The following is a 72,089-nucleotide window of genomic DNA, read 5'->3' as shown; positions in this document are numbered from 1 at the left end:
CTTGTCTTTGTAATCAATTAATATTTTGTTGTTTTCTACCATTCCAACACTTCTTATTTATCTTAGCACCCATGGCCAGACCTCTAGAAATTCTGAGAGCCTGGATTATTACTAAAGCTCCTTTCCTTGTTGGAGATTGAATTTTTTCTCCTCAATGCTACGACTCTCAACACGCTACTCTGCTTTTCACATTTTTCTTGTTAGCCTCTTTCCCTGTGAAGTTTAGTAATTTGGCAAGTAGCTTGAAGGAAAAATATTAAGCTAAATATCTTTGGCCCTCTTTTGTCTTCAGGGTTTTTTCAAGTGAATTGACAGCAATTTTTATCTCAACTAAGACAGTGTCTGCTGGCCATGACTTTCTGCCCAGATTCTGAGCAGATGACTCTTCACCAAAATACTGCTAGGAGAAGAGTAACTCCCAAATTATTTTTTTACGTCTGAATCTTTCCTGTTTCTTCATTTATCTTGAAAACTTTCCAATGTTTTAAAAAAATTTTGTTTGTTTGGATCCTGCTCTTCTAATTTTTCTCAGCATCAGCTGGTCTGTATCCACTTGCATTATTAAAGACAGAAGTACATAAGAACTTTCTCAAGTTTATCCTTTTTACATCATTTCAAGATTTTGTTGTCAAAGAGAAAAGGAAGTAAACCTTAATAAATTTCATTTTATTGTAATTCCCAAACAGTTGACAGAGCTCATAATTATCATTATTATCATGATGTGATAACAAAAAGCTACAGTTTATTATCACTTGCCATGATCCAGAAACATTGGAAAAAGATGTGAATGTGTCTCAAGTAATTGGTCCAACTACATAATGAAGCTGTTATTATTACTTTTATTTTAAGATGAGCTTTTTGACTGAGAGACCAAGTAAATTTGTTCTCAAATTGGTGACAGAATCCATGATTAAATGATCTCATTTGAAAGTTAGTTTGAAATTAAGGCAGCAAATAAATGTTAGTGTTGACTCATGGCATTTCTGGGTTAGTCACAGAGTCTGTGAATATAAAGTCCCTCAATTTCACATTGCTGTAACCACTCCTGATTCTTAGGAAAGTCATTAAAAAGTAATAGTCCATATCATTGATATGGTTATTCACTTACCAGTTAGAACATGTTTTTGAAGTTTAATATGTTTGTGTTACTGGGCTTCATGATGTGTTCTGAATGTATAATAATGAAGAGATGTGATTCCTTCATTTGAGCAACTTAATAGAAAACTGAAACATTTACTGGGTATATAAAGTCACAAACTTTATATACAAATTACAAAAGGCAGTGGAGTAAGTTATTATGAGAGAACTTAATGTGATATCTAACTCAGGGAGATTTTCCCAAGGAAATGTCAAATAAATGTACAGACTGAAGACTTGAGTATACATTGGCTAAACTAAAAAGTAAGGCATTGAGTTTGAAGGGAGAAATGTTTCAGTTGAAGGGAACTGCAAAAGAGAAGAGAACGTATATAGCAGTTGGATAATCCTTTGAAATTTAAGATGGCTCAAGCAAAAATTGCTTTCCTGGTGGCTCAGAGGGTAAAGAATCTACCTGCAATGCAGGAGACCCAGGTTCAATCTCTGAGCCAGGAAGATCCCCTGGAGAAGTGAATGGCTACCCACTTCAGTATTCTTGCCTGGAGAACTCCATAGACAGAGGAGCCTGGCAGGCTGCAGTCCATAAGGTCACAAAGAGCTGGACATGACTGAGTGACTAACGCTTTCACTTTTGAGCACAAGTGATGAAAGAGGAAGTATGAGAAAATAACTCTCTTTAACACAAAAATCTCATTTTTAAACTGTGAATTTTATAATTCCTAAACTTTATCTTCCTGTTTACTTCCTTATGAAACCCTATGTGAAGTGAAGTGAAAGTCGCTCAGTCGTGTCTGACTCTGCAACCCTATGGACTGTAGCCTGCCATGCTCCTCTGTCCATGGAATTCTCCAGGCCAAAATACTGGAGTGGGTAGCCATTCCCCCTTCAGGGTATCTTCCCAACCCAGGTATCCCATATTACAGGTGGATTCTATGCCATCTGAGCACCAGGAAGGCCTCAGTTAGTAAAGAATCTGCCAGCAATGCAGGAGACAGGGTTCAATTCTTGAACTGGGAAGATCCTCTGGAGAAGGAAATGGCAACCCACTCCAGTATTCTTGCCTGGAGAATCCCATGGACAGAGGAGCCTCATCAGCTAGAGTCCATGGGGTCCTAAGAGTCAGACACGACTTAGCGACTAAACCACCATGAAACCCTATACCTGATACCATACATAAGACACAGTGATGTTTTTTACATGGTTCCTAGGGAGCTGCAGTGTAAGGGGAGAAAGTACACAGTTGTTTTAATTTCACCGAGGAAAGAAGTTTTTCTGCAGGTACCAGACAAGGAGTTCAGGACAGCTAGTGCTCAAAAACTCTAACTCCTCAATGGGTTTCAAGAAAGCATTTTTAAAGGCATGCTGGGGGAGGGGAGTGAGGGTGTGTGAGCCTCTCAGGGTGTGTGATCCTCTCATTTCTCTGATTGTCTGATGGTGATGAACCAGGGTGGCATCACAGGGGTTAACATTATCAATCCTTGGGCTCCAGTAGCTCTGAGGGCCACTGTTTATGGGCATCAAGCAGTTAACTGCTTCCATTTGGTAGAGGTTTAAGCATCTCTGGAAATGTGTGTCAGATAGTACTATCCTGGTAATTCAGAGAGGAGGTAAAGATTCTTTGACTGCTATATGGCTGATTACTGTAAAACTGTTATCAGTTTTCCTGGCCCCAGTTATTTTTGTCACTACATGTTTACAACTTTTTAATCATTAAGTCTTTTCTTTCTTTTAAAAAAAAGCTTTTTATTTTGGGGTGGAGTATAGAGAATTAACAATGTTGTGATAGTTTTTGGTAAACAGTAAAGGGATTCAGTCATACATATATATGTATCCATTCTCCCCCAAACTCCCCTCCTATTCAGCCTGCCATGTAACATAGAGCAGAGTTCCCTGTGTTGTATAGTAAGTATTTGTTGTCTATGTATTTTAAACATAGCAGTGTGTACATGTCCATCCCAACTCTCTATGTTGCAGTCAGATGCTCCGGAAAGCAAACTCACTCAGAATGACAATGTGGATAGTGGAGTGTGGTTTATTACACTGGCGGGTCCAAGGCAGAGTTTCCTCATTAGTCAGGGACCCCGACCAATTTCTGTGAAAACCTTCTATACCCTAAGTGTACGGGAATAAGCCCACATCACCAAATTCCCCAATCCTACTCTGGAAAATGTCAAAGGGAGATACAATCATGTTACAGCCATGATTCATAATCAGAAGGGTCCGCTGGTTATACATTGTAGCCTACACCAATGGGTAGCATAAAGATTACAGTGGTGACTGACTACATAGGGCATTATTACATTCTTTCTGGCAATGGGAAATCTTGGTATGGAATCTTGTATTTATCAGTCCAGGAGGCCTGTTAGGCTGTAGGTATGTTATCTCCATGGCTATAACATAGTTCAAAGTTTCACTGAGAACGTAAGATGAAGTTTCCTTCTTTTCCAAGATGGAGTCAGCTCAGCATGTTCCTTTCCTCCTTCATTCCCCTCTCTTGATGCTCTCAACTTCCAGTGTGAGCATCACTCATCAGGATGTACTGCGTTTTAGGTTTCCTGGTATATATTTGGGTAAATGAAGTCAGCCTCTGTGATATAAAGTTAACAACACATTGGAGAATACAAGGTCGACATAACAGAATCAACAGAGCAACTATAACAATGGCTCATATAGTTTTCCACCAAACACCCTTCACCTGTGAGAGAACAGAAGCCCAAAAAGGAAGATTATCATCAGACATAGCTTTTATTTGACCTTTCATGCCATCTAGAGTGGCTAATATATTGTCAGATAAATCAGGAATATATACACAACATTCAGCTTTGATTATAGCACAGGCCCCTCCTTGAGTGGCTGTAAGTATGTCTAAAGCCATTCTATTTTGAATTACCGCTTTCCTCATTTGTATTTGTTCAGTATTTAGAGCTTGAATCATTCTCAGGTTGTCATTTAGGGCTCTTTGGGTGAAATTGGCTAGAACTTCAACTCTGATCATTATGTCCGTAGTACCCAATGAGGGAACAAATATAGCAGACAAATAATCATACCAGTGGGAAACTGATCATGACCATCTAGCCTGCAGGAGGGTAAATTTAAAGGTTCTTGTATTGTTGACCTGATGTTTCCATGGGCAAAGGCTAGACCCAAAGTACACATCCCTATCCATCCTGGGGGCAGCCAAGGCCATAAATTAGTCCCACATAACCAGTGGGTGGTGATTGCGGTTTCCATACTCGATTTTTGTTGTTTTGCCTGATGCAAAAAATCACATAAGCTAGGCATATCACCCCTCTGTAGAGGTGATACCCACCAAGGGAGTCCATCCATGACAGACATGGGCATGGCTTCACACACCCCGCAGTTAATTTTTTTTAATGAAGTCAGCATAGGAATGTGCCCATGAAATGAAAACATTGTCCTTTGCAGAAACTATGGCTAGTCTCAAGATGATACCAGAAAGTCCGTTGTAGAGTTCGCAGGAGTTCGTTGTAGAGTTTCATCTCTTTTTCTTCTATCTCAAGATGATCTTGATTTCACATGGATCAGTGGGGTCCTTCTGTGCAGTCCACTCGGTGTTCTCCAGGTCTGTGTGGTATGCTGTCTTCACCCTCGTGTGGTGAATCCAGGGAGTGACACCTGCAACTTTAACTGCCATAGCGGTGGTTAGAACAACAGTATATGGACCCTGCCAATGTGGGGCCAAGGAATCTGTTTCCAGTCCTTGACCCACACCTGATTGCCGGGTACAAATTCGTAACTCTGTTCCCCAAGAAGGAATGGCACTCTTTCTTGTACAAACTTAGTTATTTGATGTATTACCTTACCCAATTGTTCTATCTGCTGTGAAATCCCATCCTCCTTTACCTATAGCAAGTTTGTTGACACCTGTCTCACTATGGAAGGGGGTCTCCCATAGATAATTTCATAAGGCGGATAACTGTGGGAACACGGGGTCACCCTTAATTTTAGCAAGGCCACCAGAAGCAAGTTCATCCATAAACAGTCAGTCTCTATAATCCATTTGGTGTTTCTTTAAGAGTTCAGTTGGTTCTTTCTGCCATTCTGGAACTCTGGGACCTGTATGCTGTATGCAATTTCCATTTGACATTTAGAGTTTTGCAAACCTGTTGAATTAAGTCGGCTACGAAGGCAGAGCTGTTGTCTGATCCTATGCTGGTTGGGGACGTGAATCTGGGGATAATTCCTTGAAGCAGACAGTGAGCCACTTCGTTTGCTTTTCACTTCGGGTAGAGAAGGCCTCCATCCATCCTGAGAAGGTACATACCATGACCAGTAAATAGCGACCGTGTTGGCAGGTTTTCATTTCAGTAAAGTCCACTTCTATATGTTCAAAAGGCAGAGTGCCTTTTAGTTGTATCCCCGGGGATTTTTGTTTATGTCCAAGGGCAGCATTGACCTTCGAGCAAGCAGAATAGTTCTGGGATTCTATTCTACACAAGGAGGAAAGTCGTGGAATTAGGAAATATTTTCGAATTAATTCTTCTATTTTGTCATATCCCAAGTGAGTTATCTGGTGAACCTGAGATCCCAGTGTGGGGGCTAATGCCTCGGGTACCAGTAATCTGCCATCCAGCAGTTCCCACCAACCTTTTTCATTTTTGGTGGCCCTTTCTGCTTCAGCCAGCTGGTCTTGGGCTGGGGTATACTGTAGGAGAGTCAAAGTTAACAAAGGTTCTGATAGATCCCCCACCAGCAGCCCCAAATTCCTCAGCCGCATGTTTTGTGGCTTTATCTGCTAGTCGGTTCCCCCATGCTTGTGGGGTGTCTTCCTTTTGGTGACCCCAACAATGCATCACTGCTACCTTTTCAGGTTCCCATACAGCATCTAATAGAGTCAAGATTTCTTCCTTGTTTTTAATGTCCTTTCAGTTGACTGTCAGAGGACCTCTCTCCTTAAATAAAGCCCCATGCACATGTAAAGTAGAAAAACCATACCTGCTGCTGCTGCTAAGTCGCTTCAGTCATGTCCAACTCTGTGACCCCATAGACGGCAGCCCACCAGGCTCCCCCATCCCTGGGATTCTCCAGGCAAGAACACTGGAGTGGGTTGCCATTTCCTTCTCCAATGCATGAAAGCAAAAAGTGAAATTGAAGTCACTCAGTCATGTCTGACTCTTTGTGACCCCATGGACTGCAGCCTACCAGGCTCCTCTGTCCACGGGATTTTCCAGGCAAGAGTACTGGAGTGGGGTGCCATAAAAACATACCTAGAGTCAGTGTAAATGTTTGTCTTCTTACCTTCTGACAGCTGGAGGGCCCAGATTAGAGCATATAGTTTGGCCTGTTGAGCAGACCAGTGTGATGGCAGGGAGCCAGCCTCGACAATGATTTCTTCTGTGACTACTGCATATCCCAACAGTTGTCCTTGTTTCACCAGGCTGGTGTGTACAGGACCCAATCTGGGTCCAGGATTGGCTGGTCTCTCAGGTCAGGTCTGCTAGCATAAACTTTCTCTAGGATTTCTTTGCAATCATGTGAGGGTCCACCTTCTGCTTGACAAGGCTCAATAGTGACATGGGGGTTCTCACATAAAAGTCCCTGATATTGAGTAATCTGAGATGTTGACAGCTATTTGTGCGGTCCTCTTGTAGGAGAGTGTTGACCTCATGGGGGACTTTTATGGTTAAGTCCTGGCCCAAACTCAGCTTGGTTGTCTCTTGGACTAGTAAGGCAAATGAAGAAATCACCTGGAAGCATCCTGGCTACCCGGTGGCAATATTGTGCAGTCGTTTCAAGAGATAAGCCATGGGTCTGTCCCATGTCCCCATAGGCTGGGTCAACACGTCCATAGTCATCTTGTCTTTTTCATTTATGTAAAGAGTAAACGGTTTGGTAAGGTCTGGCAGGCCCAAGGCGGGTGCTGACGTACTTGCCAGCTTTAGTTCCTCAAAGGCCTGCTGCTGTCTCTCAATCCAATTCAGTGAATCTCCTTCTGGTCCAGTTAAGAGTTCATATAATGGCTGGACCATCTGGGAATAACCCAGAATTCAAATCCTACAAAACCCAATGGCTCCCAAGAACTCTTGGGCCTGTTGTCTGTTTTTTTGTTGTGCGATTCTCAAAATGATGTCTTTTCTGGACTTGTCTAACAGCCTTGTGCCTCCTCTCAACAAATCCCGAATACCTTATCTCCTCCTTGCAGATCTGTGCCTTCTTTTTCAAGACTCGGTAGCCGGACTCCATCAAGAGCTCCAGTAAAGCCTTGATCCCTTCCCAGCAGTCCTCTTTGTTCTTGGCAATCAGAAGCAAGTCATCCACATATTGTAGCAATCTGCATCTGAACCTCTCTGGCTGGAATGAGTCCAGGTCAGAAGCCAAGGCTTCCCCAAAGTTGGTTGGGGAATTCTTAAATCCATGTGGGAGCTGAGTCCATGTAAGCTGTTGTTTGGTGCCCCCTGCTGGGTCTTCCTTTTCAAAAGCAAAAGTGGGTTGAAATATCAGGTCAAGGCATATACAGAAGGCATCCTTGAGATCTAAACAAGTATAGATCTTAGTACTAGGTGGGAGGAGGCTAAGTAAAGTATAGGGGTTAGGAATGGTGGGATGTAGGGTCACAGTGGCTTGGTTGACCAGTCTAAGGTCCTGCATAGACCTGCAGTCTAGTTCCTCTTCTTAACAGGAAAGATTGGTGTGTTCCAGGCTAACTGACATTCAATCAGGGTGCCCACCTGTCATAGCCTATTTATATGTGGCAAAATGCCAACCCCCTTCAGCGGTAGTGGGTGCTAACGTTTCCTGACTGTTATGGCACTGGGTTTGAGTTCTATTACCACCAGAGCTTGATATTTGGCAAGCCGGAAGAGGGGAGGTTATCTTCTACCCAAACCTCAGGGAACTGTTGGATCAACTCTCTTTCTCGATTATTTAACTCATCTGACTTCTCTCCTGGAGGGTCATACAACCTCCGTGTCTCTATTCCTGAATACCTTATCAGTGATCTCAATCAACTGTGAGTGAGTCATGGCCAGTAGTCTGTCTACCTTTTGAGGCTTGCGTCTGATATCGGGGTGGGCTTGAGACACAAGGCCTGTGTTTACCATCATCTGAAATCTAGCAGCCTCAAGATCTACTGGTGTATAGAGCCTATCAGCCTCGCACAATCTTTTGTAGAACTCAGAGGGTGATTCAGTTTCTTTTTGAATTATTTCGGTGGGCTTTGCCATATTCATGGGCTTTCAGGCCCCCCTCTTCAGGCCTTGTAAAATAGCCAGCCAATATCTCTCCAGGTGGCCCCTCCCTTCCTCTGTGTTATAGTCCCAGTTGGGCCTCTCATCGGGGGTGGCTAGTTCTGTCCACTGCTGCAGGTTTGCGGTCAGGTGCCATTTCTCTTAGCCATTTTCTGGCCTCAGTTAGGATCCCGTGTCTTTCCTCAGTGCTGAAAAGGGAGACTAGTAGTTGGATTATGTCATCCCATGTAGAGCAGTGGGTTCGAAAAATAGTCTCCAACAGCCTGATCATGCCTTGTGGCTCCTCCGAGTATGATGGAGTGTGTTTCTGCCAATTTAATATGTCCATTGAGGAAAATGGCTTGTAATAATAGGCTATCGGAGGCTGGTGGTAATGTCTGTCTGCTCCCTGAACTGGGGGCTGTTGAAGCTCTCTGAGGGGCATTTGTAGTGGAGCCCTTTCCCCCAGCCTCCTTGGTGGAGTGCAGCCTCTGTTTAATTCCAGTGTCTCCTTCCCCATTCCCATCAGTACTCACTGGGAGGGGTGGGTATAGCTTAGGAGGTTCTGCTGGGGCTGAATCCTGTGGGCATTGACTAGAGGCTCCTTATCCCAGGGATCAGAGCCTGCCAAGGTGGTAGCTCTACCTTCTCCAAAGGAGCTGGTGGGAGGGAAGCTGCAGGAGCCCCAGCAGGCCCTAGATTGTGTGAGGCGGACTCTGGTCCAGGTGGAGCATTAGATGGCAGGCGCCTCATCCAGTATGTGGGAAGAGGCAAATCATCCCTGTCCGAACCCCGCAGAATTTCTTTTTTGTTATCAGTCAATTCTTTTTTTACCATTATTTTCCCTTTCCCTTTCTGAATGTAAAGCCTTGCCCAAGGGGGAGGATCTCGAGCCAACCATAGCCATATATCAGTATATGGATATTGATCCGGGTGTCCCGGCTCTCCTGTGACCATTGTATAGACTGCCTCCACTATTTTTAAGTCCATGGTGCCCTCTGGTAACCATCCTACTCCCACAGAGGGCCGTTTGACCTCATAGAGTATGCAGAGGCGGTTAGGCATCATCTTCACCCCATAGTCTCTTCCTAATCCATTCTTAAAATTTTTAATCATGCACGCCAATACAGTTGCCTTAGATTCATTTCCCCATATCTTGCTTGCCTTCTCAGACCTTCTTTTTCCTTTGCTTTTTGTTCAGTCTACGAAGTTCTCAGTCCCCTATGTACTTCTGATATTTCCACTCAATGACACTTAAATTGACATTCTGCCTCCTTCCTAACTGGGGTGAGAAGAGCCTTACCTTCCAGATCCCAGAGGGAGAAGGGGGATCGGTATGTCTTCACCTGGATCCAAGGGACAATACCTGCAACTTTAACTGCAGTAGGGGTAGTTAGAATAACATAAGGGCCCTTTCACCAAGGGGCTAGCAAATCATGTTTCCAATCTTTGACCCATACTTGGTCACCAAGCGTAAACTCATGAATCTGTTCCCCAAGGGGGAATGGCACCCTTTCTTGTACAAATGTAGTTACCCGACTTATTACCTTACCCAGTTCCATCTGCTGTGAAATCCTATTCCCCCTTACCTGAGGCAAATTTGTTGACACCTGTTTTATTATGGGAGGGGGCCTCCCATACACAATTTCATATCTCCATATGCCTTGGGACTGTGGGATCATCCTGCGTCTGAGCAGAGCTGTTGGAAGCAAGTCCACCCAGGAGCAATGAGTCTCTATGATCCACTTGGAGAGTCTCTTTAATGTCCGGTTGGTTCATTTCACCATCTCAGGACTCTGGGCCTATATGCAGTGTGCAGTTTCCATTTGATGTTTAAAGTTTTGCTTACTTGTTGTACTGCCAGGAGCCAGCACGGGAGTTCCCATCCATGACAAAAGTCATGCGGAGAGGCCTGATATGCAAAAGCGAGTCAGGGCTCAAGGGGCCCCGCTGTACCTGCCCGAGCATCTACCCCAAAACCAAAATCTGTCTGTTTTACTATTTCACGACTTTCACCAACTCTTCTGACATTTAACGGGGGGCTATCCCCGACCACCTTTCTCTGTAAGAAAATCAACTTAAAACTTTAGTTAATAAGTCTCCTGGGCATAATAGATCAGTCGCTCAGTCGTGTCTGACTCTTTGTGACCACATGAATCGCAGTACGCCAGGCCTCCCTGTCTATCACAAACTCCCGGAGTTCACCCAGACTCACGTCCATCGAGTCAGTGATGCCATCCAGCCATCTCATCCTCTGTCGTCCCCTTCTCCTCTTGCCCCCAATCTCTCCCAGCATCAGAGTCTTTTCCAATGAGTCAACTCTTCGTATGAGGTGGCCAAAGTACTGGAGTTTCAGCTTTAGCATCATTCCTTCCAAAGAAACCCCAGGGCTGATCTCCTTCAGAATGGAGTGGTTGGATCTCCTTGCAGTCCAAGGGACACTCAAGAGTCTTCTCCAACACCACAGTTCAAAAGCATCAATTCCTCAGTGCTCAGCCTTCTTCACAGTCCAACTCTCACATCCATACATGACCACAGGAAAAGCCATAGCCTTGACTAGACGAACTTTTGTTGGCAAAGTAATGTCTCTGCTTCTGAATATGCTATCTAGGTTGGTCATAACTTTCCTTCCAAGGAGTAAGCGTCTTTTAATTTCATGGCTGCAGTCACCATCTGTAGTGATTTTGGAGCCCAGAAAAATAAAGTCTGACACTGTTTCCACTGTTTCCCTATCTATTTCCCATGAAGTGATGGGACTGGATGCCATGATCTTCGTTTTCTGAATGTTGAGCTTTAAGCCAACTTTTTCACTCTTCACTTTCACTTTCATCAAGAGGCTTTTTAGTTCCTCTTCACTTTCTGCCATAACGGTGGTGTCATCTGTATATCTGAGGTTATTGATATTTCTCCCGGCAATCTTGATTCCAGCTTGTGTTTCTTCCAGTCCAGTGTTCTCATGATGTACTCTGCATATAATTTAAATAAGCAGGGTGACAATATACAGCCTTGACGTACTCCTTTTCCTATTTGGAACCAGTCTGTTGTTCCATGTCCAGTTCTAACTGTTGCTTCCTGACCTGCATATAGGTTTCTCAAGAGGCAGGTCAGGTGGTCTGGTATTCCCATCTCTTTCAGAATTTTCCACAGTTTATTGTGATCCACACAGTCAAAGGCTTTGGCATAGTCAATAAAGCAGAAATAGATGTTTTTCTGGAACTCTCTTGCTTTTTCTATGATCCAGCATGTGTTGGCAATTTGATCTCTGGTTCCTCTGCCTTTTCTAAAACCAGCTTGAACATCAGGAAGTTCACGGTTCACATATTGCTGAAGCCTGGCTTGGAGAATTTTGAGCATTACTTTACTAGCATGTGAGATGAGTGCAATTGTGCAGTCGTTTGAGCATTCTTTGGCATTGCCTTTCTTTGGGATTGGAATGAAAACTGACTTTTTCCAGTCCTGTGGCCACTGCTGGGTTTTCCAAATTTGCTGGCATATTGAGTGCAGGTGGCTGTGACCAGCACGCTAAGCACAGGTGGCTGCGACCGGCGCGCTCAGTGCGGCCGAGAGGAGCCATCCCACATCTGAAGTCAGGGCCACAAGCCAGGAGGACCCCATGCCCGAAGGCCGGAGGCCAAGAGGAGTTACCCCACGTCCGAAGTCAGGGGCAGCGGCCGAGAGTACCAGACTGCGACGGTGCAGGAATGGCTGTGAGGAGCCACCCCGCATCCAAGGTCAGGGGGGGCAGCCAAGAGGAGTTACCCCATATCCGAGGTTAGGGGCGGTGGCCGGGAGGAGCTACCCTACGCCCCTAAGCCCGAGGCCAGGGGCAGCGGCCAGGAGGAGCAACCCCACACCCGAGGCCAGGGGCGGTGGCCGGGAGGACCAACCCCACGTCCAAGGAGCCGTAGCTGCGCGGGTGCAGGAGGGCCTAGAGGAGCTATCCCACATTGAAGGTCAGGAAGGGCAGCAGTGCGTAGATACCCCTCATCCAAGGTAAGGAGCAATGGCTGCGCTTTGCTGGAGCAGCCGTGAAGAGATACCCCACGCCCAAGGTAAGAGAAACCCAAGTAAGACGGTAAGCGTTGCAAGAGGGCATCAGAGGGCAAACACACTGAAACCATACTCACAGAAAACTAGTCAATCTAATCACACTAGGACCACAGCCTTGTCTAACTCAATGAAACTAAGCCATGCCCTTGGGGCAACCCAAGATGGGTGGGTCATGGTGGAGAGATCTGACAGAATGTGGTCCACTGGAAAAGGGAATGGCAAACCACTTCAGTATTCTTGCCTTGAGAACCCCATGAACAGTATGAAAAGGGTATAATAGGAGTGTTTCAATTCAAACCCCTCTGATGACTTTCTAGCTTGCCTGACAGGTTTGTTCAGATTCATAGCCTCCCAACCATGAGAGGCACGGGAAGCATAAGATATTCTAACAATGCAGAGCTTCTCAGAGAGTTAAAATTGTTAAAATAGAACTAGTAGATGATTTCTTTTTTGAGCTAATGCTTGCTGCCAAGTTTCCATATCCCTTACCTACTGTGTCCCTGGGAGTGTATTGATTAATATAGTTGGTGTATAGAAATGTAAGTAGTAGCTTTAATGTTTGTAACCTTGGACCCTTGAGTTAATTCTTTTCTTGTTATAGCCCACCAAACTTTTGCCCTATAGGAATGCAACTTTATCTAATGTTTTCAGAGGGTGGCGCCTGACGTTAGAATAATCACCTTTAGAGAAAAATAAGTTTTCTAAAGAAAGGGTCATAAAATGTTAACAGGCCTCCTGGTCAGAAGATGATGTAAATCACCTAAAACGTGCATATGATAAGTTTGCAGAAAGAAAGCCTGGCTTTGATAAGGATCAAGGACTGCTGACCTTGCATGACTCTACCCCTTCCCCCATTAACCTCTATGCACAACTTAAGGTATAAAAACTACTTTGAAAAATAAAGTGTGGGCCTTGCTCATCAGGCTTGGTCTCCCCATGTTGTTCTTTCTCTTTCCTTTTCCTTTTCAGGCTGATCCCTTGGAGCTCAGGGGCCCTCTGCGTTCACCTTCCTGCCTGGGCTTCTAAGATCCACTTAAGAAGGTGCCTAAGGTGGGGCACCTTCCATGATTCGAGAGCGCGCCTGCGGCCTACGTGAACAGAGCAAGTCTCGTGCTGGGGCTTTATTGGCTTTCTGCGTAAAACAAGGAATATCAGCCTCTTTTCTCTCCTCTATTTTCTTAACTGCAAAATTCTTTCATTATCTCTTATCTATCCTTTTAATCGCCGACGCTGTCCTCCCGAGGGAATCCCTGGATCCTACCGGGGCTGGACCCTGGTATTGTACTAAATCAGCTACAAAAGCTGGGTCATTGTCTGAACCAACGTGGTAGGAAGTCCAAATCTGGGAACTATTACCCTAAGCAGGCAGCGGGCTACTTCTGATGTTCTTTCAGTCCAGGTAGGAAAAGCTTCTACCCATCCCGAGAATGTACATACCATGACCAGCAGGTAATGGTAGTGTTGGTGAGGTTTCATTTCAGTGAAGTCCACTCCCAGGTGTTCAAAGGGCAGCATGCCTTTCAGCTAAATACCTGGAGGTTTTGTCTGAATACCTGAGAGGCAGCATTAACCTGTGAGCAGGCAGCATGGCCTAGGTAGGTTGCTTGGTGTGTTTGGCTTAGTAGATTGTGTGCCAGCTCCTCCGGTACCAATAATTTGCCACTTGGCAATTCTCACCATGCCTTTTCAGTCTTGATGGCCCCTTCCACTTTGGCTAACCTGACAGCCATTTTATCAGGCTAGTGCCATCAGTATATAGGACCCAACTAGGGTCTGGAACCTTGTGTCCTTCTTTAAAACAAACCCCAGATACCTTACCTCCTCCTTGAAGATCTGTGCCTTCTTCTTTGACACCTGGTAATCTGCTTCCATCAGCAGCTGGAGCAGTGTTTTTGTCTCTTTCCAGCATTTTTCCTTGGTCTTGGCAGCCAGCAGCAGGTCATCTCCATATTGTAGGAGCCAACATCCATACTCTTCCAGATGGAATGAGTTCAGGTCAGAAGCCAAGGCTTCCCCAAATATGGCTGGGGAGTTCTTAAATCCTTGTGAGGGAGTCTAGATGAGCTGTTGTTTGGTGCCCCCAACTGGATCTTCCCATTCAAAGGCAAAGATGGGCTGTGACGCTGGGGCGAGGTGTACACAGAAGAAGGCATCCTTGAGATCTAGATGAGTGTAAACTTTAGTCCTCAGTGGGAGGAGGCTAAGTAAGGTATAGGGGTTTGGAACAGTGGAGTGTAAAGTCACAGTAGCCTGGTTGACTAGCCTGAGATCATGTTCAGGCCTATAGGCCTGTCCTCCTTCCTTTTTGACTGGCAGGATCAGTGTATTCCAAGCCCACTGGCACTCTACTAGAATGCCCACTTATTTCAATCTATTGATGTGGGGCAGTATGCCAGCCCAGGCCTCTATCAGTAGCGAGTACTGGCACTTTCTAACCTGGATGGGGCCTGGTTTGAGTTCTATTATCACTGGGGCTATATGTTTAGCCAGCCTGTGGGGAAGGGGGTTTGTCTTCTGCCCAGACCTCAGGGAATAATTGAGTTAGCTCTCTCTTATGCTCTTCCGGCCCACCTGATTCTTCCTTTGGAGGCTTATGCAACCTCCACTCATCTTGGGGTGGTAATGAGAGAGAGCAAATAAGTCATAGTATCCATCCAGAAGGTGGGCCTCTCTTCAGGGGAGAAAGTTACTTGTGCTCCCAGTTTGGAGAGCAAGTGTCTTCCCAACAGGGGTACTGGGCACTCAGGAATGTAGAAGAATTCATGAATCATTTGGTGCCCCGCCCCCACCACCCCATCTGACATTTTCTGGGCTGGCAAAATGATTTAATCATCTCTTCTCCTGATACCCTAGCTACAGTGGTAGTCTTTTTGGAAAGTGGTGCCACAGATTTTGTTACTACTGACAGTTCTGCTCCTGTATCCACCATGAAGTCAATGTTTTGGTCCCCCACTTTTAAGGTTATCATGGGCTCTCGGAGACCTGATACCTCTGAGCCCCGGAAGCCCTATTTAATTTCCAAGCCAACAAGCTCCACAACTGCAGGAGCTTCCTCTTCCTTCCTTGTCTTAGTGCATTCATTCTTCCAGTGGCCAAAAACTTGGTACCAGGCACACTGGTTTGGCTGTAACGGGGCCCGGAGCCTCCTTTGGGAATGGTTGAAGGACTGTCCTGTCCCTGGGGCAGATGAGGTTTTCTGAAGGGCCCGAGATAAGCTTTCCCAGAGCAGCAGCTAGCATTGTAAATCTCTTGTCTGTTCTCTTTCGTTCCCTCCAGCTCTCTGCCAGAGCGCAGTCTCTGCTTAATTCCAACGTCTCCCTCCCCTTCTTGTCAGTACTCACCGGGAGAGGTGGGTATAGCTTGGGCGGTTCGGCTGGAGTCGGATCCTGGAAGTGCTGGCCAGAGGCTTCTGTCACTGGGATTGGAGCCTTCCGAGGTGGCGGCTGTACAACCTAGTGGAGAGCTGGTGGAGGAGCAGCGGCTGCTGCAGGACTTCACCTGGCCCTGGATCGGGCATTAAGGCGGCCTCCGGTCCTGGTGGAGCACTGGGAAGTAGACATGTCATTATCCAGTATGGAGCAGGGGTCACGTCATCCCGTCCAAATCCTGTAGAATTTCATTTTTTATCATCAGTCAATTTTTGTGCCATTATTATTTATCCCTTTCCCTTCTGGATACAGAACCTTGTCCAAGTAGGCGGGTCTTGGGCTAACCCTAGCCATGAGATCAATATGGATATTGATCCAGGTGTTCTGGCTCTCCTGTGACTACTGTATAGACTGCTTTCACTATTTTTAAGTCCATGGTGCCCTCTGATGGCCATCCTACTCCCATAGAGGGCCATTCTACCTTACAGAGTATATGGAGGCGGTTAGGCTTCATCTTCACCACATAGTCTCCTCCTAATCCATTCTTAAAATTTTTAATCATGCGCTCCAATACAGTTGTCTTAGATTCACTTCCTCCCATCTCGCTTACCTTCTCAGACCTTCTTCTACTTTTCCTTTTCGTTCTGTCTACGAAGTTCTCAGTACCCTATGTACTTCTGATATTTCCACTCAATGACACTTAAATTGCCATTCTGCCTCCTTCCCAATTGGGGTGAGAAGAGCCTTACCTGCCAGATCCCAGAAGGAGAAGGGGGATCAGTGTGCCTTCACCTGCCGGTCAGCACAGCCAAACCAGAACACCATGTGGTCCAAGACTGTTTTTCCCTTAAAGTCCGTTCTGCCTTGATGGGCTTGATCAGGTGCAGATGAAAACACAGATGGGTTAAATATCCCACGTCCCAGCCATCTCTGGAAAAGCCAATTCATATTCATTTACGTATCCCCTTTCTTTTAGCCTAACAATTCCGAGGGGGTCAAGAATTTCACAGCAGACAGGACACCTTCTGGGGGAGTGCAGAATACGAGCATACAAGGACCAGTTTCCTATCCTAAAAATCCCCTGGCGATCGCTGGTAATAATTTTCCCTGAGACGGTGTGGACACACCTCCTAAATGACCTTCACAAATTTCCTTCCTAAACCCTAGCACGCTTGTCAACCTGTGTACCAAGCAATCGCTGCTGCTTGCCTATTCCAGGCCCCTATGGGTCCGTGCCCCTTCTAGTCCCTCCCAGGGGAGTGATCAGGCCCCCTCTTCCACCCTGCCAGGTGGGTTCCTCCTCACCTGAGTGCTCAGTTCCCTTGCTGCTGTTCACTACCTGCCAAAGCGAAGAAACCAGGCATTGAAAGGCTAAATCCTTTCAGAGGGGCGAGGCACCTTCACCCCTCCAGGAGATTCAAGCCACAAAGCCTTGGGGTGGCCTCAAATGAGACCTGTCTCCTCAATGTGAGGAGTTTCCTGGCCAATGCACCAAATGTTGTAGCCATGCATTCCAGGAAACAAACTCACTCAGAAGGACAATGCAGATAGTGGAGTGCAGTTTACTACACCAGCAAGCCCAAGGCAGAGTCTCATCTTAGCCAAGGACCCTGACCAGCATTTGTGAAAATCTTTTATACCCCAAGTGTGCATGTCTGAACCCACCACTCCAAATTCCTTGAGACTTACATAAACCAAGGAAAATACAATCCCAATAATCCCATCATTCACGTGCTATGTGCTCATGTGCTCAAACAGTCAAACAATTAGCCAATAATCAATAAACCCGAGGTTACACTCCTATAGATACAGAAACATTTATGGCCTGTCTGGAGGAAGGGGTGATTAGTGTATGTTTTCTCTTAGGTGATGAATAACCTAGATATGATCTTCAAGGTTCCCCTGTCTGGAGGGGATCTTATCCTTCTGTTGTCATTTTCATAGACACTAAACACAGAGTTCAGAGTCTGTTGGAGAGGTGGCCGAGCATGATCAACATGAACAGGCCTAAGATGGAGTCCAGGCCCGATGAATTCCTTCTTCAAGATAAAGCTGTAACCCCCAAGTGTAGAACACTGACCATTGACTCTTCTAATTGGCCAGTGACTGAGTTTAAATATTCTGAATGCGACTGTTTCTTCAATGGTAGGAGAAAAGTATATTTTGTCCTTGTGCATCGTGAAAAATATCTGAGAGAAACGAGTGAAACCCAATAATCAAAGCAACTCCTGTTAGGTAGCTCAGCAGAGGAAAGTACCCTCTTCAAGAAGCAAGAATATAAAGTGTGCACAGTCAGTGGTGAATGGTAACTAAAAATGATTCTGTGTGCACCATCAGCTATGTGGACATGCAGACCATCTGGGAGCACACTTTTCCATTCTGAAAAGGGGCTTCATACTTGACTAAATGCCCTACCATTGATATCTTAAAATTATTAACAAATTTAAACAAAGCACTCCACCCTTTTTATTTTGCACTTGACTGTGCAAATGATGTAGTGGATTCTAACTCCATGTGCATGGAAGGGATGAATTGGTTTTTTCCTTCATCTAATCTAGCTTTTATTGTAAGCAGCTTTTGGCAGGAAAGAGTTCTTCGCAGGAAAGAGTTCTCTGCAAGTTACCAATTGAATTGGGCCCAGCTGCTCATGGCTTACCAAGTCAAACTTATGAACATTTGTGGAAAGACAAGCTGTCTTTAATCAGAAAGCCGGCAACCCAAGAAGATGGTAGACTCAATGTCCCCCCAGAACCACCTCCGAAGATTCTTCTTGGCCCTGAAAGTTGTAAAGAAAAGGGAGGAAGTGATCTCAGTTCCTTGTTGAGACAGGGGAACCGCCACCCCCCACTGCATGCAGGCTTGTGGCCTCCTGGCAGTCTTCCTCTAGACTCCTTCCTCTATCTTGTTCACATGGCTTATCTGGGAGACTGAAACTCTTGGTTGGCATTTTGGGAGGGGGGGGTGCTCTGAAGAACTCTGTTCATTTATGTTTAGGCACAGAAAAAATTCAGCGAGAGGCAAAGCGATAGATAAGAGGTGATTTCTTAGAACAGGACATTTGTGAGGCTTAGAAACAGGTGGGTGAGAGGATTTTGCAACAAGAACTAAATCAGCTACCGTTTTATAATCAAAGGGAAAGTGGGGAGGGGCAAAATCACTTTCTTCCTCATTTCTGAGTAGACATCATGCTTCCATTATCAGCATCTCCTTCAGGTTGGTCTGGGGAGTTTTCTTGTTCCTAAATGATCAAACCAGGATTGTCATGGCACTAAGGAACTATTTCAGGTCTCAATACAATAAGGATCTTTGCTTTGAAATGTCACCTTTACATAAATTATTGTTTTGTTTTTTTTTTTAATGTGTGTAGAAAGCATATTCTAGGAGTCATTAACTTAAGGAGTTCACTGGGCAGGATGTGGGTTTTGTGCCACCATTCTTTTATTGTTTCGGGGCATACTTCATGGTTTTGGTGCTAAGCAAACCTGCTGGTTTTCTGGTTGAGCAAATCTATTTTCTTAAATGATCCTTAATTTACAGGATCCTTCACACCATTAGCTTTAACTTACAGGGGTCTCTCATACTTTTTTTTTTTTTTTTTAATTTATAATCCCCTAGTGGAATTAGCTATTTACTCTGTCCCCATCAAGATCGCTGAAGAAAAAGCTAGGGATGAGATCTGATCATCTGTTAATTACTTATTCTCAATTCCTACTTCTTTGATCTATGAAAAGAACTAGCAAGTTAGCCAAGTTGCTGTATGATTAAAATATTTGTAAGGTGTGCTCAAGGGTCAGAGATGAGTAGAGCATGGGGGTATCTGATTAAAAGTCATTTACAATACAGTTTTTCTAATGACAAGGGGAAGAGCCTCCTGCTGTCGACTTTAAAATATATTCACAACCTAAAAGTTGAGAGTTGTGTTTTATTTGATGGGAATTTTTAGGACTTTAGGCCTGGGAAGCAACTTCTCAAGTAGCCTTGAGAGAACTGCTCTGAGGAGGTGAAAGGGAAGAACCAGGTTATACAGAAGGTTTGCAACAAAGGGCAGGAAGTCTGAAATCAAAAGATTTTATTCATTAAAGAAAGCCATATATCCGATGTTAAGGGATTTAGCACTTTTCTACATATTGGAAGATGCAAGAGTTGGGCTCACTGAAATCATTCCTTTCCTATCCACCTCACCTATCTGGGGCCAATATTCTGTGTTTTCACATCTAAAGTTTCCCTCAGGGCTCACCATAGGGTAGTGGCTGTGGTCTGATGGTTGATAGATAGCAGGTATTCTTCTTCCTGTGTTTCCCTAGCTCTCACAGGCTAACATCAGAGGGCTGCAACTACTGAGGCCTGTGAGATCCTTGTTTACTGGCATGGCAGGAAATACTCCATTTCTCACTGCTGAGATCTGTTTTCTGCAAAGAGCACCTTGCATGCCTAAGGCCCCCTTGTTTTATCTCTGTCTTCAAACCATTAGCTTCCAATTAACAGATGATCTTACCTCTTTCCCTAGTTTCTGTAATCTCATGAAGAGTGTAAACAAGATATCTTAGAAAGAAAGGTCACAAGCAGCCAAGAAGCCAACAAGCCCACACACTGGAGGATAGTGATGACTCTGACCCCTTATTTCAAGGATTAACTGACATTACTTCCCTTTTCCCTTTAAAATATTTCAGAGCTGAGCAGAATCTTGGAGGTGGTTCTCAGGGACACTGAGTCTACCGTCTCTCCAGATTTCCAGCATTCTGATTAAAAGCAAATTTCCTTTTCTACCAGTATTTGCTTCCCTCGAGTATTGATTTTTGGAGCAGTGAGCGGTTGAACCTCAATTGTTTTTTATTATACCTACATTTTTTTAAATTAAGCTTCAAAAAAACTTTTCAGATCATTACAGACTCACACTCAGTTGTAAGAAATATTACAGAAAATATTAGGTCCCTTTTACCTAGTGGACCCCATGGTAGCATCTTAAAAACTAAAGTGTGAAATCACAGCTAAGATGTGGACACTGACATGGTGGAGATACAGAATGATTCCATCACCACATAGATACAGCCTGTAGCTCTTTCATTGCCACACTCCTCTTTCCTCTCTTATCATTGTCCTTAGCTGTTGTTCTTTATCTCTATAAATTTGTCATTGCAATAATGTTATAAAAAATGGAATCAAACAATGTGTAAAATTGTGTGACTAGCTTTTCTTTTTTCATTGCTTCAATCAAATTGTTCCATGTATCAACTGCCCATTCCTTTTGATTGCTGAGTTGTAAGCCTTTGTATGGCTGTTACAATGTTTGTCAGACTATTTTTCTGGGCTCCAAAATCACTGCAGATGGTAACTGCAGCCATGAAATTAAAAGACGCTTACTCCTTGGAAGGAAAGTTATGACCAACCTAGATAGCATATTCAAAAGCAGAGACATTACTTTGCCAACAAAGGCTTGTCTAGTCAAGGCTATGGTTTTTCCTGTGGTCATGTATGGATGTGAGAGTTGGACTGTGAAGAAGGCTGAGCGCCGAAGAATTGATGCTTTTGAACTGTGGTATTGGAGAAGACTCTTGAGAATCCCTTGGACTGCAAGGAGGTCCAACCAGTCCATTCTGAAGGAGATCAGCCCTGGGATTTCTTTGGAAGGAATGATGCTAAAGCCGAAACTCCAGTACTTTGGCCACCTCATGCGAAGAGCTGACTCATTGGAAAAGACTCTGATGCTGGGAGGGATTGGGGGCAGGAGGAGAAGGGGACGACAGAGGATGAGATGGCTGGATGGCATCAATGACTCGATGGGCGTGAGTCTAGTGAACTCCGGGAGTTGGTGATGGACAGGGAGGCCTGGCGTGCTGCGAATCATGGGGTCGCAAAGAGTCGGACACGACTGAGTGACAGATCTGATCTGATCTGATCTGATACAATGTTTGTTTACACCCATCTTATGACTTCTGGTTCTTCATAGGTTTGACTATTACAAAGATGCATGCTTAGTATTAAAAGACACTGTGACCAACTTGATGGCAAAATAGGTTCTGGACTGTTTTTCCTACTAAAATACACAAGTTCAACAGTCACACATGGATGAATTCTTCTGTGAGAAATCCAGAAACTGTTCAAGAGGCAGAGTAATTGTGAAACTAACCACATCAAAACTAGTAGGAAAAGCTGACAACACTTTTCCACCACACTCCCCATCCCCTTCACCTCAACATAAAATCAGGAGAGTAAGTCCTGCTCCAAGATTCTCCCTGAGGAGCAAAAAGTTTGGACTCCATATCTAGTATCTCAGTTTTTCCAGGTGCTACCTAAGGGGCTAGGCATACCTCTTTTCCTGAGGACTACAAAGAATAACGGGCCTTTTTTTTTTTTTTATTGAGGTATAGTTGATTTACAGTGTTGTGTTTTTTTTTAATTAAGATATAGTTGATTTACAACGCTGTGTGTGTACAGTATAGTGATTCAGTTATATATATATATATATATCTAGTATACATATGCATATATATATATATTAGATTCTTTTCTGTCATGTTATCACAAAATATTAAGTACAGTTTCCTGTGCTATACAGTAGGTCCTTGATGATTATTTTATATTGAGCAATATGCATATATTAATCCCAATCTCTTAATTTATCCCTCCCTTAATCTCCCTTTTGGTAACCATATGTTTGTTTTCTGTGTCTATGGATCTATTTCTCTTTTGTATAATAAATAAATTCATTTTTAATTTTTTTTTAGATTCCACATATAAGTGATATCATATATTTGTTTCTCTCTGTCTGACTTACTTCACTTAGTATGACAATCTCTAAGTCCACCTGTTAGGTAGTTAGAATAGGAAAAGGGAGTCCAGAATGGAGGTGGCTAAAAGACAAGAAAGGGAAAAACCCGCAAAAATAGAACAAAGGAAGGTCCGAAGACCGGAGTGAGGACATCAGGTAGAAAAAACAGCACTCCTGGCTAGCCCAATTTACATAGGGCAGACCCAGGGTGGACAGGGGGTAGGAAAAACATATAAAAAAGAGGAGCTAAAGGGCATGGTGTCCCTTGCTCTCTTCTCTTTGCGTCTTTTGGGTTGGCATGCACTCACACCTCGAGGATGTATTTTTCTTTTATTTTCTAATAAAACTGAGCTGTAACATGGAGCTGTAACACTGATTCCTCTGAGATCTATAACATTGATCTGTCCAAGAGCTGTGACACGGTCTGTCCAAGGGCTTTAACATCCGTCACTTCAAATTTTTGTTGTGATGAGACAGAACCAAGGAAATTACACACTCCCATGACACACCCATGTTGCTGCAAAGGGCATTATTTCATTCCTTTTTATAGCTGAGTAATATTCCATTGTTAAGTACGTACCACATCTTCTTAATCCATTTGTCTGTTGCTGGACATTTAGATTGCTTCCATATTTTGAGTATTGTAAATAGCGCTGCTATGAACATTGGGATGCATGTATCTTTTCAAATTACTGCTTTCTTTGAACATATGCCCAGGTGTGGGATCACTGGCTCATATGGCAAAGGGGTGGTTTTAAATGAGCACTCTGAAAGCACTTTATATCACTCCTTCCTTCATCTCAGAGCAGAAAGAAGAGATGATAACGTCCACTTCCAGCTTCTCATTAGAAGAAGTTGGACCACACAACTTGCACCACAACTTTTTAGTCTGTTACCCAAGAATCTGGTTTCCAATTTGCCTGTCTCAGAGAACTAAGGAGGCCCAGCATATGATAATTCTGATTGGACCTAGTATCCTTCAAACTTCTGGGGCCACTAAGAACAAAGACAAAGGTTTTAATGAACAAAAGTTTAAAACACTGTGCATGCATACAATGGAATATTGATGATGTTCAATTACATGGGTGTTTTCTCAGCAGAAGCTCCTATATATTCTAGCTCCTGCCTTACAACTTACCCCTTGGGAACAGTCCCCTTAGCTATCTAAGTGGACGATAATCATGGGCTATAGTCCTCGGTAAGTCTGTTGTAGAAAACATAATTCCCAACTTATAGGTTGTGCATATTTTCAGTCAACAATAGTTTATGCTACTATGAGGGTAGTAATACCAGAAAGAAAAACCATGCGAGCACATGCGAGTAGAGAGTCATGACTTTGAGTTGCATTTGAGACTGAGTAGCTTTCTGTCCAAGAATGTAAAGAGAATATCCCAGTCAATTGACTTCTATGACACCAACATTGGCAAGCAAAATGTGGAATTAGGAACAAAATATCATTTATTTATACCAGTACTCTAAAAAAATGAAATGCTTAGGTACAAATCCAACAAAATGTGTACAAGTTCCATATGAAGAAAAGTACAGAACTCAGATAAACAAAATCAAAGAATTTAAATCAGCTGATACACCATGTCTGTAGATAGGAAAACAGAATATTTTCAAGATGTCAGTTCTTTACAACATCATCTATAGGTTCAATATACTCACAATAAAAATGCAGCAAGTCATTTTATAGATTTTGGCAAAATAATTCCAAAGTTTATATGAAGAGTCATAATACCCAGAATAGCCAACCCAATATTGAAGAAGAAAATTGGGGAATGGACCCTATTCAATGTCAAGCCTTACTATCTAGCTACAGTAAGCAAGTTAGTGTGCTGAAATAAGACAAACAGATCAATGGGACAGAATAGAGAGACCAGAAATAGACCCTCATAAATGCAGTCGACTGAACTTGGACCAAAGAGCAAAGGCAATATGAAGGAGGAAACAGAACAGGCTCCATCTTGAAAGCAGGACTCCATCTTGGGCTGGACTGTGGACTTTGAGCTATATGCCCAGTATCTATGGAAACGATATACCGATGGAAAACCAGACCCCGGATGAAGGAGCCTCAGGACTTGTACCTAGACTCTCCATCATCTAAAAGACTATGCTAATTATCTCTGTAACAGAACAAAGTCATAAATCCTATTATGCTTATCGGGATACGACCACAGGCCTATTGATAAATGTTCACTGTTTAACTATCTAGGCTTATGACACATGAATCATGGGTTAACTTTGATCTTATCTCTCTTTTATCTTGTCCTGACTAGTTTCAAGGAATCTGGGGAGGTGGGTTTGAGCACGTACACTTAGGGTATATAAGGTTTTCACAAAAACTGATCGGGGTCCTTGGCTAAGAGGAGACTCTGCCTTGGGCCTGCAGGTGTAATAAACTGCACTCCACTATCTGCATTGTCCTTCTGAGTAAGTTTGTTTCCCAGACGCATGGCTATAACAAATACAACGGATATCAACATGAATCCGCCCAGGTATACACGTGTTCCCCATCCTGAACCCTCCTCCTTCATGTTGATATATGGCAAAACCAATACAATATTGTAAGGTTAAAAAATAAAATAAAATAAATAAAAATAAAATTAAAAAAAAAAACAAATACAACAGAGAAAAAGTAGTCTTTTTAAAAAAAATGGTACTTGAACAATTGAACATACAACACACACACACACATACACAAATTAAATGCTAATCTAACACCCATCACAAAAAAATAACACAAAATGCTATTGGAGCTATTTTTACTTTCATTTCCATAGAGCAATGATGAAAGAAAACTATGTATTAAATATTTAAAGAGTCAAACAGAGTAACAAGAAACTTTCAGCTGTTACCTCATTTGAATCTTTAAACTAGCCAGTGAAACTGGTGATCGATTTATTTTTCATGTGAAGTACCTCTGCTTTGAAGTAATTTATAAAGGTCACAATGAGAGGGTAGCAGGCAGGAAGGCCAGGGGTCTCCAAACAGAGGAAATAGGCTGCAAGTGTCAGACATTTTTTAACTCTCTCTTAAGCGGCAGGAGAAAACAAACAAGTGTTAGATTTCTTCCCCTTCTCTATATAAATTTAAAAGGAGGTTTCCTTAAAATTCTGTGTTGCCATGACAACACCTGGCTCCACCTGAACTTAACTTTTCTCAAACCTTGAGCTAACCAATGCATTTTTCTTATGGAAATGTTTGTCTAAAGCTATGTTAGTGTATTATGTACATTCTGCTTCTAAAACTCAATCATACATAAACATTTGTGAGACTGGGTATCACTTGGGTAATGAGTGGAGGTAATTCACTATTTGTGATTTAAATGGGGTGAAAGCAGGATTTTAAAAATCCAATAAAGTGTAAAAAACAGATTGGAATTTGTTTATAGGTATAATGTTTACTTAGCACACTGTAATTTAAAACAGAAACACTGAGAATTAAAGTGTAAAAGGCACCTTTACAGTATTTCTAATGCCTTAAAATACAGAGTTTAAAGTAAAATTAGTCTTAGTAATCTTTTAAATTTTTTGGCTGCCCCAGATCTTAGTTGCAGCATGTGGGATCTTTGATATTCATTTTCGTATGTAAAACCTAGTTGTTTTTTTTTTTCCCCCAATTATATGATTTCTTTCGTTTCCTACTTATTGAAGTAAATGGATAATTTATTATTATTATTGGAGCAAAATCCCACATGCCACAACTAAAGATTCCACATGAGGTACATCGGATTCACTTTGTTGTACAGCATGTGGAATCTTTAGTTGCCGCAAGTGGGACCTCTCGATTGCGGGATGCAAGTTCTAGTTCCCTGACCAGGGATCCAGCAGTCCCCTTGCACTGGCAGCAGAGTCTCAGCCACTGGGCCACCAGGGAAGTCCCTAGTCTTAGTAGTGTTAAAAACTTCTCTATAGATTTGTTTTCTTAATTTAATTAATTAATTATTAGTTTTTGGCGGCACTGGGCCGTCACTGCAGTGTGTGGCTTTCTCACTGTGGTGCCGTCTCCTGCAGTGGAGCACAGGCTCTAGGCGTGAGGCTTCAGTAGCTGCAGCACTCGGGCTCATAGTTGTGGCTCACGGGCTCTGGAGAGCAGGCTCAGTAGCTGTGACACAAGAGCCTAGCTGCTCTGTGGTGCATAGAATCTTCCTGGACCAGGGTTGGAGCCCGTGTCCACTGCATTGGCAGGCAGATTTTTATCCACTGTGCCACCAGGGAAGTCCAAAAAAGTGACCATGTACATTTGGAACTGACAGTAAGGGAATTTTGAATGTGTTAACCAATGGTAACATTTCTCATTTGTTATTAAAATAATTGTGCATAGTTTCAGCTATCACAGTCATTTTTATAGTCTCACATGTGCTAATAAAGTGCTGTTTGTATGGAAAAAAGGGAATTCTTTCATATTTATGGGTTCAAAACATAAATATCAACTCATATTATTTAACACCTACTTAACTTAGAATCTCACTCTTCCAAATCCACATCTCATTCAAGTATAGCTTGCTTCTGTGTGGTTAACAAACACTATAAATATATATTGCTGATATTTCTGGCAGAGCAAGCAATAGAGCAACTGTTTATAATATATACATAAATATTTATAATAAAAATAATAAAATTTTATTATAAATGTTTATATACAAACAGTTTTTAATGCATCTCTTAGGGATGAAAGTGAAAGTGAAAGTGAAGTAGCTCAGTCGAGTCTGACTCTGTGACCCCATGGACTGTAGCCTACCAGGCTCCTTCCTCCATGGGATTCTCCAGGCAAGAATATTGGAGTGGGTTGCCATTTCCTTCTCCAGGGGATCTTCCCAATAACTTCTGAGCCAGCTCCCTAAAAATGCCTTGAAGAATTTAAGGACATGGAGACGTTATTTGTTTGCTGCAAATCCATTTTCTATCTGTATAGCTTCTGGCACTGCTAATTCCAAGGTCATTCAGGTAGCCACGTTCCCCATCTCCTGTGATGATGAACCTAAAACCAAACAGGAAAATGTTAAAAAAACACAGGCTGGACATCTACATTTATTTCTCCTCTACAATCTTTAGCACCCCCACTCCAGGTATTTTTAATGTGGACAAGAGAAAAATGAAAATCTGATGTTCATAAGGCTTCTGAGTAAATATACACCATTTCTGTATTCAGTTCCTTTTATATTCTGAAAGTCGCTACTGGAAAATTGGAAGATTATTATCATCCATCCCAAATTCAGTTATGTTGTTGACTAGGTATTTAACTAGGGCTCGCTGTTGTAGCCAAGTGAACTGCTGCCATGGGTGGTGATAAAAGAAACTGTCACATACTGAAATATCGGTAAGTCATTCTGGCTTATACATGACTTAACTTGAATTTTATGCTATAAAATAGTCTGTCTGTGCCATAATAAACATCCGCTGTACATCTACTTTAATTATTACACAAAAGGGCACACTGACCAGAAGTAAAGAATGTCCAAAGTAAAAATAAAGTTTAAATGTCCCTCTTCTTGAGACACCAACGCTGGTCCTGCTTCGATGATAAGACTCCCTTCCCAGGTGCCAATGCCGTATTGACCCACCATGTACTTGCTGGTCTATTCTTTTTTTTTTTTTTTAAGCAAAACCTTGAAGGAATGTAACTCTGACTTGCTTAATGTTCTCTTTTCTGACCAGATATAAAACAGAGCCAGAAACCCTGTTTCTCTGAAGCAGTTTCTCAGAGTAAATCTGGGAAGTGGGCTTCTGGGCTAGTCCTCAACTTGGCTCAAATAAAACTCTTTTCTATTCTTATTTTTGATCGTTTACTGATTATTTTAATTAGCTTTCAGGGAACATGATTTTCAGTGTTCTCCTGACCTGTTTCATACATGTGTGAAAATAAACATATGTGCTTACTAGTAAGTTCTTAAATGGGCTTAGCTTTGATTGAGGGAAGTGATTGCCCCTTATATTCTATATGCTCCAAAGTAATGGTTACATTTAACACATTCCCACTGAAGTGTTCACAACCCAAGATGTGTTACTAAGTTCCTTCCAGGGATAAATTATCACAGGAGGGATTCGTATTGGTTCTTTGATGACCTTCCTTTCAGGAATGGACAGGGCAGCGGGCAGAGTGGACTGAGGGTCTGTGGGTACCAACTCTTCGGTGGCTTTCCAAGACAGGAGGATCCCAGAGTACCTCAGCTGCTCTCTCTACATTCTAAATACGGATTTCAGCACAGTTTAAGTCAGTGGGTGAAAGTGGAAGAACTATGTCCAATGTCATCATCATGCTAAAGATTTCAATTAAAAACATGATACATAAAGTTTTCCCAAAGGCACAGATAATAAACAGAAGAGCATACAAAGGATTTCTATTTTATACCTCATAGTGCAGCAAACTTTCCATGATATTAAATTTACCTCCCCATAAATACAACTCACACCCATAACCACACAGAATAGAAGGCAGTCTAAAAACTTACGAGGCATTATATTTAGAGTTGTCTGTCCACTTCCAAGCATGATGTGATGATTCTCTGCTAAGGCCAATCCAATGGTCAGAAGGGCCTTTGTATCTTTTGAGAAAGTTCTATTATAAAACACCAAAAGCAAAAACATATGTCTCCTTCATTTTACTCTTGAGACCTCTTCCCCCCAGCCTTCTCTCTTTGGATGACAGCCTGGTAAGATTGAGAAGCTTAGACATTGAAGGGAGAAGACTAGCCCCCAGTTCTCAGCTTAAGTCACTCAAATGTCTCTGATCCTAAAGTACATTAAAGTGATCACACATCTCAATTTGACTGGGAAAGTCCCAGGTTATGCCTGTGGTTCCAACATAATATTGTCCCTTTCACTCCCCAAAATGTCCCAACTTGGATGATAAATTACATGATTACCATACTTCTTTTTTACAATGGGAACAATATATCTAATTTGAAGATTAACTATGAGGATTACATGACAGAATGTGTCCAAATCGTCTCACAGAGTTCCAGGCAGAGAACATACCCAAGAAATATCAGGCACTAATATGCACTCTAAGCCCCCAAGTCTGCATGGAATGGGAGCCTTCCTCTTCTTTCAGCTGTCACCCTGTGCGGCCTATATCCTTCTCAGGGGCTAAGTATTTAACAAAGAACATGATCCAAAAATATTCCTTACCAGCTCCTCCTCAGTTTCAAACTGAGCAAGAACAGCTTCCAGTGAAGTACAGGATATCTGACTCAATGTCCAATTCTCTGACTCTTCAGAAAAATAAAAACACTTATTCCCAAATCCAATCCATCCTTTTGGGCAGGTGACGTACAGAACTTGTAAGTCTGTCTCTCTGCTTCTCACTAAAAGTTGGACAGACACAGTGAAGCATAACAAATAAATTTTCCCATCCATTTTATCTATTTTTACACTTACCACCCTGAGGTCAGTCTTTTTTTACATATGTATATATACATAGATACACGGGTGTACATGTATATGTAGGTACAGTATAACTAAATTCCAAAATGAGGGGTTTGAAGAAAAGCATGCCAAAGAACAACTAGACTCTTGTGCTTTTATGGCCTTGGCTAATAGCATTTTTTTTTTCTCAAAATCTGAACAGGGGCTACTGTCTATAGGTAGACAGATTCTTAGAAATGTCTTCCAAGTCTAAACTCCTTTGTTTTTCCCAAAGAATAGTTTTTCTTTATATGTACGTTGGTACCATTCATTACATATAGATTTGTGGAACCAGCTCTCTGGTTCTCACTAAAAGTTGGACAGATGCAGTGAAGCATAACAAACAAATTTCTCATCCCTTTTACCTATTACTCCACTTATCATTTTGAGGTTGGTCTTTTTTTTTTTTAATATAACATATGTATGTTTGTACACATATACACACATGTATTCATATATGTAGGTACAACAAAACTAAAATCCAAAATGAGGAGTTTGAAGAAAAACATGGCCAAATATAAACTAGACTCTTGTACTTTTATGGCTGTGCAAACAGCATTTTGTTTTTCTTAAAATCTGAACAGGACCTACTTTCCATAGGCAGACAGATTGTTAGAAATGTCTTCCATGCCCAATGTGTTTGTGTATCAGAATGCACAGTTTTACTTTATATGTATTTTGGCACCATCCATTACACAATTTCATATTATTTTGCTTCCAGAGTCATATTCTCAGGTGCTTGTCTATGTACTAAACACTCTCTATGGAGGCCACCCAACTCTGGGTTATATGCAGAATTGCTGAGCTGTAATGAACATTACTTTTCCAACAAAGGTCCATCTAGTCAAGGCTATGGTTTTTCCAGTGGTCATGTATGGATGTGAGAGTTGGACTGTGAAGAAAGCTGAGAGCCAAAGAATTGATGCTTTTGAACTGTGGTTTGGAGAAGACTCTTGAGAGTCCCTTGGACTGCAAGGAGATCCAACCAGTCCATCCTAAAGGAGATCAGTCCTGGGTGTTCTTTGGAAGGAATGATGCTGAAGCTGAAACTCCAGTAGTTTGGCCACCTCATGCGAAGAGTTGACTCATGGGAAAAGACTGTGATGCTGGGAGGGACTGGGGGCAGGAGGAGAAGGGGACGACAGAGGATGAGATGGCTGGATGGAATCACTGACTCGATGGACGTGAGTCTGAGTGAACTCCAGGAGTTGGTGATGGACAGGGAGGCCTGGCGTGCTGCGATTCATGGGTTCACAAAGAGTCGAACACGACTGAGTGACTGAACTGAACTGAACTGAATGAACTTCCAACTAATATTTCTAATGCCTCATGAAATGCTACCAGCTTTCACCATTTATAAAACACTGACTGCTACTTAGTGTGTGGAAAAGTGATTGTACTTTGCTGCTTGCCAAAAGAGCAGACTTTTCTGAGATCTTTTTTCTTTTTTTGGTTTCTTGGAAAATGCAATATTGAGATCTGTGGTCACTTGCTGAGTGTAGGAACCACTAGCTTAGTGTAGTAATCTAATAAATGATCTTATTAGATTGAGAATTTGCCTTTGAAAGAATGTTCTGTGAAAACTAACATATGAATATATATATATATATATATATATTTTTTTTTTCTTTTATGGTGACTTTTTCCCCTGAGGTCAGTCTTGAAGTACATATTTTACATTTGATTGTTGCCCCCCAGAGTCATCACTAACAGACTTATCTCAGGCACAAAAGCTTGTGGTAGTTGTTTTTTCCTAAATGATTTTATTAGATTGAGAATTTGCCTTGGAAAGAATGTTCTGTGAAAACTAACATATGAATATATATTTTTTATATGGTGACTTTTTCCTTGAGGTCAGTCTTAAAGTACATATTGTATATTTGATTGTTGCCTCCCAGTCATCACTAACAGTCTTATCTCAGGCACAAAAGCCATCAGTCCACTGATCTTCAAGCAGAGAATCTGTGCATTTCACTTCTCAGGGGTCCATGGAGAGTAGTGGTTTTAAGGAAATCAATATCTGTAGCATTTAATTCCTGTAGTACGCTTTCTTAGCATCATACAGATTTCCTTTTCCCCACATCTTCCTTAATATCAGTCCTTCTTACTCTTGACAAAAGAAAGGCAAACTCCTTACCTTTCCTAGATTTTACTATGCTACATCTCTTACGGGTATAAAACCATCTAGTAGACAAAACATGGCATAGTTCAACTATTGATTTTAGTACCAAAATATGATGTAGTATTTCCAGTGTCTCTGGAAATGCTCCTTTATATGTATTTCTGTTAAATATGTATAAAAATATTTGGGCCCTTGTTAGATGCTCTGAAACCAGCAAGATATCAGAGTATAGGCTATGGGAAGAATAAGTGTTTTTCCTTCATAACCTCACTTTTTCCTCCCTTATCCAATCTGATAGGAAATACTGTTGGTTCAACTTTCGAGATAGATTGTGCCACCAGGTCCCACCTCCACTGTTATCACCAGGGCCAAGCCATAGTCCCCTCTGGTGTGGATTTCTGTAAGGTTACTCTAGTAGGTGTTCCCAAAGTCTAACTTTTCTTCCAACAGTCAAAATGATTTTATTCTAATGAAATTTAGATCATGGCATTCCTCTCCTACAATTTCCCTTTTCTTGATACCCCCTACTGCACTCAGATTAAAAGCTCAAGTCTTTACCTGCCTCATTAGGCTGTGACCTCCCTGACCCCCAGCCCATTACTCTTCCTCATTCCTGCCTTGCTTCAGCTATAGAAGCCTCCATGCTGTTCCCCAAACCTACCAGGAGATTTTTCCTTTCATTCTACTTGTTTCATCATCTGGAATGCTTTCTCCACGTAGCCACATGGCTCCTTCATCTCCTTCAAGTTTGCTGAAAAGTCATCTTGTCAAGGAGGCTTATGCTGGACACTTATATTCATGTCAATCTGTTACCTTATATTAGAATATCTGCATCTTCCTGCTATTAATAGAATAGGAGTTCCCTGGGAATTTTTTATGTTTTCTTCACTGATATACCTCAAATATATCACACACCCTGGCACATAATGGAGCTCAATAAATATTTATTGACAATGTGAATGTGCAAAGAACATGGTAAGGTTTGGAGAACAGGTAACTCACCTGCCAGAAGAGTGGAAAATGTCACCACATTTAGAGCTACAAGTATAAAAATAATCAGGATGCAGCAGCAAAGCTTGGTAGGTGTAACAGGAGATATAATTGCTAGGCATATCTTTCGGAGATCTTTATCTGTAAATAGAAATGTCATAATCTCAATTTCAAGGAAGCATTAAAAGAAAAACTTAAATTTATCACAGAATCAACATGTAAAATCCACTGTACCTCACCTCCCCTATTGCCAAAATCTCTCACAAAAGGTCCATGTCCAGGAAAGATGGCCATGGCCCAAAAGCGACCCAGAGATAAGAGAAACAGCATTTTTCACCTGGAGAGTCTTCCAGTTATTGTAAGAAGAGCTAATAAGAGAGTAAGAGACAGACAGACTAGAAATCAGAATGAAAACGAAACATGCAAACAATCCATATTTACCTCCACAAATAACAAATTTGGTTAGAAGTTCTAAGAGGAACATTAGAAAACTAATCAATGTAATTCATCACATTAACAGAACAAGAGAAGAGAAAGGATATGACCATCGATATAGACATAAAAGGAGAAGGAAATGGCAACCCACTCTAGTATTCTTGCCTAGAGAATCCCGTGCACAGAGGAGTCTGGTGGGCTGCTGTCCATAAGGTCGCCCAGAGTCGAACGTGACTGAAGCAACTTAGCATGCATGCATGCATGCATAGACATAAAATGTGGAGAAACGTGAGTCATCCCAAATAACAAAGCCCAGCAAATTATGAACTGAACTTTCACTTTTCATAGAAATAGTACAGCTAACATGATACTTAATGGTGAAAAAGTGAATGCCTTCCTCTAAAGGTCAGGAACAAGGCAAGGATGCCTGTTCTCACCAATCCAATTTAACATTTCCCTAGAGGTTCTATCAGTGCCAATAAAGGCAATAAAAGTAAATAAAAGACATATAGAGATTAGGAAGAAGTGAAAGTGTTTCTAGACATGGTATCCACTCACCTCCCACTAGAAATAGTAATTTGAAAATTATCTGCACATGAAAATACCTTCCCAAGAGACAAGGATTCCAAGCACACCCACTCTCTGTCTCATCCCAGCTCCTTGCACTCCAGCAATTCTGGCACATAATGCAGTCTCAGACAGCTTCCACCCTGGGTTTCCTGTGGGCTCCTAGGAGCCAAGCTCCTGTCTCCCCGCTGCACCTGCCAATTCCAGCAGCTCCAGGTGGGGCTCCTGTGACACTTGCCTCCTGGTGAACTCCTGGGGACCAGGCCCCCCAAACCCTTCCCTCAGGACTCTGCAGTCCAGCACAGAGAGAGACCCTCTCCCTGTGGGAAAAGGAGAGTAAAACGGTGCTTGACTTCACTACAGATTCCAGGTCTACCTGCTCTAGCATCACATCAGTCTGACTCCTTCAGCCCTGGGTGACACCATGTAGACTCACTAACCAAGGTCCCCTCTCCCCAGTGTCTGCCAGCTCCAGTGAGCCAAGTGACTACTGCGAGATTAGGCTCCTGGCAGGCTCCTGGTAACCCAGGCCACCTTTCACCCTAGGGACTGTGGACTTGTGTGGCCATAGGCAGCTCCTATCACTCCTGCTGGCTCCCATCAATCAAGAAACCAACATAGCCAGTCATTGTTGTGTTTAGTTTCTAAACCTTGTCTGACTGTTTTGCAACCTCATGGACTGTAGCCTGCCAGGCTCCCCTGTCTGTAGGATTTGGCTCCTATGTCCACGGGATTTCCCAAGCAAGAATTCTGGAATGGTTTGCCATTTCCTTCTCCAGGGCATCTTCCTAACCCAGGGATCAAACCTATGTCTCCTGCTTGGCAGGGGGATTCTTTATATCACTGAGCCACCTGGAAAGCTCCAACCAGTCACTAGGGAAACATGAAATCCAGTGAGCTGCCACAAGATGTGTATCAGAGTGGCAAATACAATAACAAAACTGAATGATGGTGAAGAAATGATAAAAATGGAATTCTCATAAACTGTTGAAAATGCAACAGTACAGCCACTTTGGAAAACAGGTTGGCAGTGAGGTGTGGCAAACATAACCTCACCACATGCCCTAGCAATGCCATCCCTAGGTATCTATGCAAGAGGAATGGAAATTTCCATTTACACAAAAACCTATACTTGAACATTTATAATAACTTTATTTATTGTCACCAAAAACTGGCAACAATTCAATATCCTTCAGCTGGGAAAAAGGTAAATAAAGACCACTTTGTACTAAGAAAAAAGAAAAGCTTGACTCCATGCTTCAGTTCAGATCAGATCAGATCAGTCGCTCAGTCGTGTCCAACTCTTTGAGACCCCATGATTTGCAGCACGCCAGGCCTCCCTGTCCATCACCAACTCCTGGAGTTCACTCAGACTCACATCCATCGAGTCAGTGATTGCATCCAGCCATCTCATCCTCTGTTGTCCCCTTCTGCTCCTGCCCCCAATCCCTCCCAGCATCACAGTCTTTTCCAAGGAGTCAACTCTTCGCATGAGGTGGCCAAACTACTGGAGTTTCAGCTTTAGCATCATTCCTTCCAAAGAAACCCCAGGGCTGATCTCCTTCAGAATGGACTGGTTGGATCTCCTTGCAGTCCAAGGGACTCTAAAGAGTCTTCTCCAATACCACAGTTCAAAAGCATCAATTCTTCAGCGCTCAGCCTTCTTCACAGTCCAACTCTCACATCCATACATGACCACAGGAAAAACCATAGCCTTAACTAGACAATCGCTCATTTACTATTTTGCTTTGACTCAGTAAATTTTACTGAGACTTTCTCTTCCCCAAAGACTCCGAAAACTCTGGATTGCCTGAAAATGTAAAAGGGCACTAAAGAAAGCAGTGAGATGCTTCCCAACTCATGTGTGATCACTACCTCATGTCCCTAGAACACAAGTGAGAAGTGTGACTTTGGAAATGCCACCTGCTCTTCCACCTCGCTCTCCCTTCCAAACAGTGTTCTGTTCCCCTCCTTGCCTTACTTAAAAATGAGAATCTTTTTCACTGAGTGTTTCCTATTGTGAAAGTCCTTGTGAATAATGTCTCTCTTTATTAAGTCTACACTATTGATATACAGTACAATATAAATGAATTTCAAATGCATTATGCTGGTGAGAAAAGCCTGACTCTGTAGGCATTCTTATAATGCAAGAGTATCAAAATAGAAAACAAATCATTGGTTGCCAAATGATGAGGAGAGAGGAAAGAAATATATACAGAGAGCATGTGTGTGTGTGTTAGGGGGTGTGGGGGGTACTCTTATTGTGCGGTGGCCACATGATTATATGTATTTGTCAAAACTCATAGAAATGTACACCAAAAGGTGAATTTTACTGAATGTTAATTATACTTTTAAGAAGTTCCTGCTAACTTTTTTAACTGCCACATTTCACTCATTGCACCTCTATCTCCTAGGATGTTCAGGACCCTCAGTTTAAATGCTAGGCAGGGAGAAAAAATATAGGAATGACTTCTTTAAATGCTATACAATGGCATTTGGATTTTGGCTCCATATGAAACTTTCCATCTTCATTCTTTCCGGTTCTGCATTAAAGCAAAATTGTCTTGAAATTCCGTATGTTATGACTTCTGAGAAATGGAAGATTTCCGGCCATAACAGTAAGCAAAGGATGCCACAGTAATCAGCAATCGCAGTCATCATAGAATGGTGAGCTGGTGAGCCCTGAGGGAACTTAGGAAGAGGAGAAATCCCTCCTTCTAGTAGCCCTCAGACTGCAGCCACTCTCTTTGCTGAGCCCTGAAGGAACTCAGAATATGAAAACACAGGATACTGACCCCAGATAGTTGAGGTGCATATCAAAGAAATGATTTCAGTGAGACCAGACTTTTGCATTGGACACGACTGCGTGACTTCACTTTCACTTTCATGCACTGGAGAAGGAAATGGCAACCCACTCCTGCTGGGAGCGAGTTCCGCCCGTGGCAAAGGTCATGAGGAAGGAGGCTTGGCATACGCAAAGGCGGGATCAAGCCTCAGGAATCTCCCTGGAAATTCTCGAGCATCTACCCCCAAAACCAGAGTGCCTACTTTCTGCTTCGTGCTTTCACCTATACCTCTGACTTTACGGGGGGCTGTCCCCCACTACCTCTCTCTGAAAAAAGAGTTAGCTTACAGCTCCAGTTAATAATTCCTGGGTGTGGCAGTGTTTCAACCTACAAACTCCTTTGGAAATCCTCTAGCCTGCCTGAATAGGTTTCTCCTGCCACATGTGATTGTTCAGAGCCTCCCAACTGTGAGAGGCAAGAGATGTTCTAAACTGTCTAAACACAGATTCCTTTGAGTAGTTAAATGATTGATTAGAAATTGTATTGGTGAAGGGTTTTTCACTTGTTGGGCCAATGTTTGCTGCTAAGTCTCCATATCCCTTATCTACTGTGTCCTTGGCAGTGTATTGATTGATATAATGGGTGTATAGAAATGTAAGTAGTAGCCTCAGTGTTTGTAACCTTGGACCCTTGAGTTAATTCTTTTCTTGACTGAGCCCACCTCACCTTTGCCCTATAGGAATGCAACTGTATCCAATGCTTTTTGGAGGCTGGCTCCTGACTTTAGAATAATCACCTTTAGAGAAAAATAACTTTTCCGAAGAGTCTTAAAATGTTAACAGGCCTCCGGGACAGAAGATGATGCAAATCACCTAAACTTTTGCATATGATAAGTTTGCAGGAAGAAAGCCTGGCTTACTGCATGACTCTATCCCTTCCCCCATTATTCTCTATGCATAACTTAAGGTATAAAAACTACTTTGGAAAATAAAGTGTGGGCCTTGTTCACCGAAACTGGTGTCCCCATGTCGTTCTTTCTCTCACCTTCTGGCTGAATTATTCAGCCTCTTTTCTCCACTGAATTTCCTCACTGAGCTATCCTTATTTCAGCCTCTTTTCTCCACTGAATTTCCTCACTGAGCTATTCTTATTCTACTACTCTTATATCCTTAATTAACATTTAATTAAGCAGTTGTTTCCTGATCTCGCCGACGCTATCCCCGCTTCGAATTTCCTGGATCCACCGGGGCTTGAACCCCACACACTCCAGTGTTCTTGCCTGGAGAATCTCAGGGATGGGGGAGCCTGGTGGGCTGCCGTCTATGGGGTCGCACAGAGTCGGACACGACTGAAACGACTTAGCAGCAGCAGCATACATAGAAAAGTGCTAATTCCTTAACCTGGGATATCTGGTTTTCTTTAATTTACAAAAACATCTTTTGATATTCAAAGGCTACATGCTGTTTGTTGCAACGTTTCTATACCACCTGGCTCCTCTCTTGCCTCCTTGGAGCAGTTCTCTCAGGGTTATTTGAGATGCTCTCTCCCTGGCTTAAGTTCTAAAAGTTCCCACTGAATAAAACATAACTCTCGTAACCAGGAAGGGTTAATTTTGACTCCATACAGGATCTGTTTCTTCGACTTTAACTCTCATTTCACTGCTTTTGTTATTACAGGCATACACACTGGCCTGCCTCAGGGAGCCCTGCCTGCCCCACTTCTGCCTGCCTCTTGGGCTGGGGTGCCTTTGTTTGGCTCACAGGGAGAGAGCCTGATGTCTCTCATCTGTGAAGGACTATGACATTCTTGTTCTTTGTGTGGGAAATTGCACCCCTCCTCTGTTGATTACCAGCCTGACTGAGAAATTCATATTTGGCGGCCAGAACTGCAAAGAGCTGTTTCATCTTTGTTTATTGATATCAGAGCAAATATTTCATGTCACACCACCCAAGATTGACGTAAAGAAGTGAAACTAACACATCCCTCTGCGTGAGGCCTGCTATTCTAAGAGATACCGACAAAAATCAATTATTTTTTTTTTACTTTGATTCCTCATCTCCCCCCACCTCTGATCCATAAAATAACCTGGCATCCAGACCCCAACATGATGGTTATTTCAAGATGTTAGTCAGCCAACTTCATGGTCAGCCAGGTCTTTGAATAAAGTCATATTCCTTGCCTCAACACCTTGTCTCTCTGATTTATTAGCCTATTGTCAGGGATGAGCAGAGTGAACTTGGGCTCGGTAATACTCTCAACTTTTAGGTTGTGAATACTTTTTTAAGTTTACACTTCCACAATTTTTCTCATTGTTAGAAGAGTAAGATGTGAATCTCCACTTAACTCTATCCAACGAATCTCCTATTTGCCCCTTGTCACCCTGCTTATTTAACTTATATGCAGAGTACATCATGAGAAATGCTGGGCTGGAAGAAACAAAAGCTGGAATCAAGATTGCCGGAAGAAATATCAATAACCTCAGATATGAAGATGACACCACCCTTATGGCAGAAAGTGAAGAGGAACTAAAAAGCTACTTGAGGAAATTGAAAGTGGAGAGTGAAAAAGTTGGCTTAAAGCTCAACATTCAGAAAACGAAGATCATGGCATCCAGTCCCATCACTTCATGGGAACTAGATGGGGAAACAGTGGAAACAGTGTCAGACTTTATTTTTCTGGGCTCCAAAATCACTGCAGATGGTGACTGCAGCCATGAAATTAAAAGACGCTTACTCCTTGGAAGGAAAGTTATGACCAACCTAGATAGCATATTAAAAAGCAGAGACATTACTTTGCCAACAAAGGTTCGTCTAGTCAAGTCTATGGTTTTTCTTGTGGTCATGTATGGATGTGAGAGTTGGACTGTGAAGAAGGCTGAGCACCGAAGAATTGATGCTTTTAACTGTGGTGTTGAAGACTCTTGAGAGTCCCTTGGACTGCAAGGAGATCCAACCAGTCCATTCTGAAGGAGATCAGTCCTGGGGTTTCTTTGGAAGGAATGATGCTGAAGCTGAAACTCCAGGACTTGGCCACCTCATGCGAAGAGTTGACTCATTGGAAAAGACTCTGATTCTGGGAGGCATTGGGGCAAGAGAAGAAGGGGATGACAGAGGATGAGATGGCTGAATGGCATCACTGACTCGATGGACGTGAGTCTGGGAGAAGCCTTGGAGTTGGTGATGGACAGGGAGGCCTGGCGTGCTGCGATTCATGGGGTTGCAAAGAGTCGGACACAACTGAGCGACTGAACTGAACTGAATACTCCTAAAGTGGCTTCCCTGGTAGCTCAGCTGTAAATAATTTGCCTGCAATGTAGGAGACCTGGTTTTGATCCCTGGGCTGGGAAGATCCCCCGGAGGAGGTCATGGTATTCTTGCCTGGAGAATCCCCATGGACAAAGGAGCCTGGGAGGCTACAGTCCATGGGGTTGAAAAGAGGCAGACATGACTTGAGTGACTAAGTACAGTATTCTAAAAGTCCTCCTTTTTTCTTCTTATTTCTCTATATCTTTCTCCTAACACTCTCCCTTGTTTCATGTTTCATTTCTCTTTCTTGCTTACTTACTTCTGTTCTGTTTTTTTGTATGGAAATAAAATTCGCCACCCCAAAAATGTCTCTTCAGTATGTAGATTATTTCAACCTGGAAATCAGTAAGGCCCCCAAAATCCAGAAAAAATGTTTGATCTTCACCCTATCTGTCTTAATAAATTTAGATAGAGGGGCTGTTTAGAAGAGAGCTATCACCAGAAATATCTGCAAAGAATATGGGCCTGAGTGGGGTGGGGGAGACTGGACAGGGCCTAGAGATCAGAATCCATCGTGGCCCTAAAGATCTTTGTCCTTGCACAGCCCTGCAAACATTTATTCACCAAATTTTTGCTTTTCCATTTCCATTTCCTTCTCTCTGAAGTCCCAAATCACTACCCCCAACATCTTTTGTCTTTAGCTGAAGATGCTATTTAAGGTGAAGCTATTGGCCATTTTGGTGAGTTACTCAGTTTTCCTGGGTCTGTCTCATGTATACATATGATTCAACTTGAGATGTGGAATTTCTTGCCATATCAATAAACAAGGATGTCACAGCCATCAGCAGTTTTGACCCTCCAAATGTGAAATTCTGAGCCTTGAGTGTGCTTAGGAAGGAGAATGATACTTGCTATCTCGCAGTCATTACGCTGCAGCCCTCCCTGCCGTGAGCACTAAGGAAAAGTGCAGGAGACCAGCCCCAGACAGCTGAGGTGCATATCAAGGGAATGATTTCAGTGAGCCCAGACTCTTGCATTTTCTAGTACAAAGAAATCACTACATTCCTTAACTTGGGATATCTGGTTTTCTTTAAATCACAATAATCTGGATGTTCAGATTACCTGCCCCTTGTTCCAAACTTCTACATAACCTGACTCCTCCCCGCTCTCCTCAGAGCAATTTTTATGGGGTTACATGAGACATTGTCTTCCAGGCTTGAAGACCTAAAAATTCTCATCGAATAAAAGGTAACTCTCAACATTAAGGTGCATATATTTCATTAGTCTGCAAACTTTTGTTTGATATTTGATATCTGTCTCATGTCAATTTAATTCTTTAACCAGAAGAGTGGAGGAAAATATCTTCTTCCCTTACACTCTCCTGTGGTGTGTCCTCTTACTGTCTCCCTTTAAATTCATATGGCTTTTATATTACACTCTGAACACAATAACCTTCAAATTTCTAGTTTGAAAAATGGTATTAGAAATTATCTCACAGAAGAACAGAGAGGAGCTGATGATGGAAGCATGACATGTACTCAGGAAAGAGAAAGAAGGTCTTCTCCACCACCTACTTTTCCTTTGACCGTAGCCCAGTAAGTTCTGCAGTGCAGGAGGACACTGCCCACCCACTCGAAAGCCTCACAATTGTTCCATTCTAATAAATCACTTATTATCTATCACCAGGGCTTCCCTAGTGACTAAGATGGTAAAGAATCTGCCTGCAATATGGAAGATCTGGGTTCAGTCCCTGGGTTGGGAAGATCTTCTGGAGACGAGATGGGCTACCTACTCCAGTGTTCTGATCTGGAGAATTCCATGGACAGAGGAGCCTGGCAGGCTACTGTCCACGGGGTCGCAAAGAGTCGGACATGACTGAGCGACTTTCACTTATTCATCACTTTGCCTCTCAGTGAATTCTTTCTAGGCTCAAAGATAAAAAACTGTGATACCGGAGCTCTTTGGAGCTCCTGTAATGACACCAAACAGTTTCACCAATAGTCCTAGTTTTTGCAGTTTACCTTTTTTTGTGAATTATTAGTCATGGCTTTATTAAACAAAAGTCTCTTTAGAGAACAGTAAGAAATTAATTCTCAGCTGACATCAGGGGAAAGTGACAGGAGGTTACAATTTTTTTTAATGCCGTGATATCGATAATAACATTAACCAGAGAGGTACTGTATTTCAACAAATACTTTTAATAATCAATCACTATGTTACATTAATACTCTGATGTTCTCATTAAATCAAAACTGTTGAACTAAAATGGTTATATTTAAAAGATGCTCATATTTTTATATCACTACTGACAATGTCTGGTAGTATATAAACTACTTTGTAATGTACTCTGAAAAGGATGATATAAAGCTTAGCCATTTAAGATCCTCTATGACCAAAGGACCAGATAACGAAAATTGTAGTATATTATAGTATGTAAACAATCATAGTATATATAATCTATAGAATCCCAGGGACGTAGGAGCCTGGTGGGCTGCCATCTATGGGGTCACACAGAGTCGGACATGACTGAAGCGTCTTAGCAGCAACAACATGAGCAGAGTATATAGTATATATACCATATATGTATGTGTGTACATATATGCATACATATATACATATGCATATATGTGAATGTATATGTATACATTATTTACATGTATGTATATGTATATCGGTGTACATGTGTGTATGTATGCATATGTGTACACGTGCATGTATATGTGTACATGTATGCACATGTTCGTGTATATGCACATGTATACATGTACATGTATACGTATTCACGTGTGCATACACATATATGTATATACTATACATATATACCTGTACATATATGTACATGTATACATACATGTATATGTATATGTATATGCATACATATATGTATACATACATGTACATGTGCGTGTATATATACACATAGTATGCTATGTATACTATATATAGTATACTATATAGTATGTTATAGTATACATAGTATATATACATATAGCATGTATATATAGTATACATAGTATACTTAGATGTATGTATGTACATATATGTATGCATATATACATACATGTGTTTTATACATACACATATATACTATCTATATACTATATATACCATATATAGCATATGGTATATACAGAGAAGTATAATATACATAAACTATTATATACATTATAGAATATAGTATATATTACAGTATATAAACTATTACAGTATATACATGAGTATATATACTATATATGTGTGTGTGTATATATATAGTATACTTCTGTTATTATCTCTCTCTCTATTTTCATACTCTGGTCCTTTGATCATAGTGGATCTTAAATGGCTAATGCTTTTTCCAGTAGCCATGTGAGAGCTGGACTATAAGGAATGCTAAGCACAGAAGAATTGATGCTTTTGAACTGTGGTGCTGGAGAAGACTCTTGAGAATCCCTTGGACTTCAAGGAGATCCAACCAGTCCGTCCTAAAGGAGATCAGTCCTGGGTGTTCATTGGAAGGACTAATGCTGAAGCTGAAACTCCAATACTTTGGGCACCGGATGAGAAGAGCTGACATGACTTATTTGAAAAGACCCTATGGTGGAAAAGATTGAGGGCAGGAGGAGAAGGGGACGACAGAGGATGAGATGGCTGGGTGGCATCACCAACTCAATGGACATGAGTTTGGGTAAAGTCTGGGAGTTGGTGACGGACAGAGAGGCCTGGCGAGTTGCAGTTCATGGGGTCCCAAATAGTCAGACACAACTGAGCAACTGAACTGAACTGATATATATATATAAATAACACTATATATAAATACAGAAGTATACCAGACCTCGTGAGAGAGAAAAAGAGACATAAAGAGGGAAAGAGACAGAGGGAAAGACAAAGAAAATTATTTGGACACAAATAGGAGCCTTAGTAGATTTCAGCTGAAACACTTAATGATATTACTGAATCACATTTACCCTTAATTCCAAAAGGAAACTTTGCAGGGCACTTTTGTGCCCAATGGAAAGAAAACACAGTTTTGTATTTACTTAAAGTTAAAAAAAGAAAAAGAAATTGTGACTTTTACTCCTATTCCTCCAGAAAATGTGATACCATCATTCAAGGCCCAAGTCAAAAAAAACTTCAGAAGCAGCAGCCATCACCAACTCCCTAGGTTTCATTAAATGCATTGTAGCACAGATCACATCAAATGATAGTAAATTCATTTGTCTGTCCCTGAGACGATGAAGTCCTGAAAGCAGGGTCTAAATACAATCTGTCTTTGTAGCAAATAGCAAATAACAGGTTCTAAATACCTCACTACTACATTTAATCAGACTACAGAATAGGTGTCATGGTTAATTTTTTTAACATATAAATGAATCTATTTTTATTCAAATTCTTTTCCTATTTAGTTCGTTACATAATATTGAGCAGAGTACCCTGTGCTACACAGTAGATACGGGCAACTTTTATTAGTATATGTATTACAAAATTGTTGGTATCTGTTTGCCATCACCTCTGGAATATAAACATGTTATTTAATATCATAATGTAACTTGCCAGAGTGAAAATTGCCTGCAACATGGGAAAAATATGAGGACTAATAAAATAAATCCAGAGAACATTTTTCTCTTAAAATTCTGTAACCTAATCTGTGCAGAAATATTTAAGTAACATGCCAGTAACAAAACACCTGATGTGACAATTACACACCTGTCGTCTCACCCACCTCTAGACTCTCAAAACGTATCTCCTTCTGTGGAGGTTAACTGTGAAGTACTGATATTCCTAAAGTGCAATTTCTATCCTGTCAGTGGCTGGTGGTATAAGAGTTCCTCCTCCCTCAACTCTCATTTTGTTTTGTCCAAGTTTATCAATTTTCACTCACCAGATCTCCCGTCTTCCATACTTCCTCTGGAGGTAGGGTCACTCAGGAACATTTTCAAAGTCTCTGTCAGAGTAATGTTTCTAGTAAGCAAGAGTATTCGGCACTGCTTTTCACGTGGTTGCCAAAACAGGAACTGAGAAGTAAAGCAGGAAACTCTCATTCAATGAGTAAGCAGCAACAAGATAAGTGAAATTGACAAGACCTTTAAATTTAACGTTGACAAGATCTTAAATTTAAAATGCAAAGTGCTTTTAACTTAGAAAGATCTACTCCACAGACTTTTGTTCCCTATCACAATGGAGTAACAGGGACCAGATTTACTTTCCTGTCTGAATCAACTAAAAAGAAAAAACTAAAAATAAAAAAAACTGTTAGAAAAAATCCTTTTCAATCACTGCGCACCTTTCAATGAAGGACAGTGAGCCTTACACTTGCCCCAGCTTATAGCCCATAGACAACTTTGTAGGGGTGGGTTTTTGTTGTTCAGATGCTAAGTCGTCAGACTTTTTGCAACCCCATAACAGCAGCGCACCAGACTTCCCTATCCTTCACTATCTCCTGGAATTTGCTCAAACTCAAGTCCATTGAATTGGTGATGCCATCCAACCATTTCACCCTGTGTCCTTCCCATCTCCTGTTGCCCTCAATCCTTCCCAGTATCAGGATCTTTTCCAAAGCAGAGGGAAACCAACAAAATGCCAAGAGATTCCCTGAGGTGAACAGGAGAAGCACAGGGGTAAGACTACAGAGTATCAGAAGAGAGAGAGACAAAAGGGAGAGAACTCGAGGGAGGTACAGTGTTCCCTTTGTATATCCAGCAGCTTACCGATCACGTGTATATGAGGATGGAGGGGGAAAAAAAAAAACAAACAAAACCCTGTCAACTACAAACTGGCACTTGCCATAGGCATTTGCCAATGGCAACCCACTCCAGTATTCTTGCCTGGAAAATCCCATGGACGGAGGAGCCTCGTAGGCTACAGTCTATGGGGTCGCAAAGAGTCAGACAGGACTGAGCAACTTCATTTCTACAAGGATTAAATCGTGTCCCGTGACTTTCAGGGGCAGCTGCCTCTGCTGGTGCCCATGACCCCAGGGTAGACTCGCAGCTGAGAGCCAAGCCAGGGAGGCTGCCTGAAGCCCTAGGGCCGCCTGCCACGCCTGGCTTCCGGCTGCTCCAAAGACTGGGCAGCTAGGCCAGCGACCCTGGAGGCCCGCCGCCCGCCTGCCCCTCGCAAACCTACCCTGGTGTGGCTGCCTGCCCCTGGGCCAGCTGCGCTCCTCCTTCTCCGGCAGTGACGTCAACCTCCTCTTCCGCTTGGCCACCCCCTCGGCCTCTGCCAACCCGCTGCCGCCTTGGCCTGGCTTCCGCCCGCAGGATGCTGCCTGGGCTTCCGCCCCGCCGGCCCCGCCTCCGCCTGCCTGGCCAGCCTCCCTTGAGCAACAGGGACTACAGGGGCTATGACGTACAGAGCCTTCCTACAGGGGCTAGGAAGTTTAGGAGCACTTACTGCGCTGAGGTAATCAAGATGATTACCAGCTGGGTCCCTTGGACAGCAAGGACACCTAACCAGTCAATCCTAAACTTAGGAAATCAACCCTGAATATTTATAGAAGGACTGATGCTGAAGGTGAAACTCCAATAATTTGGCCACCTGATGGAAAGAACTGACTCACTCCCTGATAAGACTGAAGGCAGGAGGAGAAGGGAGTGGCAGAGGATGAGATGGTTGGATGGCATCATTGACTGGATGGACAGGAGTGTTAGCAAACTCTGGCAGATGGTGAAGGGCAGGGAAACCTGGCATGCTGCAGTTCATGGGGGTCACAGAGTCGGACACGACCAAGCAGCTGATCAACAAAAACCAGCTGGTTGGAAAACTTGGGTCGGGGAAATTATAGTGAAGTATTTGAGGCCGTTAACATCACCAACAGTGACAGAGTGATTTTAAAAATCCTTAAGCCAGGGAAGAAAAAAATGAAAAAACGAGAAGTTGACCATTCTGGAGGACTCTCCTGGTGGAACAACTATCATTTAGCTGGTTAACACCATGAAGGATTCTGTGTTGGAAAGACCAGCTCTGGTATTTGAATATATCAATAATACAGATTTTAAGATCTGTCCCATATCCTGACAGATTTTGATATCTGGTTTTACATGTCCTTAATAAAAAAATACCCTTATTTTATAACTACTTAAAGCTCTGAATTACTTGCCACATCAAGGGAATATGCACAGGAATATGAAACCTCACGATGTCATGAAAGAGCACCACAAGAAAAACTGTGACTGATATACTGGGGTCTGGAGGGGAACTTTATCATCCTGCCCAGGACTACAATGTCCAAGTGACCTCCAGGTACTTCATGGGACCAGAGCACTTTGTGGACTAGCAGATGTATGAGTACAGCTTGGATATGTGGAGTTTGGGCTGTATGTTAGCAAGCATGATCTTTCGAAAGGAACCCTGCTTTCAGGTGGCGCTAGTGGTAAAGAACCTGCCTGCCAATGTAAGAGATGTAAGAGACTCAGGTTTGATCTCTGGGTCAGGAAAGTCCCCTGGAGGGGCGCATGGCAACCCGCACCAGTATTTTTGCCTGGGAGAATCCCATGGACAGAGGAGCCTGGTGGACTACCGTCCATGGGGCTGCAAAGAGTCGGACATGACTGAAGTGACTTAGCACGCATGCACTTCTTTCATGGACAGGAGGACTATGACCAGCTTGTTCACATCGCCAAAGTTCTGGGTACAGAGGAGCTACGTGGGAATCGGAATAAGTATCACATAGACCTAGATCTACACTTCAACGATATTTTGGACAACATTCATGGAAACGCTGGAAACATTTTATCCATAGTGAAAACAGAAGCCTTATCAGCCCTGAGGCCCTAGATCTTCTGGACAAACTTCTGCGATATGACAAACAACAGAGACTGACTGACAAAGAGGCCCCGTGGTGAAGAAGCGGTCCCAGCCTTGTGCAGACAATGCTGTGCTTTCCAGTGGTCTCACAGCAGCCAGATGAAGATTGGCAAATGATGGCCTCTCAAAGAAAGCTTCATTTCCCAGCACATCTCTCTGTACAAATGTATTTTAATGCACATCTCTGGATCAAAAGCGTTTTATTCACAACCATAACAAAGGTGGAAAGTCAGTTTTCAGAAAGAGAGAGGGGCAAAAAAAGATGTAATATTAGAATTTATTTAGGAAGAACAAATTGGATGGAAGGGAAAGAAAGTTCTAGCCTCCCACCCTTTACCTCTTTTTATCCCCATGAGAAACAATTTTTCTCTATTAAGGTAATCTACATTTTTGAGCTCTGATAGGTATACATGGGGGCTTTCCTGGTAGCTCAGCTGGTAAAGAATCTGCCTGCAATGCAAGAGACCCCAGTTTGATTCCTAGGTTGGGAAGATCCCTGGAGAAGGGAGAGTCTACCCACTCCAGTATTCTTGGGCTTTCCTGGTAACTCAGCTGGTAAAGAATCCATCTGCAATGCAGGAGACCTGGGTTCAATCCCTGGATAGGGAAGATTCTCTGGAGGAGGGCATGGAAACTGACCCCAGTATTCTTGCCTGGAGAATCCCCATGGACAAAGAAGCCTGGCAGGCTACAGTCCATGGGGTCTCAAAGAGTCAGACAACACTGAGCAACTAAGCACAGCACACAGCAGAAAGAAAGAATGTGAAGTATACACAGCAGAGATATCCATGAATGTGTTGGCAAAGAAAAGTCTTTCTTGTGTGCAGGGACTGGCACTGTGTGGGCTCCTACCTTCAAGACCCTCCTAGATCTCACCCTGTATAATCTCTACATCTAGTGGTTTGTCTGTGTCCTTTATCACACCCGTTTATAAACTGGTAAGCACAAGTGTTCCCCTGGGCTCTATGAGCCACTCTGGCAAATTAATCAAAATCGAGAAGGGTTCATAATCTCTTTGATTTGTAGGCAAATTGAACAGGAGTTGTAACCTGGGTCCTGCCACTTGCATTGGCATCTTGAGGTAGGGGTGGGGGGGCAATCTTGTGGGGCTGAGCTCTTAACCTGTGGGATCTGATGCTATCTCCAGGTTGATAGTGTTAGAAGTGAGCTAAATTGTGGAACGCCAGGCTAGTGTCACAGACAGTCGTTTGTTTAGTAGGGAAGTCTTGTGCACTTGGTGTCCAGAAGTGTCAGAAGTGAAGAGGTCTGTGTGCATAATAATGGAGATTCACAGGAAAGAAAAGCCAATGAGGAAGAACTGGATTTTTCCTTTACCCAAATCTTAAAAGGAAGACCCAAAAGGATAGAACTGCTTTCAAATAATTTAACTTCACTTGGAACAAATTCAAGAATATTTAGAGAAAGGCAAAAATACCCAACATCCAAAGGTAAAAACTCACAATCTCTGGAGTGCAAAGATGGCACAGAAGCAGAGAAGTATGACCCCTGATGTGGAGAAAGTGACCCCCCCCCCCAAAAAAAAAAAAACCAACCCAGGAATGAAACCGAGCAGGACCCTGTGGGGCTCCTGGGTAGGGAAGTCTTTCTGCCCCCCATTTCTTGTTTGTAGGTTAGAGACTCCAGCCCTAAGATCTTCCTTGTGTTCTTTTTTTTTTTTAATAGTTTTTTACATTTTCCTATGGTATTTCTTTTTATTATTTATTTTTAATTGGAGGATACTTGTTTTACCATGTTGTGTTTGTTACTGCCATACAAGAATGGGAATCAGACATAACTATATATATATATATATATATATATATATATATATATATATATACATATCCACTCCCTCTTGAGCTTCCCACCTCTCCTCCCCACATTACACCCCTCTAGGTCATTACAGAGCAAGAGGCTAGTCTCCCTGTTTTATATAGCAGATTCCCACTAGCTATCTGTTTTACACGTGGTAGTTTATATATATCAGTGTTACTTTCTCAAATTTTCCCTTGAGTTCTAAACAGCAGATTAGAACAGGTGCTAATCAGGGAAGGAAAGGGACACAAGACAAGGGAGGAGGAACAGCCAAGAAACAAAAGAGCAGGCTTGGGGAAGGATCCTGGTTCTACCTCGAGGCATATATATGTATAACAATATCTTTAAGCCCTTTATAGAACTAAATCCCCAACAGATGGAAGATCCCCAACAGAATGAAGATTCTTCATTCCAAATTAAAGGGACCAGAGAAGCTCCTCTAGAAGATCACCTCAGGCCAGTTTAACAGAACCACTCTCACAACACATAACACTTAACCACACTCACAACACATAACACGTAACCACGCTCACTTAACCTGTATGACACCAAGAGGGGAACTTCTTTTAAAACACATTTATTTTGCCAGAGAGACCTTGAGGACATTCAAACCAAGCTTAAAGAGAAATCTCCCCCAAAACATTGGACATTTGTGTTCCTGGAAAAGAGGGGGATTCAGGCCAGTTCCAGAGGGATCTCTAGTTTCCAATTAAGATGCCATTCCTGGGGGGCAGGCTATATTGAGAAAAAAAGGGGGGCAATATCCTTAACCAGCTCACTAGGAACACTGGCCACCCTCTCCCAGCTTTTCAAAGCCCTTAATCCCCAGACCACAGGACCTGTCCTAAGGAATCTCCCAGTCATCTGCTAACATTCTGCAAACTCCCATGCAGAGGGCAGCTTAGGGGCACAGCTATCTGGGGAGAAATCAGGTTATATTTTCCCAAATTACCTGTCCAGGCCAGGTACTCATTCCTGCATAAGAGATAAGTAAATATATACTGTGCTATCAATGAAATTTAGGAGGTTATTTATTGCAGCAACTATGTTACATACCTAGTTAGTTACTAGGTAACTAGTTCAGATACTAGTTACTAGATCAGATACTCACATTGGAAACAAAGCCCTGGAGAGGTCATGTTGCCAAAACTTGGCCTCTGTTCACGGATGCCAAGGAGAAACATGGAGACCGTTTTGGGTGAAGTACAAAAGAATAGCCGTTAATTTCTTTTCCAGGCAAAGGGGACCAGAGCAGGCTAATGCCCTCAAGACTATGTGGTCATGAGGAGTTTTATAATGTTCAAGGAGCAGAGCAAGGACAATTCTCAGATTGGTTGGCATCCAGATGAAGTTTCAAGCATCTTCAGTCTTCTGGTCTCAACCAGTCTAGGATCAATGTTGTGATGGTCAGCAGTTTTCATCTGGAGAGGATCCACTTCTGTAAAAACACCTTAGGAATGTGTGTCATGCCTTTGTCTATATCTTTCAGGGAACTTGGAGTTCAGTGATTCAGCCATATGGCAGAATTATAATCTAAACTGCTACCGATTCCCCAGCCCAACACCTAGTATTTGTTTCTGCATCTTCATATTTCCTGATGACTGACTCTTGAGCTGGCATTCTACTTCAAAAGACAAGAACACAGGGAGTTGTACATGGGTTCAGTCATGGCCGAGTGAAAGCAGGGAAGGCAGTTTCTTCATCCTCTCCTTGGCGCTCCTGGTGGCAGATCCTCTTCACTGTGGGCTGCCGCTTGCCAAAGGGGTCGGCTGGTCTCAGGACTGCAAACACTGCTGCTACTGCCATGCCCTCCGGTTTCCTGGTTCCTCACACACACCCCTCACCATCCACGGCCTCTCCTGGGTAGTCTCTCACTTCCAGGCCTCAGCCTTCTGCCCAGACATGGGGGAGGCACCAGATACAGGGACCAGAAAATAAGTCTGACGGTAGACCAGATTACACTAGGTATCCCTCAGTCTGGATGTCACATACTGGCTTTGTTTTATTTATTGATTTTTTTTTTTTTTTTACTGGCTTTGTTTCAATCCAGCTCTGCTTCCTGTGATTTGTTTCTCAGGGCTTCAAGCCAGAAGAGGAAGTCAGAACAGGAGGAAACAGGATGCCTGAAGGTTGCTGGTCTTGGGCTCCTCTTCAAACTGCCAAATGTCTGATGGGGACTGGTGGACTACTGGTGGATCTAAGAGAATGAACCTCTGCTCAGGCTGTCTGCCACTCTGGGTGCCTTCCTGGCAGAGCAAAAAAAAGTCTGCAGAAGGTGTCACAGCCTGGAAATCACCTTGGCCTAGCAGAGATGCAGACAGGCTTTGTCTCTTTGAGGTTCAATCTGAGGTAACCAAGACTTCTTGGTTTTTCTGTCCTGAGGTGACCAGGACAAAAACTCTGGTTGAGGACACACATCCATATTCAGAAGGCCTTGATTTGTGGTTTGTTAGGAGTGTTATCTCTCAGGAGCCACAGATCAAAATCATTGAAACTACCCCTGGATTACAAAATAGGGGAAATGTATAAAAACCCAAACTACAATGCTACATAAATTGTCAAGAATTAGGATTGGAGTTGGCAAGAAATAAAGGTGCTTCTTTAAGTAAGAATTGATTGGAGGTCAAAATGGTTACATAGTTGCATGTAGGGGAAGAGGGTACTTTGAAATTATGTTTGTAGCTGGCCTGCAGCTGCAGACATTGTTCTGAGAACCGTTGGGATCTTCCTGGTGGTCCAGTGGTTAAGATTCCAAGCTTCTACTTCATGGGGCACACATTCCATCTGCATGCTACAGGGCATGTCCAAAAAAAAAAAATGCTGGTGGTATTCTTGAGTTTGATATAGTCCCTAAAGTTCAAGTTCTCAGAGATTTAAGAATATGTCTGACACCACATCCATGGATGGCTACCTGGCTCCATTTTGAATGTGTGAACCATGGATATTTCTTTTTAATTTTTAAATGATCTTCAATATGTCATCACCTGTTTTCATCACCCTTTTTTGGGGTGATCAGATATCAAAGCTAAGAATCTGTCCACAGTGAGGTTGGTTCAGTTGGATTAGACTTTACAAACATATTCTTAAAACAAGACAGTAACTGCAGAAAGTGGCCTTTGAACAATTTTTTTTTCTAGTGAATTACTTTAGTCCTTGAAATGATTTAGAAGTTTCACCAAGTGTTGATAATAAAAAGCAGATGACTCTTTAGAAGACAGTTTGGCAGTTTCTTAAGACATTATTATACTCATCATATCCAAAAATCTCACTTTTTGATCATATGCTCATCATATGATCCAAAAATTACACAAATAATTTGAAAACGAATGTTTTTGCAAAATATGCACAGGTATGTTTCTAGCAGTTGTATTCATGATCGCCAAAACTTGGAAACAGCCAAGATGCCTGTCGATATATAAATGACTAAACACACTTTAGACTCTCCAAACAATGGCATAATATCCTGGGACTTAACAAAGAAGCACTTAATTCAAGAAAAACATGAAAGAACCTTTAATGCAGGCTACTAGGTGATAGAAGTCAATCTGAAAAGGCTACATACTGTAAATTTCAACAAGTAATCTTTCCAAATTCAGGAAAAGGCAAAACTATGGAGACAGTGAAGAGATCTGTCTGAAGGGCCAAGGTGGAGAGGTTGAAAGGAATGAAAAGGTGGAGCCCAGGGGACTATTAAGGCACTGAAACTATGCTATATGGTATTGCAATGATGGATTCAAGTCATTATGCATTTTTCAAGATCTGTAGCATACACAACACAAAGAGTAAACCCTAGACTATAGACTTCAGATAATAGTAATGTAGCAAAGAGCTAACATCCATCCTTCTCAAACTCTTCCAAAAAATTGCAGAGGGAGGAACACCATCAAGCTCATTGTAAGAAACCACCATCATCGTGATGCCAAAACCAGACAAAGGTATTTCAAAAAAGAAAATTATAGGCCAATAACACTGATGAACATAGTTGCTAAAATCCTCCATGAAATACTAGCAAACTGAATCCAGCAATGCACTAAAAGGGTCATACACCATGATCAAGTAGGATTTAGCTCAGGGAGGCAAGGATTCTTCAATATATGCAAATCAATTAATGTGATACATCATATTAACAAATTGAAGGATAAAAACCTTATGATCATCTCCAAAGATGCAGGAAAGCTTTTGACAAAATTTTATACCCATTTATGATTAAAGAAACGCTCCAGAAGATGGGCAGAGGAAACCTACCTCAATATAATAAAGGTCATATACAACAAACCCACAGCAAACGTCATTCTCAATAGTGAAAAACTGAAAGCCTTTCCTGTAAGATCAGGAACAAGACAAGGTATCCAAACTGGACGAGAAAGACAGCAGTCAGTGTTTGCAGATGACATGATTGTATACATAGAAAATCCTAAAGATGCCACCAGAAAACCACTAGTGGTAATCAATGAATTTAGTAATGTTTCAGGATATATAATTAATACACAGACATCTCTTGCATTCATTTACACTAACAACATAAGATTATGAAAGAAAAATCCAAGAAATAATTCCATTTACCATTGCAGCAAAAAGAATAAAATACCTAGGAATAAATCTACCTAAGAGGCAAAAGGCCTGTCCTCAGAAAACTAATAGATACTAATGAAAGTAATCAAAGATGACACAAAGAGATGAAGAGATATAACATGTCCTTAAATTGGAAGAATCAATATTGTGAAAATGACAATACTACCCTAAACAAACGACAGATTTCATGTAATCATTATGAAATTGCCAAGGGCATTCTTCACAGAATTAGAACAAAAGGTTTTACAATTTGCTTGGAAACACAAAAGACCCTGAATAGCCAATCTTGAGAAAGAAAAACAGAGCTGGAAGAATCAGTCTCCTTAACTACAGACAATAGGGCAAAGCTATAGTCTTCAAAACAGTGTGATACTGGCACGAAAATAGACCTACAAATTAATGGAAGAGGATAGAAAGCCCATAAATAAACCCACTCACCTATGGTCAGTTAATCTATGACAAAAGAGGCAAGCCTACACAGTGGTGGAAAGACAGTATCTTCAATTGTTGAAAACATTGGGCAGCAACATGTTAAAAAAACATGTTTTTTTTTAAAAATCTACATAAAAAGTAGATTATGCTCTAACACCATACACAAAAATAACCTCAAAATGGGTTAAAGACCTAATTGTGAAATGGGAAGCAATAAAACTCCTACAGGAAAACATAGGCTGAGCATTCTCTGACATAAATTGCAGCAATATCTCTTTCAAACCATCTTGCAGATTAATGGAAGCTAAAACCAAAATAAACAAATAATACCTCATTAAACTCCAAAGCTTTTGGACAGCAAAGAAAACCATAGACAAAATTTAGAAAGACTAGGAGAACTCACAGATTGGGAGAAAATATTCCCAGTGATATGAATGACAAGGAATTAAGTCTCCAAAAATTGCAAACAGCTTAATATCATCAAAATAACCTAATAGAAAAATCAGCAGAAGGCCTAAATAGATATTTCTCCAAAGAAGACACACAGATAGCCAAGAGACACATGAAAAGATGTTCAACATCTCTAATTACTAGAGAAATGTAAAACAAACTACAATGAGATATCACCTCATACCAGTGAAAATAGCTATCATCAAAAACTCCAAACAATAAATGCTAGAGAGTGTTTGGAGAGAAGGGAATCCACCTACACTGTTGGTGAAAATGTAAATTGGTATAGCCACTATGGAGAACAGTATGGAGAGGCCTTAAAAAACAAAAAACAGAACTACCATATGATTCTGCAATTCCAGTCCTGGGCATGTATCCTGAGAAACACATGGTCTTAAAAGATGCATGCATCCCAATGTTCACTGCAGCACTGTTAACAATAGCCAAGATAAGGAAGCAACATAAGTGTACATTGACAGAGGAATGGATAAGGAGGATGCAGTACATATACACAGTGGGATATTACTTACTGTTAAGAAGAACAAGACACCATTTGCAGCAAAATGGATGGACCTAGAGATTGTGATACTGAGTGAAGTAAGTCAGACAGAGAAGGAGAAATACTGTTTGGCATCTCTTATATACAGAATCTAAATAGAAATGATATGAATGTACTTATTTACAAAACAGACCCACAGACCTAGAGAATAAATATATGGTTGCCATGGGGAAGGATGTGGGGAAGGATAGTTAGGGAGTTTGGGATAGATATGTACACACTGCTATTTTTAAAATGGATAACTGACAAGGACCTGCTGTATACTACAGTAAACGTTGCTCAATGTTATATGGTAGCCTGGAAGGGAGGGGAGTTTGGAAGGAAATGGATACATGTATGTGTATGGCTGAGTCCCTTTGCTGTGCATCTGAAACTATCAAAACATGGTCAGTTGGCTATACTGCAATATAAAATTAAAAAAAAAATAACATTGTAGATCTTTATAGCAATATTTGTAGCACTACATTATTGTTTTTAATGTCTGTATTGTTTTCTGTAGTATTGTTTAATAACCCCCCAGGCTCCTCTGTCCATGGGATTTTTCAGGTAAGAATACTGGACTGGGTTGCTGTTTCCTTTGCTAAGTGTATAGTATAAATGTACCATAATTTAACCTAGCTCATATATATAGACATTAAAGTTGTTTATAATTATTTTACTATTTTAAATATTTTTGAAATAAGTATCATATAGGAATCCATTTATTTCCTTATGATAAATTCTTTGAAGGAGATTTGCTTGGTCCAAAATTTCTTGATATATAAAATATTTTGAAATATTATTAAAAAGGTTTCTATATTAATAAAATGCATACTTATACTGAAATAGAGGAAAGCAGTAGAATGGGAAAGACTAAAGATCTCTTCAAGAAGATTGGAGCTATCAAGGGAACATTGTATGCAAGAATGGGCATGGTAAAGGACAGAAATAGCAAGGACCTAACAGAAACAGAAGAGATTAAGAAGAGGTGGCAAGAATACACAGAAGAACTGTACAAAAAAGTCTTAATGACCTGGATAACCACAACGATGTGGTCAGTCACCTAAAGCCAGGCATTCTTGAGTGTGAAGTGAAGTGGGCCTTAGGAAGCCCGAAACAAAGGTAGTGAAGGTGACAGAAGTCCAGTTGAGTTCTTTCAAATCCTAAAAGATGATGCTCTTAAACTGCTTCACTCACTATGTCAGCAGAAAACTCAGCAGTGGCCACAGACAGGACTGGAAAAGGTCAGTTTTCATTCCACTCCCAAAGAAGGGCAGTGCCCTTCTTTTAGAATGTTCAAACTACTGTACAATAGAGCTCATTTCACATGCTAGCAAGGTAATGCTCAAAATTTTTCAAGCTAGGCTTCAGCAGAACATGAACGGAAAACTGCCAGATGTTCAAACTAGGTTTTGAAGAGGCAGAGGAAGACATCAAATTTCCAGTATCTGTTACATCGTGGAGAAAGCAAGGGAGTTCCAGGAAAACGTCTACTTCTGCTTCATTGACTATGCTAAAGCCTTTGACTGTGTGAATCACAACAAACTGTGGAAAATTCTTAAAGAGATGGAAGTACCAGACCACCTTACCTGCCTCCTGAGAAACTGGTCAAAAAGCAACAGTTAGAACTGGACATGGAATAATGGACTGGTTCAAAACTGGAAAAGGAATATGTCAAGGCTGTATGTTGACACCAGCTTATTTAACTTACATGCAGAGTACATCATACAAAACGATGGGCAGGATGAATATGTATGTATAATATGTTATTAATAAAATTGAAGATGCCTTACCACAAGCTCTACTGTGATGCAGTCAAGACAGACATCATTATTTCCACTTTATATTTGACTTAAAAAGGTTCAGTTCAGTTCAGGTGCTCAGTCATGTCCAACTCTTTGAGACCCCATGAATCGCAGCACGCCAGGCCTCCCTGTCCATCACCAACTCCCGGAGTCCACCCAAACCCATGTCCATTGAGTCGGTGATGCCATCCAACCATCTCATCCTCTGTCATCCCCTTCTCCTCCTGCCTTCAATCTTTCCCAGCATCACGGTCTTTTCAAATGAGTCAGCTCTTTGCATCAGGTGGCCAAAATATTGGAGTTTCAGCTTCAGCATCAGTCCTTCCAATGAACACCCAGAACTGATCTCCTTTAGGATGGACTGGGTGGATCTCCTTGCAGTCCAAGGGATTATCAAGAGTCTTCTCCAACACCACAGTTCAAAAGCATCAATTCTTCTGCACTCAGCTTTCTTTATAGTCCAACTCTCACATCCATACCTGACTACTGGAAAAATCATAGCCTTGACTAGACGGGCCTTTGTTGACAAAGTAATGTCTCTGCTTTTGAATATGCTGTCTAGGTTGGTCATAACTTTCCTTCCAAGGAGTAAGCGTCTTTTAATTTCATGGCTGCAATCACCATCTGCAGTGATTTTGGAGCCCTCCAAAATGAAGTCAGCCACTGTTTCCCCATCTATTTGACATGAAGTGATGGGACCGCATGCCATGATCTTAGTTTTCTGAGTGTTGAGCTTTAACAAGGTTACCATATCTGGAAAGAAAAAAAAAAAACAAATTACCTATCTGGTTGAATTCACAGAATCACTGAGTAAAATAGCTGAGATTGGTACACAAATTTGTTTCTGTCCTAAAAAGTGAAAGAAAGTGAAAGTAAAGTCGCTCAGTCACGTCCGACTCTTTGCCACCCCGTGGACTGTAGCCCACCATGGGATTCTCCAGGCAAGAAGACTGTTTCTGTGCTAAAGTCCTGTTTAATCTAATGTTATACTGCCTCCCAGTGGTATAAACTTATATTCACAGGCACTTGTAAATCAGTAGTTAACATATTTCCATTCTTATGCCTTGGGAAATAGTGGAGATCTATTTACTTGTTTACTAGCAAAGTAATTTTTCCTGCATACCAAAGATGCTCTTTTTAAAATATTTACATCTCTTGAATCTGTATATTCTATGCTTAAGACACACAACAAGCAGTTAATTATATGAAATTTAACATATATAGCATATATATTGTCCAAGTCATTGTATCCTAAAAGTTATTAAACTATTATTATTATTCATTTTACTTTAGTAGTAAAATGAATGAATCTCACAGAGTCTATGTAACTTGGCAGTATCACACAGCTACCAGTGGCCAACCGATACTCACACTGTCTTGTTCATTCTCAAAGCCCATCTTTGTAACCATGAATTACGCTTCTACCGTAGTTCTTCCGCAATTAGAATTTTTGTCGAGGCTTTGATCTTGCACTGCATGTTTACGGCTTTTCCAACATAATATCTTCTGCATGACCACAAGCATCAGATCTTGTGAAATCAATCCTTGAGTAATACCTTGTTCAGGTACTCATTTGTGTACTGCTACTGCTACTGCTGCTGCTGCTGCTAAGTCGCTTCAGTCGTGTCCGACTCCATGTGACCCCATAGACGGCAGCCCACCAGGCTCCCCCGTCCCTGGGATTCTCCAGGCAAGAACACTGGAGTGGGTTGCCATTTCCTTTTCCAATGCATGAAAGTGAAAAGTGAAAGTGAAGTCGCTCAGTCGTGTCCGACTCTTAGCGACCCCATGGACTGCAGCCTACCAGGCTCCTGCATCCATGGGATTTTCCAGGCAAGAGTATGGAGTGGGGTGCCATTGCCTTCTCCGACTCATTTGTGTAAACACAACAAATAAATATCTGTTCATTGTCTACCATCTATAACTGTACACTTTTTCACAAAACATAAACAAGAATTTGTGTTCAAATATGCGTTGATTTTTGCTACTCCACTCCTGACATTGGTGGTAAAAAACAGTGGTGAAAAAATTCTTCTCTAAGTGCTTTAAGGTCTAAATCCAAATCACACCTTTAGAAATGAAGTGATGTGAAAGTCACTCTATTGTGTTTGACTCTTCGTGTCCCCCTGGACTATATAGTCCATGCAATTCTCTAGGCCAGAATACTGTAGTGGGCTGGCTTTCCCTTCTCCAGGGCTCTTCCCAACCCAGGGATTGAATCCAGGTCTCCTGCATTGCAGGCGGATTCTTTACCAGCTGAGCCACAAGGGAAGCCTTTAGAACTGCTGTGCAATAGGATGGTCATTAATCACATTTGAGTATTAAAATTTAAATCAATTATAATTAAATAAAAATTTAAAATCTAGCCACATTTCAAGTGCTCACAGCTCCATGTGGCTAGTGGCTACAATTGTGGTTGCACTGATGTGGAATATTCCCACCACTGTAGAAAGTTGATTCAAAAGTGCTGATCTAGAATAAAAACAATACTTTTCTTCCAGATGTTGAACAAAAGGAACTCCAGCTAACTTGCTTTAAAATAATGAACCATATGTAGCTCAATACATTTTATAGTAATTAGAAACATTAGCCTTCTTCAGTATGTGTGCTTGTAAAATGTATAGACGTTAATATCGAAGTGAAGAAAGACTGTACAATGAGTCTGTTGGATTAATATTTTTCATAGTTTTCTTTCACCATCTTTTTGACGTCCAAAGACTCGGTAGTATTGTGTGTGTTAGTCGCTCAGTCCTGACAATTCTGCAATCCCACAGACTGTTAAGATCCAAGTGAAGCAAGACTGTACAATGACTTTGTAGAATTAAGAATTTTCAGAATTTTCTTTCACTATCTTTTTGATATCCAAGGATTCTGTAGTATTTTCCCTTTTTTAATTTCTAGTATTATTGATTTGTATCTTCTCTCTGTTTTCCTCAGTTCACTTGAGGTTTATCAAATTTACTTATATCTTCTGAAGAACCAGCTCTGTTTTGTAGAGGCTTATCGATTTTATTGATCTTTTTCAAAGAACCAGCTTTCGATTCCATTGATCATCTCTATTGATTTCTGCTGTTTAATGTCATTTCTTTTCACTTTGCATTTTCCCTTCTTTTTCTAGTTTACTATGGTTAAAGCTTAGATATTTGTTTTTAGATATTTATTCTTTTTGAATATGTGCATTCAATGTAGTAAACTTTCCACTAAACACTTATTTTACTCTATGTCACAAATTCTGAAGTTGTATTTTCATTTAGTTAAAATATTTTTAAAATTTTCTTGAAATGTCCTCTTTGACTCATGTATTGTTTAGAAATATGTTGTTAAATCTCCTGTATTTAGAATTTTCTAGTTATATTTCTATGTAGCCATCTGATTCTAGTTTAATTCCACTATGGCCTGAGTGCATACATTATATGATTTCTATTCTTTTAATTTTTTAAGCTATAATTTTTCAGAATGTGGTCTAACATGGCAAATATTTAACATAACCTTGAGACAAATGTATATTCTGCTGTCGTTAAATAAATAGCTTATAAATGTCAATTATTTTGTATACAGTTGATTGACGGTGCTGTTAGTACAACTGTGTTGTGATTTTCTGCCAGATGGCTCTGCCCATTTCTGACAGAGGGTTACAGAAGTCTTCAGCCATAATAGTGAATTCACCTGTCTCTCCTAGCAGTTCTATCAGGTTCTACCTTACATCTTGACACTGTTGTTAGGTTCACATACAAAAGAATTGGTATGTCTTCTTGGAGAAGTAATTGTTTTATGAGTATGTAATGTTCTTCTTTTTCCCTGGTAAGTTTTCTTGTTTAGAAGTTGCTCTGCATGAAATTAATATAGTGTAGCTACTCCAGCTTTCTTTTGATTAGTATTCACAAGGAATATCTTTCTCCATTCGTTTCCTTTTTCTTTTTTTGACTACATGTATCTTCATCTTTAAAGTGGATTTTTTATAGAAAATACAAAATTGGATCTTGTTTTTGTTTCACTCTGACAATTTCTTTTAGCTGGTATATTTAAACCATTGACATGAAGATGATTATTTAAACAGATGAATTAATATCTGCCATGTATGTTAATGTTTTCTATTTGTTGCTATTGTTCTTTGTTTCCATTTTGTCTTCTATTTTTTCAGCCTTATGTAGTTTTAGTTGGGTAGCTTAGATTATTGCATTTTCTCTCCTATCTTGTATCCATTGCACTTCTTTCTTTTTAAAAAAATATTTTTAGTGATTGCCCTGAAGCTTGTAATACAAAATTACAACTAGCTCAAATATGCTTTCAATTAATACTGTAAACCTCAAAAGAATAGTGCAATATCTTATAATAACAAAATAATCCTAATTATACTCTTGTCCCTTACATTGTTACTGTCATTCATTCCACTTATGCATAAACTACAAGAATCTAATACAGTCATTATTTTGAACAAGCTGTTACCAGTGTGATCAATTAAGAATAGGAAAGATACATTTTAAATTTTCTCATTTATTCCTCAAAGTAGGTCCTAGTTTTTGACCTATATTACTTTCCTTCCCTCTTTCTATTCTTTCCTTATTTTAACATTCTTACAAGGAAGGTCTCCTGGCTACAAATTCCCTGAAGATTTTTTTCCAGGAAAAAATCTTTATTTCCCCTTCACTGTGAACAGGATTTCAGAGAATATATAATTTTATGTTGATAATTTCTTTTTGTCTCAACAATTTGAACATTTCACTCCACTCTGCTTGTTTACCTGGCTTCTTTGGAAACAAAAGGTGGCAAGGTAATTTTTTTTCTTCTTGCTTCTTTCCAAATTTTTTCTCAATTTTTGTTTGGCTTTCTGCAATTTGACTATGGTATACCCAGATGTATTTGATGTTGTGTGTGCGCGCAGTTTTATGCTGCTTGGTTTTCTCCAAGCTTCCTAGATCTGTGCTTTAGAGTCTGATATTAATTTGGGGTAAATTCTCAGTCACCGTTCCTTAAAATATTGCTTCTACTTCTTTCTTCTCCTTTTGGTGTGCCCATTACATGTTACACTTTTAGTAGTTATCCCACAGCTCTTGGATATTGTTTTGGGTTTTCTTTTCTGTTTTTTCTGTTGTTTTGTTTTAACATTTCAGTTTTGGATGTTTCTGTTGCTATGTCCTAAACTCAGAGATTCTCTCCTCAGCCATGTATTAATGACATCATCAGACACTCTATTTTGGTAAGTGTTTTGATTCTCTGACATTTCTTTTTTTCCTTTCTTATAATTTCTATGTTCTCCTTACACTACTTATTTATTCTTCATGGTGTCTATATTTTGCATTGGAGTCATTAGCATGTCAGTCAGAGTTTTTAAAAAGTTTCCAGTGTGATGATTCTAATATTTCTGCCATATCTAAGTTCTGATACTTTTCAAACTGTGCTTAACTTATTGCTTTTGTTTTCTGTGCTTAACCATATGTGACCCTCTGCAGTGCTGTGGGCTATAGCCTACCAGGCTCCTCTACCCATGGAATTTTTCAGGCAAGAATACTGGGGCAGGGTGCCATTGCCTACCTCAGGGGATCTTCCCCACCCAGGGATTGAACCTGCATCTCTTGCATCTCCTGCATTGGCAGGGGGATTCTTTACCACTAGCACCACCTGGGTGACTGAAAACTGTGTTGCAATAGATATATTTGATCTTTACCTCTGATTCCTGGCAAGGAGCTTCAAAAATCATTATAATTTTGTCCATTTCTTGAGTCATAGAAGTAACTTTGTTATGCTAGTGATCACTCATTGTGAAGGTTCTGTATAGTTTCAAGGGAGTGTCTGGTCACCAGAAAAAACCACCACCATGTGATTAGAGGGTAGCAAATTCCTGTATTTCCCCTGTCCTCAGACACATGAGCTGTGCATGCCTACACGTGGCTCTAACGTACCAAAGACACTGAGACCTAAACTCTTCATAGCAGAACATTGCCCACATTCCAGATTGGCCGTTGGTTGATTCACTTGCAACAAATATCCAAATAACACTACAAGGGCTCTGAAAACTGAACTGGAACCAGAGCCCACAGAAGGCCTGAACCTAGCCAAAGTGATTGTCTGCTCAAACCAAAAATTTGGATATGCGTCAGATATTTAAACAAGAATCTCCTAACAAAATATTTATTAAAAATGTCCAGAAGACAATCCAAAACTATTCAGCATACGAATAGCCATGAGAATTTGGACTTGCATGGAGAAAGACAATCAACAGAAGCTGTGCTGACGTGACACAGATGTTGGAATTATCTAGCAAATATTTTAAGCAGCTATTATAAAGATACTCAAAATACCAAAGGAATGAAGAAATAAATGAAGTCATTTAACAAGAATTAGAAATCATCTTTTTACTCTTCTGAATTGCCTTCTATCTAAATTGATTGCTACTTTTATCAAGGATAAGGAAAATTTTCCATCCTAAATTATGACACCCCAATTTTTTCCAACAGGTAAAGGTCACTTTTTTCACTTAGTAAGTCATCAAACAAAATCTTAATACATGATTATTAATTTCAATCTCATACATATGTGTGTATATGTATATACATATATATATATGTATATACATATACACACATTTTTCTTTCTATACGGCATCTAATGTAAGATATTTTATTTGAATGTTCTCCTAAATTTTTATCTGGAATTGTTCACTTTTTTAAATTGGTAAATATCTTTTACTTCCTTTTAATGTTTTCCCTCCTGTGAGCTTCCATGATAAGTTTTATACTTTATTTCACAATAATAATATGCTGCATCTGTGTAACACTTTACAGTATGTATTTTTCCCAGTGAAATTAATCATTCCATTGTCAGTCATAAATTTTACCTGTTTCCATTCTCTTACCTCTTTCTCTTAATAGTTCCCTTTCATTGCCTGTGAGAACAAGAATTTCCATATCTGCTTATTCTTAAACAAATTATAAACACATTTACAATTTATAAATTATAGCACTCTTTCAAGATCTCTCAGCCTTGAAAACTCTGTAACTGTGAACCACTAGAGTCTTATCAGTAGCATTATTTTATCACCTCAATCCTCACCCTCATTCCTTACAGCCCAAATTCTTACCTCGTTTTGCAATCCGCCCAGTTGGAAAACATCTTTCTCTACCATATTTATATCAGGCATTTTACCTCCAGCTTTTATTAGAGAACTAAGACTACAGTCAACCGTTTGTGGCCGGAACTTCCTGAGTAACTGAAAATGTCAAGCTAAACTAATTTGGATAGTGAAAAATTCACACAGTGAACCACACATTTTTCGTCAGAAGGCCACTTGCTACAAACACACAGAAGATTGGGCTTTGTATGAATGTTTAAAAAGACAATGAGCTATTTCATGAATAGTACTTTAATTGCAAGACAATGGATTTCAAACTAATCACCATGATAAGTCCAGTTACGACACGTCAGCTTGCAAATATATTACCCAGTTATTGACTATATTCCCTGCACTGCACGTTTGATACTTATAACTCATTTATCTTGTAACTGGAGGTTTTGGTTCTCACTCTTCCTCACCTATTTCTTTCCCTCTGCTCCCCCCACTCCTTCCTGGCAAACACTTATTTGTTATTTGCATCTATAACTATGTATATGCAGTATAAAAATTTTGAACTGCTATATTGTACATTCGAAGTTAATTTTGTAAATCTACTATTCTTTAGTAAGGAAGAAAAGGAAATGGTGCTCAAGAGGACATGGGAGTTATTTACTGAAGCAAGGTCACTGGATACAGCAATAAAGATAGGAGTGACGTGGTGAGGGCTGCTTTTATTCACTTTTGTCGAGTGATAGACAAAACTGGATTTGATGCATTTAAATGCTGAGAGAATGTATTTTCCTTTAAATACATTTCCTGAAAGAAGCAGTGGACATTCTAGGTTATGCTTGTATCTGAAAAAGATGAAACATAGAAATGAAAAGAAGTTGATATTGATAATGTTGCCAAAACCCTGCCTGTGTTCTCTGTTGCCGAATAGAAACATAGAGACAGGTTTTGCCTGAAGTAGAAAAGAGTAACTTTTATTGTGCTGCCAGGCAAAGGGGACCACAGAGGGCTAATGCACTCAAGACTGTGTGACCCACCCAGGAGTGGGATAGTGAGGAGTTTTATAGTGTTCAAGGAGCGGTGTGTCACCAACTCATGGACATTTTTGGATTGGTTGGCATCAAGGTGACGTTTCAAGCATCATTAATTTTCCAGTTTCAACCAGTCTAGAGTCTATGTTCTCATGGTCAGCAGTTTTCATTTGGAGTGGGTCTGCTTCTTGTAAAAATAATGTAGCAACGTGTGTCATGCCTTCATGTATTTCAGAGAAATAGGAGTTCAGTGATTCTGCTATGTGGTTGAATTATAATCTAAATTGTTACCAGTTCCCCAGCCCAATAGCTAGTCTTTGTTTCTACATCTTCACGTTTCTCTCTTCAACGACGGGTGCTGGGAAAACTGGTCAACTCCATGTAAAAGAGTGAAACTAGAACACTTCCTAACACCACACACAAAAATAAACTCAAAATGGATGAAAGACCTAAATGTAAGACAAAAAACTATAAAACTCTTAGAGGAAAACATGGATAGAACATTCTTCAACATAAATCACAGCAAGATCCTCTATGACCCACCTCCCAGAGTAATGGAAATAAAAACAAAAAATAAACAAATGGGATCTAATTAAACTTAAAAGCTTTGGCACAACAAAGGAAAGTATAAGCAAGGTGGAAAGACAGCCCTCATGAAACAACTGACAAACAATGAATTAATCATGGATTCTTGAGTCAGTCTTTTATTTTAAAAACAAGGATGCAGGGGTTTTTACACTTCAGAAATACAATGTGTTAATGCTACTGCTGCCATAACAAAGTGCCATGCACTGCATGATTTAAAACACCAGGAACTGATTGTCTCAGTACTACAGCCTAGAAGGCCCAACATCAATATGTCCTCTGGGTCATGCTCTCTCAGACTGCTCTAGGAGACAGTCCTTTCTTGCCTCTTCCTGCTTCTGGTAATGGCTGGCCATGCCTAGCGCTCTTTGACTTATAGGTATATCACTTCAATCACAGGGCTGTCTTTTCCCTTTGTCTTCACGTTGTCTTCACTTTGTTAAGAGTTTTGTCTGACTCCAAATTTCCTCTTCTTATAACACCACTGGTGCTAAAGAGCTTGAGGCCTAAAGTAATGATGTCTTCACTATTACATTCAGCCCAGCCCTAATTTCCAAATAAGGTCACAGTCTGAGGTCCTGAGCATTAGAATGTCAACACAACATTTTAGGCTCATAGTTGAACCTCATAAGATATGCTGCTGCTGCTGCTAAAGTTGCTTTAGTCATGTCCGACTCTGCAGCCCCATAGATGGCAGCCCACTAGGCTCTCCCATCCCTGGGATTCTCCAGGCAAGAACACTGGATTGGTTTGCCATTTCCTTCTCCAATGCATGAAAGTGAAGTCGCTCAGTCATGCCCGACTCTTAGCGACCTCATGGACTGCCGCCTACCAGGCTCCTCCGCCCATGGGATTTTCTAGACGAGGGTACTCATAAGATACAGGAAGAGGAAATTTTTTGAGTCTACACACAATATACGTAACTCAGACGGTAAAGTGTCTGCCTACAATGTGGGATACCTGGGTTCGATCCCTGGGTCGGAAAGATCCCCTGGAGAAGGAAATGGCAACCCACTCCAGTATTCTTGCCTTGAAAATCCCATGGACCGAGGAGCCTGGTAGGCTATAGTCCATGGGGTCACAAAGAGTCAGACACAACTAAAGGACTCACTTTCATTTTTTGGTAGTTTACAAAAATAATTCTATCCCATGGGATAGATTGTGTAGTTTTTCATATTAAAATTCATAGATATTACATAAATTAAGTTACCCTCAACTGCAAAGACCCTGTGTAATCATTGATTACTGGATATTTCACCTTATAAAGGCTTCCACCTGGGTCTGAGATCTAGGGCAAACATATATGATAGGGTCTTTCTTCAAACAACACTTTGCTTAAAGTGCATCACAGAACTCATAAGCTCATGAAGAGCATTATTATTTAGCAAAAAATCTTCTGAATAGTGGCAAAAGGGAATTTGTTATACATTGGCTTATCCAGTGAGGGTGCATTCAGATTGTTTATGGTGTTCAGATGTTATTTCTTCTTGTTCAGGTCATGTGTGCTCAGTGGCTCAGTTGTGTCCAATTCTTTGCAACCCTGTGGACTGGAGCACACCAAGTTCCTCTGTCCATAGAATTCTCCAGTCAAGAATACAGGAGTGGGTTGCCATTTACTTCTCCAGAGGATCTTCCCAGCCCAAACCCATGTCTCCTGCAACTCTTGGATTGGCAGGTGGATTCTTTTTCCACTGAGCCACCTGGGAAGCCCCTTTCCTGTTGAGAGCCAGGGATAATATCAGATTTGTTATTGTCAAAAGTGTCTTTTCTAATTTTATTTCTCTATCAGGAGAAAATGAGTTTGTTTTTTTTTTTTCATTGAAACAATATAAATCTTCTAGAGGCTGCAGCTCTCTAGTACCAGCATTCAACTTTGGTGACATCATTATGTCATGATATCCATGAATACTGTTTTCTAGCAGCTCCCTCAAAGGCTGCTACTGCTCTTCATTGAAGATCACAAGTGCATATCTAATGGGGTCCAGCCCCCGTTGGATCCAGGGATTCCCTCAGGAGGACGGCGTTGGTGATTAAAAGATAAATAAAAGGGAAAAGACAGAGGTGAACTATCTGGTTTACGCGGAAAGCCAATAAAACCTGTGACATCAAGTTTGCTCTGACCACGGAGGTCGCAGCTGCCCTCTTGAATAGCAGAAGGTGCCCCACCTTAGGCACCTTCTCGAGTGGGTCTTAGATGCCCAGGCAAGTAAGTGGTCTCAGAGAGCCCCCACGCTCTAAGTCAGTCACCCTGAAGGAAGAACAGAGAAGAAAAGGAGAGAAAAGGAAGCAAGAAAGAACAACACGGGGAGACCAAGCTTTGAGCAAGGCCCGTAGCTTTATTTTCAAAGGGAGCTTATATACCTTAAGTTGTGCATAGAGGATAATAGGGGGTGTGAAATCATGCAAAGTCAGCAGTCTTTGATCCTTACAAGACCAGGTTTTCTTTTCTGCAAACTTTTCATATACAAATGGTTTAGGTGATTTACATCGTCTTCTGGCCAGAAGGTCTGTTAACATTTTATGACTCTGATAAAGGTTTGTCAACCATAAGACTTATTTTCTCTAAGAGTAATTATTTTAAAGTTTGGTGCCATCCTCCAAAGGTGTTAGATAAAGTTGCATTCCTATAGGGCAAAGATGCAGTGGGCTTCCAACAAAGGAAAGAATTTATTACCTTAAGGGTCTAAAATTGTTAACACCAAGGCCACTGCTTATTTTTTCTATATACCAACTGTATTAATTAATACACTTCCAAGGATACAATACAAGGGATGTGGAAACTTGGCAGCAAGCATTGGCTCAACAATGAAATCTTCTACTAGTTCTATTCTAACAATTTCTAACTCCGAGAGAGGCTCTATACTATTTGAATATCTTAAGCTTCCTGTGCCTCTCGTGGTTGGGAGACTGTAAACAATCGTATGCGTAGCTGTAGAAGTCTGGGTAAACCTGTCAAGCAAGTAAGAGAGCCCTCTGAGGGGTTTGGATTTAAACACTCCTATTATGCCCAGGAGGCTTATTAACTAGAACTTTAAGTTGATTTCCTTCAGAGAAAGGTGGTCGGGGATAGCCCCCCGTTAATGTCGGAGGAATTGGTGAAAGTCGTAAAACAGTAAAACAGACAGATTCTGGTTTTGGGGTAGACGCTCAGGCAGGTCCAGCGGGGTTTTTTTTGGGGGGGGTGGGTTCCTCTAGCCCTGACTTGCCTTGCCCGTCAGGGTTCTCCCGCATGACCTTGTCATGGGTGGGAAATCCTGTGCTGGCTCCTGGCAGCTATCTTAAAAAAAATATGCAGAAAATGTGAGCAGGAATGAATTTTCAAGACATATGAAATTTATCATTCACATTTTTATAGCATAATTGTAAAGCAGCACATTTTTCAACCATGTCATCACTGAATTATTCAAACTATAATCCCGGCCTTCCTAAGGAAAATTTTAGAGTAATCACACTCAAGACTGTTAAAAAATAAATATAAAAATGAATATATCTAAAATAAATAGGATATCATGTCATGACCAAACTGAATTTTATCTAGGAACATAAAGCAGTCTCTTAACATTAGAAAATTTAAAATGCCATTCATTACATTAAAAGATTAAGAAATAGAAACCATGACAACATCAAAACAGATACAGCAAAAAAAAGCATACAAGAAAATGAAGTCTCTTCCTACAGAAAAAAAAAATCTCTTAACAAATAAAAATAGAAAAGAATCAACCTAACTTTTAAGAAAAGGATATAAAAAACTAGATACAATACGACTAATGTTAACATATCAGAAGCATTTCCTTTAAAATGTGGAACAATTTTTACCATCAATATTGTCCTGGAAATTCCACCCATTTTAATTATACAAGAAATAACTAATTTTTACAATATAGGAAAAATAAAACTGTTACTACTAGATGCTATGTTTTCCAGTATTTAAATGAATCCACAAATTATTAGAAAATTATGAATTGTCAGAAAGCATGTTGAACAGAACAAGAATACCTAAAAGAATTATCTTGATAATAAAAACAACTATTTTAAAAGATAATAAAAGTATATAATTGCAAAAGCAATAGATACATATAATAGAGACACATATAATAAATACTATGGAGTAACTGTTTAGAAAAATTGTAAGTTATACAAGACAAAAATCAATACAAGAGATACACTGTAAATGATTAAGAAAATAATATATAAATGCAACACTCCCAAAATTAACCTAGAGATTCTGTTAAATTTCATGATTCTTCTCAAATTGATATAGATGAGCCAAGATCCAGACAATTTAAAAAGTATAAAACTAATAAGAAAATTGCTTTCAAAATCATTCCAGCTGTGTCATCAGGCTATAATATTAAAGCAGTGAAATGCTGAAATTTCAACAAAAGGAAAGGGGAAAAGTTGATAAATATTAAAACCATCTTTCTCCTGAATGTTAAGTCCACTGTCGGAAACTGATTTAGTGCACTTTTTTTCCTGCAAATCCATTTCCTCTCTGTGTAGCATCTAGCTGTTGCAACACCATCTTCATTAAGGTAAAAACATATTTCATTCCTTGTCATATTAATCCTACAATAAAGGAATGAAACACTATGCATTAGGGAGTCCTGTGACTTCTCTCTTCGTCAATGACACCTTTAAAAAAAAATTATCTGTTTCAGTTCAGTTCAGTTCAGTCTCACAGTCATATCTGACTCTTTGTGACCCAATGAACCACAGCACACCAGGCCTCCCTGTCCATCACCAACTCCTGGAGTCCACCCAAGCCCATGTCCATCGAGTCGGTGATGCTATACAGCCATCTCATCCTCTATCGTCCCCGTCTCCTCCTGCCCTCAATCTTTCCCAGAATCAGGGTCTTTTCCAATGAGTCAGCTCTTTGCATCAGGTGGCCAAAGTACGGGAGTTCCAGTTTCAATATCAGTCCTTCCAATGAACACCGAGGACTGATCTCCTTTAGGATGGACTGGGTGATCTCCTTGCAGTCCAAGGGACTCTCAAGAGTCTTCTCCAACACCACAGTTCAAAAGCGTCAATTCTTAGGCACTCAGCCTACTTTACAGTCCAACTCTCACATCCATACATGACCACTGGAAAAACCATAGCCTTGACTAGATGGACCTTTGTTGACAAAGTAATGTCTCTGCTTTTGAATATACTGTCTAGGTTGGTCATAACGTTCCTTCCAAGGAGTAAGCGTCTTTTAATTTCATGGCTGCAATCACCATCTGCAGTGATTTTGGAGCCGATAAAAATAAACTTAGCCACTGTTTCCATTGTTTCCCCATCTATTTGCCATGAAGTGATGGGACCGAATGCCATGGTCTTAGTTTTCTGAATGAATTATCTGTCTAGAATTCTGAAAAAGCATGCTGCTACACAGTCCTTTCCTACTAAGGTTAAGATGTCTGTATCAAATTGGACCAAAGTTGTCTCCCTTCCAAGAATCTGTATTTGTTAAACTAAGTTATGTGTTATTGGTAGAGTCATCAAATTGTAGAAATCAATGGTTCTTAACCGTGGGGTGAGTTTGCCTTCCACCAGACCTTGCAAGGGACACTTGGAAATATCTGAAGACATTTTTGGTTGCCTCAAGTGGAGTGGGGCAGGGGGAATTGCTACTGTCTCATGAGTAGCGGCCAGAGATGTTGCCAACATCCTATTGTGCACAAGAAAGTGCTCCCTCCACACAGGAAAGAATGATGTGGTCCAAAATGCCCACTTTTTCTGCTATTTAGAAATTCTAGCATAGACTAAATGCCTAAGTGGCTGGCAGTCACAATTTGGGGTGTTTATACTGGGTCGTATATGCAGTGAACTCAATTTTTTAGGTCCAATTCTCCATGTTGTAAAATAGAAGGTATGAATCCCAGGTTAAATTGCAACTATCAGTGCAAATAAAAGCAGGTTAAAATAAATTTACCTTGAACTGTGAAACTTGTCAGCAAACAGATAGCATGAAGCTCGTGAAAGAGATATAAGATTAGAGAAAA

The 72,089-nt window shown here is 41.1% G+C and overlaps 1 protein-coding gene and 1 pseudogene across 5 annotated transcripts; one reads left to right on the top strand and one right to left on the bottom strand.

Moving 5' to 3' along the window:
- Window positions 1-23,907: 23,907 nt before the first annotated feature.
- LOC784451 (C-type lectin domain family 2 member H) lies at window positions 23,908-65,527 on the bottom strand. Of its 5 annotated transcripts, none has more exons than XM_005207098.4 (7): window positions 64,502-65,527; window positions 57,412-58,176; window positions 44,888-45,020; window positions 33,006-33,134; window positions 29,606-29,781; window positions 28,927-29,033; window positions 23,908-27,455 (listed from the first exon to the last, which is right to left on the bottom strand). In XM_005207098.4, the coding sequence occupies exons 3-7, from the start codon at window positions 44,937-44,939 to the stop codon at window positions 27,335-27,337; spliced, it is 585 nt and encodes a 194-aa protein (XP_005207155.1). In that variant the 5' UTR covers window positions 44,940-45,020; window positions 57,412-58,176; window positions 64,502-65,527; the 3' UTR covers window positions 23,908-27,334. The 5 variants fall into 5 exon arrangements, with proteins under 5 accessions (XP_005207155.1, XP_059743066.1, XP_059743065.1 ...); XM_059887083.1 differs by lacking the exon at window positions 64,502-65,527 and adding an exon at window positions 58,795-58,862; XM_059887082.1 differs by lacking the exons at window positions 57,412-58,176; window positions 64,502-65,527 and adding an exon at window positions 50,738-51,605.
- On the top strand, window positions 46,349-48,338 carry LOC104972552 (casein kinase II subunit alpha'-like; annotated as a pseudogene).
- Window positions 65,528-72,089: the final 6,562 nt, after the last annotated feature.

The sequence above is a fragment of the Bos taurus genome, chromosome 5 (assembly GCF_002263795.3).
Source record: "Bos taurus isolate L1 Dominette 01449 registration number 42190680 breed Hereford chromosome 5, ARS-UCD2.0, whole genome shotgun sequence".
Classification (NCBI taxonomy): domain Eukaryota; kingdom Metazoa; phylum Chordata; class Mammalia; order Artiodactyla; family Bovidae; genus Bos; species Bos taurus.
The sequence above is the reverse complement of the archived record's forward strand: the minus strand, read 5'-3'. Positions and strand labels throughout refer to the sequence as shown.

What these genes read in the sequence shown, in the direction of transcription:
- LOC784451 (XM_005207098.4), bottom strand. Translation starts at nt 44,939, where the DNA reads ATGTTCCTGAGTGACCCTACCTCCAGAGGAAGTATGGAAGACGGGAGA. An exon ending in TATGGAAGACGGGAGATCTG is followed by an intron (nt 33,135 to 44,887) that starts GTGAGTGAAAAT and finishes TTCTATTTACAG; the next exon opens with ATAAAGATCTCCGAAAGATA. An exon ending in TTGAAACTGAGGAGGAGCTG is followed by an intron (nt 29,034 to 29,605) that starts GTAAGGAATATT and finishes GTTTTATAATAG; the next exon opens with AACTTTCTCAAAAGATACAA.